Source organism: Oncorhynchus tshawytscha, linkage group LG13 (assembly GCF_018296145.1).
Source record: "Oncorhynchus tshawytscha isolate Ot180627B linkage group LG13, Otsh_v2.0, whole genome shotgun sequence".
NCBI lineage: Eukaryota > Metazoa > Chordata > Actinopteri > Salmoniformes > Salmonidae > Oncorhynchus > Oncorhynchus tshawytscha.
This window is the reverse complement of record NC_056441.1, coordinates 74,845,126-74,914,072: the sequence shown is the minus strand read 5'-3', so window position 1 is coordinate 74,914,072 and position 68,947 is coordinate 74,845,126. Positions and strand designations below refer to the sequence as shown.

At 44.5% G+C, this 68,947-nt stretch overlaps 3 protein-coding genes across 11 annotated transcripts in view; 1 reads left to right on the top strand and 2 right to left on the bottom strand.

Moving 5' to 3' along the window:
• Positions 1-18,825: 18,825 nt before the first annotated feature.
• On the top strand, positions 18,826-28,388 carry LOC112236000 (28S ribosomal protein S22, mitochondrial-like). Of its 3 annotated transcripts, XM_024404570.2 has the most exons (6): positions 18,826-18,977; positions 19,976-20,102; positions 26,579-26,801; positions 26,919-27,054; positions 27,391-27,499; positions 27,626-28,388. In XM_024404570.2, the coding sequence occupies exons 4-6, from the start codon at positions 26,942-26,944 to the stop codon at positions 27,734-27,736; spliced, it is 333 nt and encodes a 110-aa protein (XP_024260338.1). In that variant the 5' UTR covers positions 18,826-18,977; positions 19,976-20,102; positions 26,579-26,801; positions 26,919-26,941; the 3' UTR covers positions 27,737-28,388. The 3 variants fall into 3 exon arrangements, with proteins under 3 accessions (XP_024260338.1, XP_024260337.1, XP_024260339.1); XM_024404569.2 differs by lacking the exon at positions 19,976-20,102 and having other exon boundaries at positions 18,831-18,977; XM_024404571.2 differs by lacking the exons at positions 18,826-18,977; positions 19,976-20,102 and adding an exon at positions 23,009-23,377.
• Positions 28,379-61,684, bottom strand: LOC112235997 (coatomer subunit beta'). 7 transcript variants are annotated; one of them, XM_042296347.1, is made up of 23 exons: positions 61,434-61,684; positions 60,442-60,579; positions 60,197-60,283; positions 59,913-60,039; positions 59,593-59,741; positions 59,265-59,411; positions 57,311-57,410; positions 56,930-57,072; positions 56,443-56,642; positions 54,199-54,309; positions 54,005-54,093; positions 53,781-53,887; positions 46,080-46,223; positions 45,813-45,943; positions 38,958-39,165; positions 38,700-38,810; positions 37,547-37,761; positions 37,191-37,298; positions 36,720-36,900; positions 31,827-31,898; positions 30,881-31,670; positions 29,538-30,844; positions 28,379-29,326 (listed from the first exon to the last, which is right to left on the bottom strand). In XM_042296347.1, exons 1-23 carry the CDS (start codon positions 61,434-61,436, stop codon positions 29,240-29,242), a joined length of 4,755 nt encoding a protein of 1,584 aa, XP_042152281.1. In that variant the 5' UTR covers positions 61,437-61,684; the 3' UTR covers positions 28,379-29,239. The 7 variants fall into 7 exon arrangements, with proteins under 7 accessions (XP_042152281.1, XP_042152282.1, XP_042152283.1 ...); XM_042296348.1 differs by having other exon boundaries at positions 29,538-29,936; positions 29,982-31,670; positions 61,434-61,676; XM_042296349.1 differs by having other exon boundaries at positions 29,538-29,801; positions 29,892-31,670; positions 61,434-61,674.
• A 5,963-nt stretch (positions 61,685-67,647) lies between these two features.
• The window catches only part of LOC112235996 (retinol-binding protein 2-like), an 11,382-nt gene continuing 10,082 nt past the window's right edge, over positions 67,648-68,947 (bottom strand). Inside the window, exons 3-4 of the mRNA XM_024404561.2 lie at positions 68,783-68,884; positions 67,648-68,129 (exon numbers count right to left, since the gene is read on the bottom strand). Coding sequence (XP_024260329.1) covers positions 68,076-68,129; positions 68,783-68,884 — 156 coding nt within the window. The 3' untranslated portion in view covers positions 67,648-68,075. The remainder of the gene's footprint in view (positions 68,130-68,782; positions 68,885-68,947) is intronic.

The window sequence follows — 68,947 nt, the reverse complement described above, 5'->3', positions numbered from 1 at the left end:
AGAATCCTTGTACGTGTGAGTGTATCATCTGTATATGTATAAGTGATGTCTTTGTAAAACATTGTTGAATATTCTAAATATAACCAGCAAAAAAACAGACCACCACCTTTCCTGTAGAAACCTCCACAATCTGAGATCTGAGTAGCTCATTATGAGTGAGAGGTGACTGACTAACCCACCCACTATCCTGCCAGTGTCACTCTACCCAGAGAAGTTGATGGCCCAGGCCTACAGAGACTGTGGAGGAGCTGGGAACCCAGTCAGACTGTAGGTTGCCCAGGCCCCAGGTCTACAGAGACTGTGGAGGAGCTGGGAACCCAGTCAGAATGTAGGTGGCCCAGGTCCCAGGTCTACAGAGACTGTGGAGGAGCTGGGAACCCAGTCAGAATGTAGGTGGCTCAGGTCCCAGGTCTACAGAGACTGTGGAGGAGCTGGGAACCCAGTCAGAATGTAGGTGGCCCAGGTCCCAGGTCTACAGAGACTGTGGAGGAGCTGGGAACCCAGTCAGAATGTAGGTTGCCCAGGCCCCAGGTCTACAGAGACTGTGGAGGAGCTGGGAACCCAGTCAGACTGTAGGTTGCCCAGGACCCAGGCCTACAGAGACTGTGGAGGAGCTGGGAACCCAGTCAGAATGTAGTGGTGCTGCATCAGCCAGGTGGAGGGTCAGGGAGAAGAGCTGTTCTCATCATCAGCGACAGGGAAAATACAACATAATATCCCAATGAGCATGCCTAGCGCCCTCTAGTGTTCAATGCGAGGGATAGCACATAAAGAGTCCCAGAGCACTGACAGTAAATATAATGAAAGTAATACAAAGAACAAATAAAAGATAGACTGGGATGGGAAGAAGAAGAGGAAGGTAGAATGGTCATCTGATGTGCCTCTTAGTCACACCAGCTAGTGGCTGCATGTATGGTGTTATTAGGTGTTATCAGTGTGTTACTAGACAGTGTTTGTATGGTGTTATTAGGTGTAATCAGTGTGTTACTAGACTGTGTTTGTATGGTGTTATTAGGTGTTATCAGTGTGTTACTCAACAGTGTTTGTATGGTGTTATTAGGTGTAATCAGTGTGTTACTAGACTATTTTGTATGGTGTTATTAGGTGTTAGCAGTGTGTTACTAGACAGTGTTTGTATGGTGTTATCAGTTTGTTATTCGACAGTGTTTGTATGGTGTTATTAGGTGTTATCAGTGAGTTACTACACAGTGTTTGTATGGTGGTATTAGGTGTTATCAGTGAGTTACTACACAGTGTTTGTATGGTGTTATTAGGTGTTATCAGTGTGTTACTAGACAGTGTTTGTATGGTGTTATTAGGTGTAATCAGTGAGTTACTACACAGTGATTGTATGGTGTATTCAGTGTGTTGAAAGTATAAAGTGTTTGTATGGTGTTATCAGTGTGTTAGTATACAGTGTTTGTATGGTGTTATCAGTGTGTTGAAAGTATACAGTGTTTGTATGGTGTTATCAGTGTGTTAGTATACAGTGTTTGTATGGTGTTATCAGTGTGTTAGTATACAGTGTTTGTATGGTGTTATCAGTGTGTTAGTACACAGTGTTTGTATGGTGTTATCAGTGTGTTAGTACACAGTGTTTGTATGGTGTTATCAGTGTGTTAGTACACAGTGTTTGTATGGTGTTATCAGTGTGTTAGTACACAGTGTTTGTATGGTGTTATCAGTGTGTCAGTAGACAGTGTTTGTATGGTGTTATCAGTGTGTTAGTAGACAGTGTTTGTATGGTGTTATCAGTGTGTTTTTATACAGTGTTTGTATGGTGTTATCAGTGTGTTGAAAGTATACAGTGTTTGTATGATGTTATCAGTATGTTGTCAGTAGACAGTGTTTGTATGGTGTTATCAGTGTGTTAGTACACAGTGTTTGTACGGTGTTATCAGTGTGTTTTTATACAGTGTTTGTATGGTGTTATCAGTGTGTTAGTACACAGTGTTTGTATGATGTTATCAGTGTGTTAGTAGACAGTGTTTGTATGGTGTTATCAGTGTGTTAGTACACAGTGTTTGTATGGTGTTATCAGTGTGTTAGTACACAGTGTTTGTACGGTGTTATCAGTGTGTTTTTATACAGTGTTTGTATGGTGTTATCAGTGTGTTAGTACACAGTGTTTGTATGATGTTATCAGTGTGTTAGTAGACAGTGTTTGTATGGTGTTATCAGTGTGTTTTTATACAGTGTTTGTATGGTGTGTTATCAGTGTTTGTATGTGTTTTTATACAGTGTTTGTTTGTATGTGTGTTATCAGTGTGTTGTCAGTAGACAGTGTTTGTATGGTGTTATCATTGTGTTAGTATACAGTGTTTGTATGGTGTTATCAGTGTGTTGAAAGTATTCAGTGTTTGTATGATGTCATCAGTATGTTGTCAGTAGACAGTGTTTGTATGGTGTTATCAGTGTTTGTTGTCAGTAGTACAGTGTTTGTATCAGGTGTTATCAGTGTGTGTTTTTATACAGTGTTTGTATGATGTTATCAGTGTGTTGAGTATACAGTACAGTGTTTGTATGATGTTATCAGTATGTTGTCAGTAGACAGTGTTTGTACGGTGTTATCAGTGTGTTTTTATACAGTGTTTGTACGGTGTTATCAGTGTGTTAGTATACAGTGTTTGTATGATGTTATCAGTGTGTTGTCAGTAGACAGTGTTTGTATGGTGTTATCAGTGTGTTGCTAGTACAAAGTGTTTGTGTGGTGTTATTAGGTGTTGGTATACAGTGTTTGTATGGTGTTATCAGTGTGTTGTTAGTACACAGTGTTTGTATGGTGTTATCAGTGTGTTGTCAGTAGACAGTGTTTGTATGGTGTTATCAGTGTGTTGGTATACAGTGTTTGTATGATGTTATCAGTGTGTTGTCAGTAGACAGTGTTTGTATGGTGTTATCAGTGTGTTGTTAGTACACAGTGTTTGTATGGTGTTATCAGTGTGTTGTCAGTAGACAGTGTTTGTATGGTGTTATCAGTGTGTTGTTAGTACACAGTGTTTGTATGGTGTTATCAGTGTGTTGTCAGTAGACAGTGTTTGTATGGTGTTATCAGTGTGTTAGTATACAGTGTTTGTATGATGTTATCAGTGTGTTGTCAGTAGACAGTGTTTGTATGGTGTTATCAGTGTGTTGCTAGTACAAAGTGTTTGTGTGGTGTTTTAGGTGTTATCAGTGTGTTTTCAGTACAGTGTTTTATGGTGTTATCATTGTGTTAGTATACAGTGTTTGTATGGTGTTATCAGTGTTGTTGCTAGTACAAAGTGTGTTTGTGTGGTGTTATTAGGTGTTGTCAATGTGTCACTGCACATTGTTTGTATGGTGTTATCATTGTGTTGTCAGTAGACAGTGTTTGTATGGTGTTATCAGTGTGTTGTTCAGTATACAGTGTTTGTATGGTGATATACAGTGTTTGTGTGTTAGTAGACAGTGTTTGTACGGTGTTATCAGTGTGTTTTTATACAGTGTTTTTGTTATCAGTGTGTTATCAGTGTGTTAGTACACAGTGTTTGTATGGTGTTATCAGTGTGTTAGTACACAGTGTTTGTTATCAGTGTGGTACACAGTGTTTGTGTGTTATCAGTGTTTGTATGTGTTGTTAGTACACAGTGTTTGTATGGTGTTATCAGTGTGTTGTCAGTAGACAGTGTTTGTATGGTGTTATCAGTGTGTTAGTACACAGTGTTTGTATGGTGTTATCAGTGTGTTTAGTACACAGTGTTTGTATGGTGTTATCAGTGTGTTTTTATACAGTGTTTGTATGGTGTTATCAGTGTGTTTTTATACAGTGTTTGTACACAGTGTTTGTTATCAGTGTGTTTTTATACAGTGTTTGTATGGTGTTATCAGTGTGTTAGTACACAGTGTTTGTTTGTTATCAGTGTGTTAGTAAACAGTGTTTGTATGGTGTTATCAGTGTGTTAGTACACAGTGTTTGTACGGTGTTATCAGTGTGTTTTTATACAGTGTTTGTACGGTGTTATCAGTGTGTTAGTACACAGTGTTTGTATGGTGTTATCAGTGTGTTAGTACACAGTGTTTGTACGGTGTTATCAGTGTGTTTTTATACAGTGTTTGTATGGTGTTATCAGTGTGTTTTTATACAGTGTTTGTACAGTGTTATCAGTGTGTTTTTATACAGTGTTTGTATGGTGTTATCAGTGTGTTGAAAGTATTCAGTGTTTGTATGATGTTATCAGTATGTTGTCAGTAGACAGTGTTTGTATGATGTTATCAGTGTATTGAAAGTATACAGTGTTTGTATGATGTTATCAGTATGTTGTCAGTAGACAGTGTTTGTATGGTGTTATCAGTGTGTTTTTATACAGTGTTTGTATGGTGTTATCAGTGTGTTAGTACACAGTGTTTCTACGGTGTTATCAGTGTGTTTTTATACAGTGTTTGTACGGTGTTATCAGTGTGTTAGTATACAGTGTTTGTATGATGTTATCAGTGTGTTGTCAGTAGACAGTGTTTGTATGGTGTTATCAGTGTGTTGTCAGTAGACAGTGTTTGTATGATGTTATCAGTGTGTTGTCAGTAGACAGTGTTTGTATGGTGTTATCAGTGTGTTGTCAGTAGACAGTGTTTGTATGGTGTTATCAGTGTGTTGTCAGTAGACAGTGTTTGTATGGTGTTATCAGTATGTTGTCAGTAGACAGTGTTTGTACGGTGTTATCAGTGTGTTTTTATACAGTGTTTGTACGGTGTTATCAGTGTGTTAGTATACAGTGTTTGTATGATGTTATCAGTGTGTTGTCAGTAGACAGTGTTTGTATGGTGTTATCAGTGTGTTGCTAGTACAAAGTGTTTGTGTGGTGTTATTAGGTGTTGTCAATGTGTCACTGCACATTGTTTGTATGGTGTTATCATTGTGTTGTCAGTACACAGTGTTTGTATGGTGTTATCAGTGTGTTGTTAGTACACAGTGTTTGTATGGTGTTATCAGTGTGTTAGTATACAGTGTTTGTATGGTGTTATCAGTGTGTTGTCAGTAGACAGTGTTTGTATGGTGTTATCAGTGTGTTGTCAGTAGACAGTGTTTGTATGGTGTTATCATTGTGTTGTCAGTACACAGTGTTTGTATGGTGTTATCAGTGTGTTGTTAGTATACAGTGTTTGTATGGTGTTATCAGTGTGTTGTTAGTACACAGTGTTTGTATGGTGTTATCAGTGTTGTTAGTAGACAGTGTTTGTATGGTGTTATCAGTGTGTTAGTAGACAGTGTTTGTACGGTGTTATCAGTGTGTTTTTATACAGTGTTTGTACGGTGTTATCAGTGTGTTAGTATACAGTGTTTGTATGGTGTTATCAGTGTGTTGTCAGTAGACAGTGTTTGTATGGTGTTATCAGTGTGTTAGTACACAGTGTTTGTATGGTGTTATCAGTGTGTCAGTAGACAGTGTTTGTATGGTGTTATCAGTGTGTTAGTAGACAGTGTTTGTACGGTGTTATCAGTGCGTTTTTATACAGTGTTTGTATGATGTTATCAGTGTGTTGAAAGTATACAGTGTTTGTATGATGTTATCAGTATGTTGTCAGTAGACAGTGTTTGTATGGTGTTATCAGTGTGTTTCCAGGAGACAGTGTTTGTATGGTGTTATCAGTGTGTTAGTAGACAGTGTTTGTATGGTGTTATCAGTGTGTTAGTAGACAGTGTTTGTACGGTGTTATCAGTGCGTTTTTATACAGTGTTTGTATGATGTTATCAGTGTGTTGTCAGTAGACAGTGTTTGTATGGTGTTATCAGTGTGTTAGTAGACAGTGTTTGTATGGTGTTATCAGTGTGTTAGTACACATTGTTTGTATGGTGTTATCAGTGTGTTAGTACACAGTGTTTGTACGGTGTTATCAGTGTGTTTTTATACAGTGTTTGTATGGTGTTATCAGTGTGTTAGTACACAGTGTTTGTATGATGTTATCAGTGTGTTAGTAGACAGTGTTTGTATGGTGTTATCAGTGTGTACGGTGTTATCAGTGTGTTTTTTAGTGTTTGTATGGTGTTATCAGTGTGTTTTTGATGTTACAGTGTTTGTACAGTGTTTGTGTTATCAGTGTGTTTTTATACAGTGTTTGTACGGTGTTATCAGTGTGTTTTTTACAGAAAGTACGGTGTTATCAGTGTGTTGAAAGTATTCAGTGTTTGTATGATGTTATCAGTATGTTGTCAGTAGACAGTGTTTGTATGGTGTTATCAGTGTGTTGTCAGTAGACAGTGTTTGTACGGTGTTATCAGTGTGTTTTTATACAGTGTTTGTACGGTGTTATCAGTGTGTTGAAAGTATACAGTGTTTGTATGATGTTATCAGTATGTTGTCAGTAGACAGTGTTTGTATGGTGTTATCAGTGTGTTAGTAGACAGTGTTTGTACGGTGTTATCAGTGTGTTTTTATACAGTGTTTGTACGGTGTTATCAGTGTGTTAGTATACAGTGTTTGTATGATGTTATCAGTGTGTTGTCAGTAGACAGTGTTTGTATGGTGTTATCAGTGTGTTGCTAGTACAAAGTGTTTGTGTGGTGTTATTAGGTGTTGTCAATGTGTCACTGCACATTGTTTGTATGGTGTTATCATTGTGTTGTCAGTACACAGTGTTTGTATGGTGTTATCAGTGTGTTGTTAGTACACAGTGTTTGTATGGTGTTATCAGTGTGTTAGTAGACAGTGTTTGTACGGTGTTATCAGTGTGTTTTTATACAGTGTTTGTACGGTGTTATCATTGTTAGTACATAGTGTTTGTAGAGTGTTATCAGTGTGTTGTCAGTAGACAGTGTTTGTATGGTGTTGTCAGTGTGTTGTTAGTACACAGTGTTTGTATGGTGTTATCAGTGTGTTGTTAGTACACAGTGTTTGTATGGTGTTATCAGTGTGTTAGTACATAGTGTTTGTATGTTGTTATCAGTGTGTTAGTAGACAGTGTTTGTATGGTGTTATCAGTGTGTTAGTACACAGTGTTTGTATCGTGTTATCAGTGTGTCAGTAGTCAAATCAAATCAAAATCAAATCAAATCAAATCAAATTTTATTTGTCACATACACATGGTTAGCAGATGTTAATGCGAGTGTAGCGAAATGCTTGTGCTTCTAGTTCCGACAATGCAGTAATAACGAGCAAGTAATCTAACTAACAATTCCAAAAAAACTACTGTCATACACAGTGTAAGGGGATAAAGAATATGTACATAGGGATATATGAATGAGTGATGGTACAGAGCAGCATAGGCAAGATACAGTAGATGATATCGAGTACAGTATATACATATGAGATAAGTATGTAAACCAAGTGGCATAGTTAAAGTGGCTAGTGATACATGTATTACATAAGGATGCAGTCGATGATATAGAGTACAGTATCAACGTATGCATATGAGATGAACAATGTAGGGTAAGTAACATTATATAAGGTAGCATTGTTTAAAGTGGCTAGTGATATATTTACATCATTTCCCATCAATTCCCATGATTAAAGTGGCTGGAGTAGAGTCAGTGTTTGTATGGTGTTATCAGTGTGTTGGTACACAGTGTTTGTATGGTGTTATCAGTGTGTTGTTAGTACACAGTGTTTGTATGGTGTTATCAGTGTGTTAGTAGACAGCGTTTGTATGTTGTTATCAGTGTGTTGTCAGTAGACAGTGTTTGTATGGTGTTATCAGTGTGTTGTCAGTAGACAGTGTTTGTATGGTGTTATCAGTGTGTTGTCAGTAGACAGTGTTTGTATGGTGTTATCAGTGTGTTGTCAGTAGACAGTGTTTGTATGGTGTTATCAGTGTGTTGTCAGTAGACAGTGTTTGTATGGTGTTATCAGTGTGTTGTCAGTAGACAGTGTTTGTATGGTGTTATCAGTGTGTTGTCAGTAGACAGTGTTTGTATGGTGTTATCAGTGTGTTGTCAGTAGACAGTGTTTGTATGGTGATATGCGTGTGTCAGTAGACTGTGTTTGTATGGTGTTATCAGTGTGTTGTCAGTAGACAGTGTTTGTATGATGTTATCAGTATGTTGTCAGTAGACAGTGTTTGTATGGTGTTATCAGTGTGTTTTTACACAGTGTTTGTACGGTGTTATCAGTGTGTTTTTATACAGTGTTTGTATGGTGTTATCATTGTGTTGTCAGTACACAGTGTTTGTATGGTGTTATCAGTGTGTTGTTAGTACACAGTGTTTGTACGGTGTTATCAGTGTGTTTTTATACAGTGTTTGTACGGTGTTATCAGTGTGTTAGTACACAGTGTTTGTATGGTGTTATCAGTGTGTTAGTACACAGTGTTTGTACGGTGTTATCAGTGTGTTTTTATACATTGTTTGTATGGTGTTATCAGTGTGTTAGTACACAGTGTTTGTATGATGTTATCAGTGTGTTAGTAGACAGTGTTTGTACAGTGTTATCAGTGTGTTTTTATACAGTGTTTGTATGGTGTTATCAGTGTGTTGAAAGTATTCAGTGTTTGTATGATGTTATCAGTATGTTGTCAGTAGACAGTGTTTGTACGGTGTTATCAGTGTGTTTTTATACAGTGTTTGTATGGTGTTATCAGTATGTTGTCAGTAGACAGTGTTTGTATGGTGTTATCAGTGTGTTGTCAGTAGACAGTGTTTGTACGGTGTTATCAGTGTGTTTTTATACAGTGTTTGTATGATGTTATCAGTGTGTTGAAAGTATACAGTGTTTGTATGATGTTATCAGTATGTTGTCAGTAGACAGTGTTTGTACGGTGTTATCAGTGTGTTTTTATACAGTGTTTGTACGGTGTTATCAGTGTGTTAGTATACAGTGTTTGTATGATGTTATCAGTGTGTTGTCAGTAGACAGTGTTTGTACGGTCTTATCAGTGTGTTAGTATACAGTGTTTGTATGATGTTATCAGTGTGTTAGTAGACAGTGTTTGTATGGTGTTATCAGTGTGTTTTTATACAGTGTTTGTACAGTGTTATCAGTGTGTTTTTATACAGTGTTTGTATGGTGTTATCAGTGTGTTGAAAGTATTCAGTGTTTGTATGGTGTTATCAGTGTGTTTTTATACAGTGTTTGTACGGTGTTATCAGTGTGTTAGTATACAGTGTTTGTATGGTGTTATCAGTGTGTTGTCAGTAGACAGTGTTTGTATGGTGTTATCAGTGTGTTGTCAGTAGACAGTGTTTGTATGGTGTTATCAGTGTGTTGTTAGTACAAAGTGTTTGTTGGTGTTATCAGTGTTGTCAATGTGTCAGTGCACAGTGTTTGTATGGTGTTATCAGTGTGTTGTCAGTACACAGTGTTTGTATGGTGTTATCATTGTGTTGTCAGTACACAGTGTTTGTATGGTGTTATCAGTGTGTTGTTAGTACACAGTGTTTGTATGGTGTTATCAGTGTGTTAGTAGACAGTGTTTGTATGGTGTTATCAGTGTGTTAGTATACAGTGTTTGTATGGTGTTATCATTGTGTTGTCAGTACACAGTGTTTGTATGGTGTTATCAGTGTGTTGTTAGTACACAGTGTTTGTATGGTGTTATCAGTGTGTTAGTAGACAGTGTTTGTACGGTGTTATCAGTGTGTTTTTATACAGTGTTTGTACGGTGTTATCAGTGTGTTAGTATACAGTGTTTGTATGGTGTTATCAGTGTGTTGTCAGTAGACAGTGTTTGTATGGTGTTATCAGTGTGTTAGTACACAGTGTTTGTATGGTGTTATCAGTGTGTCAGTAGACAGTGTTTGTATGGTGTTATCAGTGTGTTAGTAGACAGTGTTTGTACGGTGTTATCAGTGTGTTAGTACACAGTGTTTGTATGGTGTTATCAGTGTGTTGTCAGTAGACAGTGTTTGTATGGTGTTATCAGTGTGTTAGTACACAGTGTTTGTATGGTGTTATCAGTGTGTCAGTAGACAGTGTTTGTATGGTGTTATCAGTGTGTCAGTAGACAGTGTTTGTATGGTGTTATCAGTGTGTTAGTAGACAGTGTTTGTACGGTGTTATCAGTGCGTTTTTATACAGTGTTTGTATGATGTTATCAGTGTGTTGAAAGTATACAGTGTTTGTATGATGTTATCAGTATGTTGTCAGTAGACAGTGTTTGTATGGTGTTATCAGTGTGTTTCCAGGAGACAGTGTTTGTATGGTGTTATCAGTGTGTTAGTAGACAGTGTTTGTACGGTGTTATCAGTGCGTTTTTATACAGTGTTTGTATGATGTTATCAGTGTGTTGTCAGTAGACAGTGTTTGTATGGTGTTATCAGTGTGTTAGTAGACAGTGTTTGTATGGTGTTATCAGTGTGTTAGTACACAGTGTTTGTATGGTGTTATCAGTGTGTTAGTACACAGTGTTTGTACGGTGTTATCAGTGTGTTTTTATACAGTGTTTGTATGGTGTTATCAGTGTGTTAGTACACAGTGTTTGTATGATGTTATCAGTGTGTTAGTAGACAGTGTTTGTATGGTGTTATCAGTGTGTTTTTATACAGTGTTTGTACGGTGTTATCAGTGTGTTTTTATACAGTGTTTGTATGGTGTTATCGGTGTGTTGAAAGTATTCAGTGTTTGTATGATGTTATCAGTATGTTGTCAGTAGACAGTGTTTGTATGGTATTATCAGTGTGTTGTCAGTAGACAGTGTTTGTACGGTGTTATCAGTGTGTTTTTATACAGTGTTTGTACGGTGTTATCAGTGTGTTAGTATACAGTGTTTGTATGATGTTATCAGTGTGTTGTCAGTAGACAGTGTTTGTATGGTGTTATCAGTGTGTTGCTAGTACAAAGTGTTTGTGTGGTGTTATTAGGTGTTGTCAATGTGTCACTGCACATTGTTTGTATGGTGTTATCATTGTGTTGTCAGTACACAGTGTTTGTATGGTGTTATCAGTGTGTTGTTAGTACACAGTGTTTGTACGGTGTTATCAGTGTGTTTTTATACAGTGTTTGTACGGTGTTATCAGTGTGTTAGTACACAGTGTTTGTATGGTGTTATCAGTGTGTTAGTACACAGTGTTTGTACGGTGTTATCAGTGTGTTAGTACACAGTGTTTGTATCGTGTTATCAGTGTGTCAGTAGTCAAATCAAATCAAAATCAAATCAAATCAAATCAAATTTTATTTGTCACATACACATGGTTAGCAGATGTTAATGCGAGTGTAGCGAAATGCTTGTGCTTCTAGTTCCGACAATGCAGTAATAACGAGCAAGTAATCTAACTAACAATTCCAAAAAAACTACTGTCATACACAGTGTAAGGGGATAAAGAATATGTACATAGGGATATATGAATGAGTGATGGTACAGAGCAGCATAGGCAAGATACAGTAGATGATATCGAGTACAGTATATACATATGAGATAAGTATGTAAACCAAGTGGCATAGTTAAAGTGGCTAGTGATACATGTATTACATAAGGATGCAGTCGATGATATAGAGTACAGTATCAACGTATGCATATGAGATGAACAATGTAGGGTAAGTAACATTATATAAGGTAGCATTGTTTAAAGTGGCTAGTGATATATTTACATCATTTCCCATCAATTCCCATGATTAAAGTGGCTGGAGTAGAGTCAGTGTTTGTATGGTGTTATCAGTGTGTTGGTACACAGTGTTTGTATGGTGTTATCAGTGTGTTAGTAGACAGTGTTTGTATGTTGTTATCAGTGTGTTGTCAGTAGACAGTGTTTGTATGGTGTTATCAGTGTGTTGTCAGTAGACAGTGTTTGTATGGTGTTATCAGTGTGTTGTCAGTAGACAGTGTTTGTATGGTGTTATCAGTGTGTTGTCAGTAGACAGTGTTTGTATGGTGTTATCAGTGTGTTGTCAGTAGACAGTGTTTGTATGGTGTTATCAGTGTGTTGTCAGTAGACAGTGTTTGTATGGTGTTATCAGTGTGTTGTCAGTAGACAGTGTTTGTATGGTGTTATCAGTGTGTTGTCAGTAGACAGTGTTTGTATGGTGATATACGTGTGTCAGTAGACTGTGTTTGTGTGGTGTTATCAGTGTGTTGTCAGTAGACAGTGTTTGTATGGTGTTATCAGTGTGTTGTCAGTAGACAGTGTTTGTATGGTGATATACGTGTGTCAGTAGACTGTGTGTAACTCTCCTCTGCTCTTCATCATCAGAGAGTCATCAGACTGGGGAATACACAGTACATCTCTCTTTCTCTGTTTCTCTGTTACGTACACGCTCGCACGCAAATCTTAAATCTCTCCAACCGACAATAATTACAACAACAACAGATGTCAGGATTTTGCTTGTTACCCCCACTTCCATAACATTCCCCAGCGTTCCCCTCCGCTCCGCATTGCTCCTTTTTCTGTCGTGACAGGGCTGACAGCGATTGATTACCTCTTCTTCCGACAATTCTGATTCGGAGCTGGGGGTGTCTCTGGCTAAAATTAGTGGTTGGCTCAATCAACAGTCTAATTTGGAGCTGGAGTATGTGTGGTGAGGGGAGGAATAGGGGAGTAGGGGAACAGGTTGTGTGTGTTTGGGGTAGGAATAGGGGAGTAGGGGAACAGGTTGTGTGTGATGGGGGTAGGAATACGGGAGTAGGGGAACAGGTTGTGTGTGTGTGATGAGGGGAGGAATAGGGGAGTAGGGGAACATGTTGTGTGTGTGGGGGAATAGGGAGTAGGGGAACAGGTTGTGTGTTTGGGGGAATAGGGGAGTAGGGGAACAGGTTATGTGTGGGGGAATAGGGAGTAGGGGAACAGTTAGTGTGTGTGGGGGAATAGGGAGTAGGGGAACAGTTAGTGTGTGTGGGGGAATAGGGGAGTAGGGGAACAGGTAGTGTGTGTGGGGGAATAGGGGAGTAGGGGAACAGGTTGTGTGTGTGGGGGAATAGGGGAGTAGGGGAACAGGTTGTGTGTGTGGTGAAGTAGGGGAACAGGTTGTGTGTGTGGTGAAGTAGGGGAGTAGGGGAACAGGTTGTGTGTGTGGTGAAGTAGGGGAGCAGGTTGTGTGTGTGGGGGAATAGGGGAGTAGGGGAACAGGTTGTGTGTGTGGTGAAGTAGGGGAACAGGTTGTGTGTGTGTGGGGGACAGGGTGTAGTGGAGGCTTCTGAGTGCTGGGGCAGATCAGTAGCTGAATCCCGTGGGACTTCCTGTTCCTGTGGGACACTGGCTCTGATTACAGTCACTGACCAGAGAGTGTGTTCCCTCCCATCTTTTGTTCGCTTTCTTCCAGTCCCTCAAAAGTCGAGGTTGATGTGGCACGTAATGAGGCCCCGGCCCAGTCTAGCCCCCTACTCAGAAGCACCTTTCATACCTATTTTTACTCAATCCCTACTGAGAAGCACCCCCCACCCACCACCACCACCCAGTTTTTCCAGCTTGACCTCTGACCTCCTCAGAGTCTGGTTATTAGCTTCTTTATCAGTGCCACGCTCCCCCCTTCTCGCAGGCCTTCTCACATTGCATGTAAACCAAGACAGGCATTAGTTGGAAACAAATGCAGTCTAAAGGCCTTTCGAACGGTGGAGGTGCAGCAGGGTGTGGTGGCTAGTTGGTTCCAGTTTCATTTGGAGGAGGAGGTTGGGGGTAGTCTGTGTGATTGGTGTGATGATGAGTGTGTACATGAGTGTGTACATGTGTGTGTGTGTGTGTGTGTGTGTGTGTGTGTGTGTGTGTGTGTGTGTGTGTGTGTGTGTGTGTGTGTGTGTGTGTGTGTGTGTGTGTGTGTGTGTATGTGTGTGTGTGTGTGTGTGTGTGTGTGTGTGTGTGTGTGTGTGTGTGTGTGTGTGTGTGTGTGTGTGTGTGTGTGTGTGTGTGTGTGTGTGTGTGTGTGTGTGTGTGTGTGTGTGTGTGTGTGTGTGTGTGTGTGTGTGTGTGTGTGTGTGTGTGTGTGTGTGTGTGTGAGAGAGAGAGAGAAGGGAGACAGTAAGGGGTGAAGTTGGGGTGAAAACCATAAGAAAAGTTGGGAGGCATATAGCTTAGTGCATGGCATGGGGCTAGTCTGGGCTTGACTAGAAACCAGTGAGCGTGAACAGATGTAGGCAGGTCAAGGGAGGTCAGAGGGTGCAGGTGAACTCTCCCTCTATGAATTCTCTCTCTCTCTCCCTCTCTCTCGCTCTCTGATTCCATGATGGTGGGAGCCACTAGCTTCATTCAGTAATAATCATAAATATATGCAGGTTGTAGTTGTGGAGCAACCCATCCCTATGTCACTGTGCCCTACTCTCTTCCTCCCTCTCCTCAATCTCTCCCTCACTCCTATCTGTCTTCTCTGTCCTCCTATCTCCTTCTCTCCCATTCTCACTCCTCTTCGTTCAAAGACGAGGAGGAGAGGAGGAGCTGCTGTCCTTGAGACTGAAGCCACAGAGATGCCCCTGTTTCTCAGCTGACACATACACACACACACAAACATTTGACATGTATCTAACCCTTCATTTCTGGCACCTTCAGACGTGTCTTTTGAGGCCTGTAGGCATCCTAGAGCAAATCAACTGACATGTACAGTACGTGTTCGTTAGAGTCTCACCTTTCCACAGAGGTGTGTAGCCCAAACGGTTCAGACACTACAGATAGAAGTTGACAGATTGGCTGTACCGACTTCAGACGAGTCACAAGACACATTGTTGGGGTTGGAGAGCAAATGAAAAACACTGTAGTGTTCGTGAGAGTCTCATCTTTCATAAGTTTTGTCGGCTAAACCAATTGGACACTACAGACTATTTTGTGAGAAGACCATTTACCGCAGATGCAGAAGTGCGACATAGGGGCACGGACATGGACCTTAGGGGGTTTATAGCACTTATTTACGAAGCATTTGAGAAAAAATTTAACTGGTGGAATTTGGGAAAATGTATCCTTTCAGAGTTTTCTTCTTTCTATGTCAGGGTCAATAAATGCTTTTCTACTAAAAGTCATTGACCTTACAATTCCCTTTGAATTAAACATTATTTTAACTATACAGCATTGGTAGTATTTATTTTCTCACATTTTGGTCATATAGTTTTTCAAAAAGGGCCGTCCTCCTTCATAGTCACAAACCTTTCGGTTTCACCTCTGAACCCGTTCTCCTCTGTAAAGCCTCCTCTGAATCCATTCTCCTCTGTAAAGCCTCATCTGAATCCATTCTCCTCTGTAAAGCCTCCTCTGAATCCATTCTCCTCTGTAAAGCCTCCTCTGAATCCATTCTCCTCTGTAAAGCCTCCTCTGAATCCATTCTCCTCTGTAAAGCCTCCTCTGAATCCATTCTCCTCTGTAAAGCCTCATCTGAATCCATTCTCCTCTGTAAAGCCTCCTCTGAATCCATTCTCCTCTGTAAAGCCTCCTCTGAATCCATTCTCCTCTGTAAAGCCTCCTCTGAATCCATTCTCCTCTGTAAAGCCTCCTCTGAACCCGTTCTCCTCTGTAAAGCCTCCTCTGAATCCATTCTCCTCTGTAAAGCCTCCTCTGAACCCGTTCTCCTCTGTAAAGCCTCCTCTGAATCCATTCTCCTCTGTCCAGCCTCCTCTGAATCCATTCTCCTCTGTAAAGCCTCCTCTGAATCCGTTCCCCTCTGTCCACCCTCCTCTGAATCCGTTCTCCTCTGTCCAGCCTCCTCTGAACCCGTTCTCCTCTGTCCACCCTCCTCTGAACCTGTTCTCCTCTGTCCACCCTCCTCTGAACCTGTTCTCCTCTGTTCAGCCTCCTCTGAACCTGTTCTCCTCTGTCCACCCTCCTCTGAACCTGTTCTCCTCTGTCCACCTCCTCTGAACCCGTTCTCCTCTGCCCACCCTCCTCTGAACCCGTTCTCCTCTGAATCCGTTCTCCTCTGTCCACCCTCCTCTGAACCTATTCTTCTCTGTCCACCCTCCTCTGAATCCGTTCTCCTCTGTCCACCCTCCTCTGAACCCGTTCTGCTCTGTCCACCCTCCTCTGAACCCGTTCTCCTCTGTCCAGCCTCCTCTGAACCCGTTCTCCTCTGTCCAGACTCCTCTGAACCTATTCTCCTCTGTCCAGCCTCCTCTGTCCACCCTCCTCTGAACCCGTTCTCCTCTGTCCACCCTCCTCTGAACCCGTTCTCCTCTGTAAAGCCTCCTCTGAACCCGTTCTCCTCTGTCCAGCCTCCTCTGAACCCATTCTCCTCTGTCCAGCCTCCTCTGTCCACCCTCCTCTGAACCCATTCTCCTCTGTAAAGCCTCCTCTGAACCCGTTCTCCTCTGTCCAGCCTCCTCTGAACCTGTTCTCCTCTGTCCACCCTCCTCTGAACCTGTTCTCCTCTGCCCACCCTCCTCTGAACCCGTTCTCCTCTGAATCCGTTCTCCTCTGTCCACCCTCCTCTGAACCTATTCTTCTCTGTCCACCCTCCTCTGAATCCGTTCTCCTCTGTCCACCCTCCTCTGAACCCGTTCTCCTCTGTCCACCCTCCTCTGAACCCGTTCTCCTCTGTAAAGCCTCCTCTAAACCCGTTCTCCTCTGTCCAGCCTCCTCTGAACCCGTTCTCCTCTGTCCAGCCTCCTCTGAACCTATTCTCCTCTGTCCAGCCTCCTCTGTCCACCCTCCTCTGAACCCGTTCTCCTCTGTCCACCCTCCTCTGAACCCGTTTTCCTCTGTAAAGCCTCCTCTGAACCCGTTCTCCTCTGTCCAGCCTCCTCTGAACCCGTTCTCCTCTGTCCAGCCTCCTCTGTCCACCCTCCTCTGAACCCATTCTCCTCTGTAAAGCCTCCTCTGAACCCGTTCTCCTCTGTCCACCGTGCAGAAAGACAAATAAACATAGACTGACTCGCTCCCTGAGTGCCCCCATCACCGCCCGCCATAGCAGCCCCTCTATCAGAGAGCCCCTCCACTCAGGTTTCACTTCTCTGTGCTTCCTGCTGCGCCCAGTCACGCTGACACACACCCTTACACTCAACCAGTCCAATATTGAATGCGTGGGTGTGAGAAAATATGTAGGCCTACATGTGTGTCTAGGTATTTCAGGTTTGGGGTCAATCCCATGTCCATTTAGGTAGTGAATTGGAATTCAAGAGCTGAAAAAACACCCTAATTGCACTTTCCAGTTCTTGAATAGAAATGTTTATGAACCTCCTACTGGATTATCTGAATCTAAATGCAATTGACCCAACCAAGACGTAAATATAAAACATAGACATAGACATTACGAAATGTAATGTAACAAAATTAAGAAAAAGTCAAGGGGTCTGATTACTTTTCGAATGCACTGTATATGTGTGTGTGTTGAGCTTGATCCTGACTCATCATGGTTGTCACCAAGCTTCCTGTTTGTATTAAACAATCTCTGTCCAGAGAGATAAAGGAGGAGGAGGGTCAACAGATATGTAGAAAGATAGAGGGAGAGTAGGGAGAAGAAATCTGTCTATCTTACAGAAAAATAAAGACAACACAGAGGACAATCAGAAATCCCTCTCAGAGCACTCCCTCCCAGAGCACTCAGTTGTGGGTAGCAGGATTAGGGCTGTCAGCAGCGTGACAGCTGCGTACATCTGGAGCTGTTGGCCCCTTACAGCTCAATCCTCACATGGTTACATACAGCTAGCTAGAGCTACCCCACTGTCTGCCCTGCTTTACTCTGCTGTGCTACACATCACATTGTTACTGACAAACACACACCTTACTATGCTCTATCTTACATCCCCCATCTCTTGTCTAGCCCTTCCCTGGGGGAAGGATTTATGTGTGACACATGCTGTTTTTCATGATGACGTACAGATAGGTATCTCTGGTTACGTGACTGTATAATATGCTGGTAGCTTGTGTGTGTGTGTGTGTGTGTGTGTGCCGTGGGCTCACTGTGAGCGATAGCCACCTGGTCTTTCATAATCCCTCTCTAGAAGATCTAAGCAGTGATCAAGGCTTCACTCCTACATGTTACCTGGGACGACCAGAGAATGTCTGCCAAAGCCAGCCTATTCTTTCTCAATGAATAGATATTCAACAGTCCAAAAACAGTCTCCTTGGTTTCGCTCTCCTTTTATTGTGGAATACACTATAGTGCACAATGAAAATTCAATTGCCTACCATTATAGAACTTTCCAATCAGTTGCTGACTTATGGGTCAGAATGAATACTTATCTAACAAAATGTTTGTGACTTCCTTAAAGTTTTCATACAAACATATTGTCCTAGAATCTATCCCATGACCCTTTATTATTAAGAATGTTTCAAAAATTCTTGGAGATGTTTTGTACAGACAAATCATAAGGTGTTTGACAGTAAATCTGTGCTAAAGTGCAACGTTACGTGTCTCTGTTTTTGTAGATGTCTACATTTTATTTTGTGTGTCTGCATGAGAAAGTGTTTTGTATGTCTGCATGAGAAAGTGTGTGTGTTCCCTATCATCCAGACAGATTTCATAGCTATCTATCAGACAATACAGGAACACATTGTAACGATGGTGTAGGAATGTCTAGTACTCTGACTCAAAGTTTTTCCTCAAGGATAGGCAGACATCACATAGCAGCGCAGAAAAACAACTAAATTGCTGAATACAGGAATAGCTGAATTCTTATCAGACACAATTCTACCATGCAGAGAGAAGGAAAGATAATTGTTAGGTTTTTTTAGCGTGGGTGCCCAAAGAGCATGGCACTCCAACATGTTGACACCCATGGCATCTAAATTGAATGTATTTATTGATTTATTTTCGTAATGAGAAAAGACTGTCTGTATTGGTAAGACAAACATAATACATGTGTATGGTACTTACAATTTGAGGACAATACTAAATTCCTAATTCCAACCTAGGACTACATGTCACAGTTTCATGAGCATCACCATTGTAACCATGAACGATTTGCAAGTGGAAACAGAACAAATGATCAATTAGCGCCATCTTGCGAACATCCTTTATAAAACACTCACACAATCGAAAGACACCATCTCCCATGATTCCCCCCTTCCTACGTCGTATGTAAAGGTCACGTCAGTATGCGCGATGAGGTAACTACAAACATGGAAGCGCTTTTTGCAATACGTTGCTTATTTAGAAGCTATGCTCTGGTCAGAAATGTCGATCAAAATACACCAGTACTTGTCAGATGTAGCAGAAGGATGCTGTGCAGTGCACCGTCTGACAGCAGTAAGTCGTTTATTTTGTCGTCAAATTGGAGTTCTACCTCTGACCTTGTAGCATGTGCAGCTATTGTTGTCTAACGTTAGCTGCCTATGTTAGCGTTAACCTTTTTAGTATTTTAATGGTACTAGTAGCTAGTTGTTATCCTCGAAGCGATTTAAACGCATGTTGACAACAACGCAAATTTATGACGCGTTCAAAACTGGGAACTCAGAAATCTCCGATTTCAGTGCGTTCAAGACAACTTGGAACTCAGAAAAAACGAGCTCCGACTGGAAAAATCGAACAGTCATCCAACTAGGATTTCCAATTCGGAAATTCCGGCCTCTTTCTAGAGCTCCGACCTGAAGAGATAACTGGCATCGTGATTTGACCTTGTTTTTTTCCCCAGTTCTCAGTCTTGAAGGCACCATTAGCTTTTTGTAAAGCATAAACTACTGGTGGTTTCAAGACAACTGGGAACTTGGGAAAAAACATCAGTGATATTCAACTCGGCAAGTCGGAGCTCTTGAAGTCCCTAGAGTTGTCGACATTTACCGACATGGATGAAGATTTAAAAGATTTTTCCCAGTTGTCTTGAACACTGAAGTTGGAGATTTCCTGAGTTCCCATTTGTTTTGAACGTGACAGCAGTCAGATTTAGCGCATCACATGCATATTATCTGGCTACCATGGATCTAATTTAAAGGAAAAGTCCACCTAAAAATATCTAATTTCTTTAAGTTATAGTGTTAAATAACTATGTGAAAACAATATTTTATGTAAATAAATGTTTCATTTTATCATTAAGGGTGGTAGCAACGTGGAAATCTGTTGCATCTGAAGTTTACTACAAAACCGACAATGCAATGCTCTCTCCATGGACTGGCTAGGTAGCTAGATAAAATTAAACACAATACCAAAGTCAATATCAGCATGTGAAGTAGTTAGTGCAGTTGGTTTAGGAGATTTTATAGCTAACTATCAATTTAGGAGTCTTCAATCTCGCCATGTTCAACCTGCAGATCGATGTGCATCGCAGGGGTGGAGTCTGACATTCGCAACGGCACTATGCAATGCACCCTGGACTGAAGAGGCAGACAAGTATGAGAATTGTAGTGGTCCCTCCTGTTAAATTACACATTTCTCAAGGTAGGCATATTGAAAAAATATAAAAAATGGCTCATTTGAGAGAAGACAACGTCCTGCGTTATGACGTCGCCCATTATTGAAATCTGACATATGGTACAATCTAAAAGTCATATTCCTATTAACTTCCAGTGTAGTGAGTGGCTTTAATACAATGCTACGTCATAATGGCCAAATTTCTGCCCGCTTGAACGGCAATAGCGCAGATGCACATGAAGAGGGGGGCAACTTTAATTTTGGCGTTGGGTCTGGGGGTCCTCCCTCAGAATTGTTTCAGGCATCTAAAGTTAATTTCCTGCATTTCTACTGGGGCTGTCCCTGACACACAAATAAACAAATTATTGGTCGACCAAGAGTAGTTTTTTCTTTTTTTTTCAACCAATCGATTGGTCAAAAATTAAATGGGAAGAGTGCGCTTGTTTGATATGGAAAAGTGTTGCGGTAGCTATTGATATAGAAAATCGAGATGAAGCAGCTGCTTTATAAGTGGGATGCACTGTTGAGTGCTACATCCTGAGGGGTTCGTGCTGATTGTACGGAGATTGTGACAGACTGTTAAATGGCATCCCTTGAGAAGGCATGAACAAGATTCATGTCAGGAGAAGTGCAGTATTATCATAAGGAGAAGTGTACATGGAATACAGAGTAGGAATGGAGGGGAAAAAGAGAGGCAGAGGAGCTCTAAGAGGGAGGAAGAGGGTGCGCTTGAGTCGGTTAAAAAAAGGGGGGGAAGACATGCACCGAGGTTAAAGATGAGCCCGAGACATGCACCGAGGTTAAAGATGAGCCCGAGACATGCACCGAGGTTAAAGATGAGCCCGAGACATGCACCGAGGTTAAAGATGAGCCCGAGACATGCACCGAGGTTAAAGATGAGCCCGAGACATGCACCGAGGTTAAAGATGAGCCCGAGACATGCACCGGGGTTAAAGATGAGCCCGAGACATGCACCGAGGATAAAGATGAGTCTTTAGTGTTTGGAAAAAGTGGGCCGTTGACTTTTGGCTGATCCATTTGTTTCAGGGTGGGTGAAAACCAATTATTGAAAGGAGGGATTACTGAGGTAGTGGTAAAAGTTGACCAACTGAAGGGGAAGATTCCCTGGTTTGATTCTCTTCGGTGCGATGCACAGGGTGGCGAAATGAGTCGTCTGTTCTTTTGAGTTTTGATGTATCATAAATGCAGTGTAACTGAACAAAGGCAATAACAGGAGAAAGTGGTTTGGAGCGTCAAACTATTGCAGATGTGATGTTAGGATATATACGTTTTCGAGCTTTTGTGCCGAATACATTACATTGTTACAGGTGTCAAGCTTATGGGCATGTGGCAGCAGTGTGTAGGAGGGAGGTTCTTAGGTGTGAGAAGTGTGCAGAAGGGCATAAGACAAAGGAATGTGTAGCATTGGGGAAATGTTAATTGTAGGGGTGCCCATGGAGCTGGGGATCAGAAATGTCACGTGTGAGAGAGGCAGGTTGAAGTTTCCAGGGTTAGAGTAGTGCAGAAGTTGTCATGCTCAGGAATAAATTGGATTTTTAGCAATGGTTATCAATAGGGATAGACCGATATTTTTGGCTGATACCAAAATCAAATATTTTCCTTGTCAAATAACCTAATAATGATATTTAAAGTTTTAGTCCTTTTAAGCATTCTAGTACAGTTAAATAGTTGAAAAACACACTGACCAAAAAGTTATATTCTAGGCATTTACATATGTCCTGTCATGACATTGCCATCTTTGGGTACAACGAGCACCATCCCTCTCTCTGTCTCCTACACTCAGGCTGCTGCGATCTCAGGTCGTAAATTCCTGGAGGAGATGATCTCATCATGGCCACAGTATAGAGAGAGTGAGTTTTCATAGAGCGAACAAAGGAATTTCTTCCACCTCACCGAACTTGAGGTCCAAACAACATTTATGTTCTGGAGAAGGTATAAAAGATCGGTGAAGAATCCAGCTATGGCCACATTACCATAACACTGTTTATACAATAGCCTCAGATATGAGGCTTAAATCTAATTGTTGTATAAGATGAATGAGTGAGGATGATACTGTTTGAAATGGTTTAATGTGGTTTTGGACTGTTTAATGAAGGAAACTCCAATTCCCTTTGGAGTTTAACTAAATCAGAGGACCGCCCATGAGCACAGTTATGGTCTGGCGTCCTGGGACAGGCCCCTTTCTGCTCTTCCGAATAAAAAACCCCACCTTGAGAATTTCTCAACAGACCATGTTTCTCTCAATTACGAGAGGACTAAGGTTGAGACCAGCTTACCTCGATAACGAGAGGGCCAAGGTTTGAGAGGAGATCATAAACCTGAGTATAAGCTAAGGTTTGAGTAGATGGCTGACTCTTTTAACCATACCACGTGGTTAAACTCTTAGACTATCGATACCGACAGAATAAGATAGACTATCGATACCGACAGAATAAGAACAAGTCTTTGATATTAATTACTAGTCTGCAGCTAGGAAATTCGGTATCATTGAACGCGAAGACTGACAACCACCGAAACATCTATTCTATAAAGACATGAATGAATGTCACTCTGAACTATCCATTCTAACCACGAGAGAGAGGGGGCGGACAGACTCTACAACAGAAACAAACTTTTCAACAGAGATCTCGGTGACACACTGAGCGTAAATATATATATTGATTGCAATTGTTCCCGAATAAGTGAGTATTCATGTGCAAAGGATTAGCATTTCAATTGTTATAATTATCAGTCTAACAAGCCGCCATACCGGTTTAGCCCACTAGGGCACATCCCCCTATCATTCCTTTATAAAATGTATTTTGTTTGTTTGTGTGATTGCATTTCTGTGAATTACTTACCGTAATTTCCGGACTATAAGCCGCTACTTTTTTCCCACGCTTTGAACCTCATTTATACAATGACGAGGCTAATTTATGGATTTTTCCCGCTTTCACAAGATTCATGCCGCCAAAAAACTGACATAATGTGACGTAAATCGAGCGTGCCCAAACTTCCCATTTTGATTACGGTAGTCATTTTGTCACCCTCATCATGGCAAAGACACGGAGAAATGCATATGATGCAGCTTTCAAGTTGAAGGCGATCGATCTGGCTGTTGGAAAAGGAAATAGAGCTGCTGACAGTGGGTTTTGAAAGGCTGGACTGCTGCGTGTTGAAGAGGGCAGCGATCCAACATCGGCTGACGCAATTCTGAGGCTATTCAACTCCGACACCGAAGGAGATGACTTCAGTGGTTTCAGTGCACAGGAGGAGGAAGATAGTGACCAATGACTTACTTGGTAGGCTACTGTTTACTGCTATTTTTAAAATTTTTGTTACAAGCCGCGTTTTGTTTAAAGGCTGTGTAAAGTTCATTTGTTTCAATGTACCGGTAGGCACCTGCGGCTTATAGACTTGTGCGGCTTATTTATGTACAAAATACTTTTTTTTTTTAAATTCAGTGGGTGCGGCTTATATTCAGGTGCGCTTAATAGTCCAGAAATTACGGTAGTTTGTAAATAAATGATTTTAAGACAATTGATGTATGGATGACTCGTAGTGAAGACTGGGTTCGTGCAGATAACCAACAATTTACGATGTTTGGAATGAGACTGACGTGAGGTAAATAATAATTCATTAATTCAAAGACTAATTGATCAGATATTAAAATATCTGAAAGTTATTTTAGGAAAATTCTAACTTTATAATCTGAAAATGTTCCTTTGTGCCCCGACTTCCTAGTTAATTACAGTTACATGATTAATCATTTTAATCGTGTAATAATAATTACAGAAAGTTATTTGATAAATAGGTCTTCAGTTTTAATGATGCCAAAGACACGACAGTCTCCATTACCAGTGAAACATAATCAAAACCTATTTCTTTCACTTACTAGCTGTGCCACTGTGTCCGTTTCCATCTTGTCCAGCTCTGTCTGTAACATTCACGTAAACCCTGTTTCTTGTCTGCCTCGAAGTAGCGGTCCTTGTACCTAGCATCGGGTATGGCGGCGACAACGTAAAGAGGCTCACAGAGAATGCCACCGAATCGCTTGCTCACACCCTCTTTTACAGTACTTATGCAAGTTTTAACCCCACGGTTAGTGTGGGTAGTTCTGTTGAGCAGCTATTTCAATGCCATGACAGAGGGTGTCCCATCTGCTGCAGACGCAGTTGATGAGCTTATTTCTCCAGTCAGTTGTTCAAATGGAACTAGGAGTGTGTTCATGTTTTAAAATGCCATGGAATTGGCAGCAGCGGTATGAGAACCAGCACATTATTGCAATACGGCTTTTCTCAGTACGAAATCCCCGTCGGCCCATGCTCATGGGGCTGACATCGCTAGTCCCAATGTCAGTCGTGAAGCTAATAGCAAGTAGCTCATGGATGTGCGTTTCAACAATACTGTGTAACTCCGTTAGGGCAACATCTGAAAAAGAACGCCTACTTGGTAGTGTGAACCGGTGCTCGACCAGTCGGCGAAAACCAACATCCGCCACAGAGAATGGTTGCTTGTCAAGGGCAATGAATACCATTATCTTGGCGTTAATGGATTTGGTAGAGTTGTCTCGCTGAAATGTTCTTACTCTTTCAAATGACTGCTGGACTTGTTGATTGCTCGATCCACACAGCAGACATTGTGGGCTAGGTTAGGAATGCTGTGTTGCACGTTTAGCACTATATCTTTGAGGCGTCAATACGTCATCTACCTAGGCTATATGGGTATGGGCCGATATTGGCATTTTTAGCTAATATCGGCCTGTTACCGATATTGTGCATCCCTAGTTATCAACTGTACTGCAGGGATGGAATGTAAGTCGCAGAAAATGGGTGTTGTGGTGGCAGCTGCAGAGGTATTTGACTGTGAGTAACTTGAAGTCAGTTACAGGGTTTGTTAAGTGGTGTTGTCCCATCCTTTCAAGCTGTTGGCATGAGGTAGGACTAAATAGATTTAAATAGTGAAGTATGATGGTGTTTATTGATTTAAAAAAAATTGAGTGTAGTGTTAGATGGTATGTTATTCTATATTTTTTTCAAACAAAGTACAGTGGGGCAAAAAAGTATTTAGTCAGCCACCAATTGTGCAAGTTCTTCCACTTAAAAAGATGAGAGGTCTGTAATGTCCATCATAGGTACACTTCAACTATGCCAGACAAAATGAGAAAGAAAATCCAGAAAATCACATTGTAGGATTTTTTAAATGAATTTATTTGCAAATTATGGTGGAAAATAAGTATTTGGTCACCTACAAACAAGCAAGATTTCTAGCTCTCACAGATCTGTAACTTCTTTAAGAGGCTCATCTGTCCTCCACTCGTTACCTGTATTAATGGCACCTGTTTGAACTTGTTATCAGTATAAAAGACACCTGACCACTGATAATCTCCCTCGATCTGGGGCTCCACGCAAGATCTCACCCCGTGGGGTCAAAATGATCACAAGAACGGTGAGCAAAAATCCCAGAACCACACGGGGGGACCTAGTGAATGACCTGCAGAGAGCTGGGACCAACGTACCAAAGCCTACAGTGCCAGATGTGTCCCCCTGCTTAAGCCAGTACATGTCCAGGCCCGTCTGAAGTTTGCTAGAGAGCATTTGGATGATCCAGAAGAAGATTGGGAGAATGTCATATGGTCAGATGAAACCAAAATATAACTTTTTGGTAAAAACTCAACTCGTTGTGTTTGGAGGACAAAGAATGCTGAGTTTCATCCAAAGAACACCATACCTACTGTGAAGCATGGGGATGGAAACATCCATGCTTGGGGGCTGTTTTTCTGCAAAGGGACCAGGACGACTGATCCGTGTAAAGGAAAGAATGAATGGGGCCATGTATTGTGAGATTTTGAGTGAAAACCTCCTTCCATCAGCAAGGGCATTGAAGATGAAAAGTGGCTGGGTCTTTCAGCATGACAATGATCCCAAACACACCGCCCGGGCAACGAAGGAGTGGCTTCGTAAGAAGCATTTCAAGGTCCTGGTGTGGCCTAGCCAGAGTCCAGATCTCAACCCCATAGAAAATCTTTGGAGGGAGTTAAAAGTCCGTGTTGCCCAGCAACAGCCCCAAAACATCACTGCTCTAGAGGAGATCTGCATGGAGGAATGGGCCAAAATCCCAGCAACAGTGTGTGAAAACCTTGTGAAGACTTACAGAAAACGTTTGACCTCTGTCATTGCCAACAAAGGGTATATAACAAAGTATTGAGATCAACTTTTGTTACTTACTTATTTTCCACCATAATTTGCAAATAAATTCATTAAAAATCCTACAATGTGATTTTCTGGATTTTTCTTTCTCATTTTGTCTGTCATAGTTGAAGTGTACCTATGAAAATTACAGGCCTCTCATCTTTTTAAGTGGGAGAACTTGCACAATTGGCTGACTAAATACTTTTTTGCCCCACTGTACATATTGGTTATCATTTACAATGCCTCAAACAATTAGTGCTCTTTTTGTCATGTTTTGTTCTCTCTTCCATCGTCACCTCCTGGTGTTTCCAGGAGCGGTTCATAGTGATCTGGGAACCCACCGGGACACTGAAGAAGGCATCATGGGAAGAGAGAGACTGGATCCTGCAGGTCTACTTCCCTTAAGAGGGCCGCAGGCTCACAGCACCCCGTCTTCGAGGAGAACCTGAAGGTGGAACCCCACCAGGATCGTCATGAGGATGTGTTGGATCTGTGCCAGGTCCAGTTTGAACCTGACTCCTCAGAATACATCAGGGTAAAAGACCACTGCCTCTACACACCTCAAAAGGCTGTCCAGATGTATGCTTCAGTTATTATTACAAATGAACAGTTCGTAAAACCCTCTCCCTATTGGCTGTGCTCTGCTGTCCAGGTGCATGCAGCCACCTTGAGAAAATGGAGAGGTATGATCTGCTGCACTCCACCAGACACTTTGGAGGCCTTGTCTGGTACCTGGTCAATGCCAGGAGGGTGGATGGACTCATCATAGACATGCTGCAGAAAGACCTGTGAGTCTGTGTGTGTTAGACCAGCGGCTCCCAACCTTTTTTGGTTACTGTAGCACCCACTGAATTTAGCTCTGCCCGGAGACCCCTGATACTTCATCCCCCTTGTGAATTTTACCAGTAAGCCTATGGTCTCATGAATCTCCAGGTACCCCCTGTGGATAGACCACAAGTACCCTTTGTTGGGAACACTGTGTTAGAGGCTTGTTTTTCTTCTACATGACACCCCATATGTTATACGTGTTTTGTAGGCATTGGGACAAGTAACGATTTAATAACACCATAACTTACATTGTTAGCCCAGAGTAACATCTTTTAACACCGGTTGTATTGTTCTAGATGGCAGGATGCAGTGAGTCTGGTGGGTCTGTTCAACAAGGTCCAGCCACACAGTGAAACAGCCCAGGAGGCCTCCAGCCAACAGGCCTCTGGACTGGACCTGCTCAAGGTGAAGCCTAATCAGCCGACACTAGTGTATCTCAGAACCTGATTTATAGGTTGCACCAGTCACCATATTGGTAGCCGTGATGCACAGTAAACCCTTTGTTTAACCTCTGTGTCTGTTCCCCACCAGATCTACGCTAAGTGGGAGTCCCAGAGGGCAGGATACGTAGAGCTGGCCCTGCAGGCCTACGAGCAGACTTCCGCAGAGATCCGTCTGACCATCATGCATCACCACACCTAACCACTGGAGAGCTCTGTCACATCACAGCATAGCTCCATCTAACCGTCCCATACATCTCACACCCACAACAATAAACCAACGGAGCAGAGTCATTCTCCCCAATGGCCTGCCTATCCATGACCCCAATCTTTAATCAACTGAACAATTATGGTAAACAAAGAGAATAACTTAGTCCTTGAACTATGGAGCTCATCTTGAACCACTTGCAAGCCAAGTGTCCATTGCCAATGAATGGCATCAAAATGTGCACATAATTGGGATGCACCAAGCTTGACTTCTGTCGACGCAGTGCAGATATTCACTTCTGCATTTCAACCTTGTATTTTGTCCATAACCTTAATCATACTGTATCTCAACATTGGAACTGACTGTAAGCTGTTTAATTATCATGTACATACAAAATAAAAATGTTTATATACATTTTCTCATTTATTGCATGCAGGGTAGCCTAGTGGTTAGAGCGTTGGACTAGTAACCGGAAGGTTGTAAGTTCAAATCCCCGACCTGACAAGGTCTGTCGTTCTGCCCCTGAACAGGCAGCTAACCCACTGTTCCTAGGCCGTCATTGTAAATAAGAATTTGTTCTTAACTGACTTGCCTAGTTAAATAAAGGTACAATAAAAGTTTTTAATTATTCCTATGGCCTGATTCAGACACAGACTTGTCATCTTTATTGAGTTGATAGCATTTAATTCCAGACCAGTCATACATAAGGCACTTGGGTTCACATCTGTAACAATGAACTAGGTTCCTTATTAAAAACAGCAGATGCATAAGATACTAGACCATGGCAGAGCAGCATGCTTGCCAAGACATGTAGAGGTATACTGAAGACAAGCTCATGACCTAACTAATGAATGAAAGATCAAAGCCTGTTTAGCTAGCGGTAAGAGGTACAGTAGTAAACTATTCCTGTCTTCCTATGTGAGAGGATAAGGTAAACATGTCAAACCCATGACCACTGGTTCACACTATCATTCTATACTGTAGGTCAATGTGAGAGTTGGAGGATGAAGTACTGTACAAAGGATTTCACTAGTTGGATGCCATTGCTAAATGTTTGCAATGGAACATTTGTACAATAGAAACGTGTTTTGTATTTGGAGTAAACCGTTTCCATTGCAAAACATTTTGCAATGAAATACGACTAATGAATACAACCCGGGGTTGTGTTCAGCATGTGCGAAACCAGAACTCAATTTGACACAGTACATTTGACCTGTTCAATAAGAAGGCAAATTTGTATCCTGTTTCAAAACATTTACTGCGTTTATTCCTAATGAATGAACCCAGTCCACATTATCACCCAAAGCATTCTACAAACCCCCTCCCACAGTGTTTCACAGTTAGTGTAAAGATGGAAAGACATGAACTCATCCACCCCACCTTTCACCAGTTTCACTGTAAAGGTAAAAACACCCCGGTCCCCCACACACACTCCCATTCACCAGGAGTATGAACAACACTGTGCTCTTTGGTCACTTTAAGGGCATTTCTCCAGTTTCAGTCGTCTAAGAAGTCATCGTCCAGATTGACGTCTGTGGTGTCGATGTCATCGTCCAGATCAAACATGTCCAGGTCGTCAAGGCCCTGCAGGAATATGTCATGTATATGAGTGAGGAGTCAGCGGAAAACTGTAGACGAGGGTGAACTACCTTGCTGGTACTTTGTTGTCCGTAACAGTTATATAGAGTACATCATTGTTCAATATCAATAAAAATCTAAACGTGATTTCCAATATAGATTAGCTTTCTAAATACTGTGTACGTCATGACAGGATGTATAGACTGGTTAGGTTTACCTCATCATTCAGGTCCAGCAGGTCCATGGATGCTGTTGCTACTGCTACAGGGGCTGCCTCCTCCATACCTTTACCCTCTAAGAGGGCAGCTAGAGGGGCTTCAAGGGCTGCCTCCTCCACACCTTTACCCTCTAAGAGGGCAGCTAGAGAGGCTGCCAGGGCTGCCTCCTCCACACCTTTACCCTCTAAGAGGGCAGCTAGAGGGGCTGCCTCCTCCACACCTTTACCCTCTAAGAGGGCAGCTAGAGAGGCTGCCGGGGCTGCCTCCTCCACACCTTTACCCTCTAAGAGGGCAGCTAGAGGGGCTGCCTCCTCCACACCTTTACCCTCTAAGAGGGCAGCTAGAGGGGCTGCCTCCTCCACACCTTTACCCTCTAAGAGGGCAGCTAGAGGGGCTGCCTCCTCCACACCTTTACCCTCTAAGAGGGCAGCTAGAGGGGCTGCAGGGGCTGGCTCTGCGCCTGGTGGAACCACCTGGGTGAGTGCTGGTAGGGGCTCTACTGCTGGGGCTGCTGCAGCCTTGTCCTCTACAGTTGGGGTTGTAGCTGGATCTATGGCGGGGGCTAGGTCTATGAGTGGTGCTAGTTCTATGAGTGGAGCTGGGGCTAGGTCTATGGCTGAGGCTAGGTCTCTGGCTGGGGCTAGGTCTATGAGTGGTGCTGGGGCTAGGTCTATGGCTGAGGCTAGGTCTCTGGCTGGGGCTAGGTCTCTGGCTGGGGCTAGGTCTATGAATGGTGCTGGGGATAGGTCTATGGCTGAGGCTAGGTTTCTGGCTGGGGCTAGGTCTGTGGCTGGGGCTAGGTCTATGAGTGGTGCTGGGGCTAGGTCTATGGCTGAGGCTAGGTCTCTGGCTGGGGCTAGGTCTCCGGCTGGGGCTAGGTCTATGAGTGGTGCTGGGGCTAGGTCTATGGCTGAGGCTAGGTCTCTGGCTGGGGCTAGGTCTATGGCTGGGGCTAGGTCTATGAATGGTGCTGGGGATAGGTCTATGGCTGAGGCTAGGTCTCTGGCTGGGGCTAGGTCTTTGGCTGGGGCTAGGTCTTTGGCTGGGGCTAGGTCTATGAATGGTGCTGGGGATAGGTCTATGGCTGAGGCTAGGTCTATGGCTGAGGCTAGGTCTCTGGCTGGGGCTAGGTCTATGGCTAGGTCTATGGCTGAGGCTAGGTCTCTGGCTGGGGCTAGGTCTATGAGTGGTGCTGGGGATAGGTCTATGGCTGAGGCTAGGTCTATGGCTGGGGCTAGGTCTATGGCTGAGGCTAGGTCTCTGGCTGGGGCTAGGTCTATGGTTGAGGCTAGGTCTCTGGCTGGGACTAGGTCTATGGCTGGGACTAGGTCTCTGGCTGGGCATAGGTCTATGAGTGGTGCTGGGGCAGGTTCATTTTCTTCTACAATGACTGGGGCTTTTTCAGATGCTGCTATGGCTTCTGCTACTGCCTCAGTAATGGGTGCTTCTGCTGCCACTGCCACTTCAATGGTAACAGGTGCTTGTTCTGTAACCATGGGTTCTGTTGCTATGGCTTCTAGTACTGCTGCGGCAATGGGTGCTTCAGCTTCCACCACTGCTTCTATGGTAACAGGTTCTGGTTCTGTTGCTATAGGCACTGGCGCTTCCTCGGCAACTGGTGCTTCTGTTACAATGGGTTCTGTGACCGACTCTGTAACAGGTGCATCTGTTGCTATGAGCTTCATTGTTGCAGGTCTTTCCTCAACGGCCTCCTCTGGTGTTGCTCTGAACTCTTCCTCTGGGGTGGACTGTGCTACCTCTGGCACCAAGAGGGGTGCTTCTGTGTCATTTTCTATGGTGACAAGAGCCTCTATCTTAGTGATGATATCTTCCACTGATGTTGCCTGCTTTGGCTTGGGAGCTTCCACTTCAACAATAATGGGTTCCTCCTCTGCCAACTCAATGGATTCTTCCACTGCAGCCATAGTTGGTTCCACTACTGTCACTGGGATAGATTCTTCTACTGCTGGGATAAACTCCACTACTGCAGCTGCAACAGGTTCTACCTCTTCCATGACAATGGACTCTTCCACTACTGGAGCTTCTGGGGCTGCAGCCTCCACCACTTCTGCCATTACAGGGGTTTCTACCACTGCTTCCAATACAGGGGTTTCATCCATGCTCCCAGCAACCTAGAACAGTGACAGTAAAGTACTTTTATTAAGATTGACAAGTTGACAAATCACACTGAATGGCTGTGTCTAAAATAGGGGTTATGTAAGTAGTACAACATATAACAGCTGTGGCCATGTCCAGTATTCTAGTAGGTGTGAGATTTCAGAATTTACCTCTGGTTCAGCAGGCACTACTTTTGGCACATAGTCTGCAGATTCCCCCAGGACATTCCTATTCTCATTGGACTGAAAAGTAGATAAGTAGAACAGTGAGTAGAGAGGTAGAACAGTGAGTAGAGAAGTAGAACAGTAAGTAGAGAGGTAGGACAGTGAGTAGAGAAGTAGAACAGTGAGTAGAGAAGTAGAACAGTGAGTAGCGAGGTAGAACAGTGAGTAGAGGTAGAACAGTGAGTAGAGGTAGAACAGTGAGTAGAGGTAGAACAGTGAGTAGAGAGGTAGAACAGTGAGTAGAGAGGTAGAACCATGAGTAGAGAGGTAGAACAATGAGTAGAGAGGCAGAACAGTGAGTAGGGAGGTAGAACAGTGAGTAGAGAAGTAGAACAGTGAGTAGAGAGGTAGAACAGTGAGTAAAGAGGTAGAACAGTGAGTAGAGAGGTAGTGTGTAGAGAGGTAGTGTGGTGTCAGGAAAACAACCTCACACTCAACGTCAACAAAACTAAGGAGATGATTGTGGACTTCAGGAAACAGCAGAGGGAACACCCCCCTATCCACATCGATGGAACAGTAGTGGAGATGGTAGCAAGTTTTAAGTTCCTCGGCATACACATCACAGACAAACTGAATTGGTCCACTCACACAGACAGCATCGCGAAGAAGGCGCAGCAGCGCCTCTTCAACCTCAGGAGGCTGAAGAAATTCGGCTTGTCACCAAAAGCACTCACAAACTTCTACAGATGCACAATCGAGAGCATCCTGGCGGGCTGTATCACCGCCTGGTACGGCAACTGCTCCGCCCTCAACCGTAAGGCTCTCCAGAGGGTAGTGAGGTCTGCACAACGCATCACCGGGGCAAACTACCTGCCCTCCAGGACACCTACACCACCCGATGTTACAGGAAGGCCATAAAGATCATCAAGGACATCAACCACCCGAGCCACTGCCTGTTCACCCCGCTATCATCCAGAAGGCGAGGTCAGTACAGGTGCATCAAAGCTGGGACCGAGAGACTGAAAAACAGCTTCTATCTCAAGGCCATCAGACTGTTAAACAGCCACCACTAACATTGAGTGGCTGCTGCCAACACACTGACACTGACTCAACTCCAGCCACTTTAATAATGGGAATTGATGGGAAATGATGTAAATATATCACTAGCCACTTTAAACAATGCTACCTTACATAATGTTTACATACCCTACATTATTCATCTCATATGCATACGTATATACTGTACTCTATATCATCGACTGCATCCTTATGTAATACACGTATCACTAGCCACTTTAACTATGCCACTTTGTTTACATACTCATCTCATATGTATATACTGTACTCGATATCAGCTACTGTATCTTGCCTATGCTGCTCTGTACCATCACTCATTCATATATCCTTATGTACATATTCTTTATCCCCTTACACTGTGTATAAGACAGTAGTTTTGGAATTGTTAGTTAGATTACTTGTTGGTTATTACTGCATTGTCGGAACTAGAAGCACAAGCATTTCGCTACACTCGCATTAACATCTGCTAACCATGTGTATGTGACAAATAAAAATTTGATTTGATTTGAGAACAGTGAGTAGAGAGGTAGAACAGTGAGTAGAGAGGTAGAACAGTGAGTAGAGAGGTAGAACAGTGAGTAGAGAGGTAGAACAGTGAGTAGAGAGGTAGAACAGTGAGTAGAGAGGTAGAACAGTGAGTAGAGAGGTAGAACAGTGAGTAGAGAGGTAGAACAGTGAGTAGAGAAGTAGAACAGTGAGTGGAGAGGCAGAACAGTGAGTAGAGAAGCAGAACAGTGTGTGGAGAGGCAGAACAGTGAGTAGAGAGGCAGAACAGTGAGTAGGGAGGTAGAACAGTGAGTAGAGAGAAGAACAGTGAGTAGAGAGGCAGAACAGTGAGTAGAGAGGCAGAACAGTGTGTGGAGAGGCAGAACAGTGTGTGGAGAGGCAGAACAGTGAGTAGAGAGGCAGAACAGTGTGTGGAGAGGTAGAACAGTGTGTGGAGAAGGAGAACAGTGTGTGGAGAGGTAGAACAGTGTGTGGAGAGGTAGAACAGTGAGTAGAGAAGTAGAACAGTGAGTGGAGAGGCAGAACAGTGTGTGGAGAGGTAGAACAGTGTGTGGAGAGGCAGAACAGTGTGTGGAGAGGCAGAACAGTGTATGGAGAGGCAGAACAGTGTGTGGAGAGGTAGAACAGTGTGTGGAGAGGCAGAACAGTGAGTAGAGAGGCAGAACAGTGTGTGGAGAGGTAGAACAGTGTGTGGAGAGACAGAACAGTGTGTGGAGAGGTAGAACAGTGTGTGGAGAGGTAGAACAGTGAGTAGAGAAGTAGAACAGTGAGTGGAGAGGCAGAACAGTGTGTGGAGAGGTAGAACAGTGTGTGGAGAGGCAGAACAGTGTGTGGAGAGGTAGAACAGTGTGTGGAGAGGCAGAACAGTGTGTGGAGAGGCAGAACAGTGTGTGGAGAGGCAGAACAGTGTGTGAAGAGGTAGAACAGTGTGTGGAGAGGTAGAACAGTGTGCGGAGAGGTAGAACAGTGTGCGGAGAGGTAGAACAGTGTGTGGAGAGGTAGAACAGTGTGTGGAGAGGTAGAACAGTGTGTGGAGAGGCAGAACAGTGTGCGGAGAGGTAGAACAGTGTGTGGAGAGGTAGAACAGTGTGTGGAGAGGTAGAACAGTGTGTGGAGAGGCAGAACAGGGTGTGGAGAGGCAGAACAGTGAGTAGAGAGGCAGAACAGTGAGTAGAGAGGCAGAACAGTGAGTAGAGAGGCAGAACAGTGTGTGGAGAGGCAGAACAGTGAGTAGGAATGTAGAACAGTGAGTAGAGAAGTAGAACAGTGAGTAGAGAAGTAGAACAGTGAGTAGAGAAGTAGAACAGTGAGTAGAGAGGCAGAACAGTGAGTAGAGAGGTAGAACAGTGAGTAGAGAAGTAGAACAGTGAGTAGAGAAGTATAACAGTGTGTGGAGAGGCAGAACAGTGTGTGGAGAGGCAGAACAGTGAGTAGAGAGGCAGAACAGTGAGTAGAGAGGCAGAACAGTGAGTAGAGAGGCAGAACAGTGTGTGGAGAGGTAGAACAGTGTGTGGAGAGGTAGAACAGTGTGTGGAGAGGTAGAACAGTGTGTGGAGAGGTAGAACAGTGTGTGGAGAGGCAGAACAGTGTGTGGAGAGGTAGAACAGTGTGTGGAGAGGTAGAACAGTGTGTGGAGAGGCAGAACAGTGTGTGGAGAGGCAGAACAGTGTGTGGAGAGGCAGAACAGTGAGTAGAGAGGCAGAACAGTGAGTAGAGAGGCAGAACAGTGAGTAGAGAAGTATAACAGTGAGTAGAGAGGCAGAACAGTGAGTAGAGAGGCAGAACAGTGAGTAGAGAGGCAGAACAGTGAGTAGAGAGGCATCATTACGACAGTATTACTACAAGTACAAGACTTATACTATAATAACAAGAATTATTATAATATGATTTATTTAACCAGAAAACAAGGGCAGAGGTACAAAGGGGTTATGTAAAGTATTGCCTTGACTCAAATCATTGACCTGTATTTTACTGCTGGTCGCATACATTGAGTGTCTTCATCAGTGCATCACATGTATCTATAGTGCTCGGCTGGTATTGCACCACTAGGTGTTGCTAACACACTACAGTAACATAATTATACTGAACAAAAAATAAACACAACATGCAACAATTTCAAAGATTTTACGGAGTTACAGTTCATATAAGGAAATCAGTCAATTGAAATGAATTCATTAGGCCCTAATCTATGGATTTCACATGACTGGGAATACAGTTGATCATAGATACCTAAAAAAAAAAGTAGGGACATAGGGATCAGAAAACCAGTGAGAATCTGGTGTGACCACCATTTGCCTTATACTTTGCAACACATATACTTCACATAGAGTTGATCAGGCTGTTGATTGTGGCCTGTGGAATGTTGTCCCACTCCTCTTCAATGGCTATGCGAAGTTACCGGATATTGGCGGGAACTGGAACACTCTGTCATACACGTCGATCCAGAGCATCCCCACACAGGCTCAATGGGTGACATGTCTCGTTAGTACTAGGACATTTTCAGCTTCCAGGAATTGTGTAGAGATCCTTACGACATGGTGCCGTGCATTATCATGCTGAAACATGAGGTGATGGTGGAAGATGAATGGCATGACAATGGGTCTCAGGATCTCGGCACAGTATCTCTGTGCATTCAAATTGCGATAAAATGCAATTGTGTTTGTTGTTCGTAGCTTATGTCCTGCCCATACCATAACCCCACCACCTCTGTTCACAATGTTGACATCAGCAAACTGCTCGCCCACACAACGCCATACATGTGGTCTGCAGTTGTTAGGCCGGTCAGACGTACTACCAAATTCTCTTTAATGGTATTAAAGACGGCTTATGGTAGAGAAATGAGCAACAGCTCTGGTTGACATTCCTGCAGTCAGCATGCCAATTGCATGCTTCCTCAAAACCTGAGACATCTGTAGCATTGTGTTGTGTGACAAAACTGCACATTTTAGAGTGGCATTTTATTGTCCCCAGCACAAGGTGCACCTGTGTAATGATCTTGCTGTTTAATGAGCTTCTTGATATGCCACACCTGTCAGGTGGATGGATTATCTTGGCAAAAGAGAAATGCTAACAGGGATGTAAACATGTATTTTTTGTGCACATGTAACATTTCTGGGATCTTTTATTTCAGCTCATGAAACAGGGGACTTTACATGTGTTTATATTTATACGTGTTTATATTTTTGTTCAGTGGAAGATGGAAAGAACATGTTCAATCAGGGTTGTGTTAAATAGGTATGAAACAGAAGAAAATGATCCAAAATGGCTGCAAAGGTTTTGCCACAATGTTCCCAAGATGTGTGTGTATCTACTCACGGTGATGAGAGGGTACTCTGCGGCAGGCCTCAGCCTGACGTGGGTCTCCTTGAGGTAGTCTTCGGCCAGGAAGGCATCCTGTAGGCCGGGGAACAGGTTGCTGTAGTCTGTAGGGTTGGCCAACGCATCAGCTGCCTTCTGGTTCACCTTCCCCAGGCTCTCCTTCCACAGCTTCACCACTCTGGAGACACAGAGAGGTCAGTACATGTGTATACACACACACACACAGCTGTGCAGGTTAGCGTTTTTCTGTCATGAATCATGTGCTGGAGGTAGCTCTGCAGAGTGGTCACTAGCTGGCACAGCCACAAAGTCATAAATTCAGATTTTTACAATACTGCTAACCCGAATGCTTAACCCTAACCTTAAATTAAGACCAAAAAGCTAGATTTTGTTTTCATGCATTTTTTTAATATAGCCAATTTAGCTAAGTTGTGTCTCCAGGGCAAGATTGAGATAATCAAGGTCAACCTGCCAGTGCTGTACCTAGACACATGGCTGGGCAGGTATGTTCTGGCCAGGAATGCAGCCTCTGGCAGCCGGTTGGTTTTAATGAGGAGCTCCAGACATTTGTCCAGTCTAGAAGGAAAAAACAGAAATATGGAAATACAATGACTAATGATGAAACCAAGGACATTGACATTTCCAGATCATAAACATAAAGCCCACCAAGATCCAATAATGAATTATAAATGATGAAACGATAAGAACAATTTATTGACAGATGATGTACATATAAAAGTTAAACCTAAACACTCTGCTCACTCCTCCTCACCTCCCTCTGTACCATCCACCCCGCGCACCCTTCTCTCCCTAAACACACTTACTTCCCCTGGAGGAAATAGGTGAGGAAAGCCACATTGGTCTTGCCATCTCTCTCTGCCCCCTCTGCCAGCTTGCCCACCATGGTGGTGTTGCCCGAGGCTGTGGCCAACAGCAGTAGCCCCCCATAGTCCTGGGCATGGTGCAGACACTCCTGGGCCAGGACAAACTGGCACTTAGTGGTGGCCAGCTCTGCCAACTGCTTCCACTTCTGCTCCGACTGCAGGGCACCGTGCCAGGGAGAGAGGATGTGGAGAGGGAGAGAAAGGGACGGGGGGAAGAGAGAGAGGGAACAGGTATTCCATGTTAGAAAGACATTCATCACAAACACAAAACAGAAGCCCTATTCACTCTGCTTTTGATTAGTTAAAAATATGAGAAGATATAACCTTTACTACAGTATTTCACATGTCATCTTATACTGTAGGTCTCCAAATACTGTATGTCTGCAAATATCCAAATTTGGCCGTACATTTTTCAATACTTCCCTTGCATTCCAAGACTGCTATAATTCCCAGTTTGTCAAAAAAAATCCCAGTCTTTCTCTTTACGTATTGTGTTAGGGAATAAACAGAATTTGTTGGTAACATAGGTAAGATGTGTTATATTCATCATATGTTTATAAGTTACTTCCATTCTGATGAATGGTATTTTTGTATAATACTGTGGCGAGGTTGCAGTTATCTGTTCTATGTCAAGACTAAGTTGCAGGGGCCGCAGAGAGGGGAGAGGTCAAAGTATCATCATGTGTAAACATATCTCTTGACTCCACAATGTCTGTGTGCCAGTTCAGTGTGTCTCCGTGAGTTTGTCCAGGATTGGTTGTATTTAGAATTGGTTGTATCTAAATGACCATTTGATATATGCCTGTTGATATGGAGGGTTGGTTTATGGTTCTGGGTTTGAGTAAGGAGACAAAGCTGAATGATTTATTATGTCTATGCTGTCTGACTATGTGTATCTTTACTGTAAAGGATCCCATTTTACCATTGTGTGGGGACTCTCAACTTTTCATTAGAGATACTGAACTGTTGAAAGTCAAAATGCTATAGAGCTTATATAATTAAAGATGGACTTTTATAACTAACTCTGACTTGTGTGTGTGGTTTGCTCCCATGATTTGGTAAATAGAGGAAATTTCCACGACATTTGTCTCACCTCAGCCTCTACAGCCAGCTGGTAGGCGATCTTCAGTTCTCCTAGCTGCAGAGCCAACTCAAACCTGTGTTCTGAGTCTGTGGACACAGCCAGAGCCTGCTGCATGAAACCCTGCAGAGAGAGAGATAGAGAGAGGAGAAAGGGTTACACACACACACACACAAAATATTCACACAGACACTAGAGAGGACACACACAGAAATGGTGTGCGTTAAGACACACACCAATGTAAAAATACACCCACCCTCCCAGTCTCACCTGTTTCTCTAAAAAGTGGGCGACCCTGGTCCTCATCTCTTTAGGGATGGTGGGTAGGACCCTGTCAGCCATCCCAAAGTCCCTCCTCATTACAGCTGTCTGGTACTCCAGTACCGACACCAGCAGAGAGTAAGTGACGATGTTCAGCTCCTTATCACCCAGATACAGACGGTCATCCTTAGGGATGTAGCCCAACAGGTACATAGTTCTATAGCAGACAGACAGGGAATCAATACAACACCAGTATTTTAGACAGACAGGTACATAGTTCTATAGCAGACAGACAGGGAGACAATACAACACCAGTATTTTAGACAGACAGATACATAGTTCTATAGCAGACAGACAGGGAGTCAATACAACACCAGTATTTTAGACAGACAGGTACAGAGTTCTGTAGCAGACAGACAGGGAGTCAATACAACACCAGTATTTTAGACAGACAGGTACAGAGTTCTATAGCAGACAGACAGGGAGACAATACAACACCAGTATTTTAGACAGACAGATACATAGTTCTATAGCAGACAGACAGGGAGTCAATACAACACCAGTATTTTAGACAGACAGGTACAGAGTTCTGTAGCAGACAGACAGGGAGTCAATACAACACCAGTATTTTAGACAGACAGGTACTTAGTTCTATAGCAGACAGACAGGGAGTCAATACAACACCAATATTTTAGACAGGTACAGTACATACAGTTGAAGTCGGAAGTTTACATACACTTAGGTTGGAGTCATTAAAACTAGTTTTTCAACCACTCCACAAATTTCTTGTAAACAAACTATAGTTTTGGCATGTTGGTTAAGACATCTACTTTGTGCACGACACAATACATTTCTCCAACAATTGTTTATTGACAGATTATTTGACTTATTCACTGTATCATAATTCCAGTGGATCAGAAGTTTACATACACTAAGTTGACTGTGCCTTTAAACAGCTCGGAAAATTCCAGAAAATGATGTCATGGCTTTAGAAGTTTCTGATAGGCTAATTGACATAATTTGAGTCAATTGGAGGTGTACCTGTGGATGTATTTCAAGGCCTACCTTCAAACTCAGTGCCTCTGATTGACATCATGGGAAAATCAAAAGAAATCAGCCAAGACCTCAAAATTGTAGACCTCCATAAGTCTGGTTCATCCTTGGGAGTAATTTCCAAATGCCTGAAAGTACCACGTTCATCTGTACAAACAATAATACGTAAGTATAAACACCATGGGACCACGCAGCCATCACACCACTCAGGAAGGAGACTCGTTCTGTCTCTTAGAGATGAACGTACTTTGGTGCGAAAAGTGCAAATCAATCCCAGAACAACAGCAAAGGACCTTGTGAAGATGCTGGAGGAAACAGGTACTAAAGTATCTATATCCACAGTAAAACAAGTCCTATATTGACATAACCTGAAAGGCAGCTCAGTAAGGAAGAAGCCACTGCTCCAAAACCACCATAAAAAAGCCAGACTACGGATTGCAACTGGACATGGGGACAAAGATCAAACATTTTGGAGAAATGTCCTCTGGTCTGATGAAACTGTTTGGCCATAATGACCATCGTTATGTTTGGAGGAAAGAGGGGGAGGCATGCAGGCCGAAGAATACCATCCCAACCGTGAAGCACAGGGGTGGCAGCATCATGTTGTGGGGGTGCTTTGCTGCAGAAGGAACTGGTGCACTTCACAAAATAGATGGCATCATGAGGGTGGAACATTATGTGGATATATTGAAGCAACATCTCAAGACATCAGTCAGGAAGTTAAAGCTTGGTTGCAAATGGGTCTTCCACATGGACAATGACCCCAAGCAGACTTCCAAATTTGTGGCAAAATGGCTTAAGGACAACAAAGTCAAGTTATTTGTAGCGGGGTGCGTAATAGGCGGCAGAGAAGTTAGGCGCAGGAGAGCAGAAACTGGGTAATAACCGGTAAGATTTATTTAGGTAAATCCAGAGCAACAAGATAAATAGGCACAAAAATAACACGTTGTGCCCTCAAGGGGAACGTGCACAAGCACTACAATAAACAATCCCACACAAAGACATGGGGGGAACAGAGGGTTAAATACACAACAAGTAAATGAGGGAGTAGAAACCAGGTGTGTAGAAAAACAAGACAAATGGAAAATGAAAATTGGCTCGACGATGGCTAGAAGACTGGCGGAGCCGACCGCCGAGCGCCGCCCGAACAAGGAGAGGACCCGACTCCGGCAGAAGTCATGACAGTACCCCCCCTTCCCCTTGACGCACGGCTCCAGAGCCTTACACTGAGCGCACACCGAGCAGGAGGAAACATAAACCCTCACGACCTTGGCCAAGGTGAGACACCAGTACTTCCCAACCAAACAGCGCACCGTCCGACCGATCCCAGGATGACCAGAGGAGGGTGACGTGTGGGCCCAATAGATCAACCGGTCACAAACAACAGACAGAACGTACAGACACCCAGCGGTACACTGGAGGGGAGCGGGCTCTGCACGTAACGCCTGCTCAATGTCCGTGTCCAGCTCCCACACTACCGGCGCCACCAGGCAGGAGGCTGGGAGTATGGGAGTGGGATCCATGGGCCGCTCCTCTGTGTCATACAGCCGGGACAGTGCATCTGCCTTCATGTTTTGGGAACCTGGTCTGTAGGAAAGGGATAAAACAAAACGGGTGAAAACATGGCCCACCTTGCCTGGCGAGGGTTCAGTCTCCTCGCTGCCCGGATGTACTCCAGATTGCGGTGGTCAGTCCAGATGAGAAAAGGGTGTTTAGCCCCCTCAAGCCAATGTCTCTACGCCTACAGAGCCTTGACGACAGCAAACAGCTCCCAGTCCCCCACGTCATAGTTTCGCTCGGTGGCGTACCCGAGCGCTGAGAGCACGGCTCCTATCCCAGCCTCGGACGTGTCCACCAAAGAGAATGAACGCCAAAGAGGGACCCGGATGGGCCAGCACGGGAGCCAAGGTAAACAGAGCCCTCAGGTGACCAAAAGCCCTGTCTGCCTCAGCCGACCACTGCAAACGTACCGGGCCCCCCTTCAGCAGTGAGGTAATGGAAGCCGCTGCCTGACCAAAACCCTGGATAAATCTCCGGTAGTAATTGGCAAACCCTAGGAACAGCTGCACTTCCTTTACCGTGGTGGGAGTCGGCCAATTACGGACGGCAGAAATGCGGTCACTCTCCATCTCCACAGTCGACCAAGCACCCTGCGCATCAGGGACACATGCTCGGCGCGTGCAGCGGAGTATATCAGAATGTCATCGATATACACCACTACAGCCTGCCCATGCAGGTCCCTGAAAATCTCGTCTACAAAGGCCTGGAAGACTGACAGAGCATTCATCAACACGTACGGCATGACAAGGTACTCATAATGCCCTGAGGTCATACTGAACGCCGTCTTCCACTCGTCTCCCTCCCGGATACGCACCAGGTTGTAAGCACTCCTGAGATCTAGTTTGGTGAAGAAGCAAACCCCGTGCTTTGACTTAATCGCCGTGGCGATAAGAGGTAGCGGGTAACTGTACCTCACCGTGATCTGGTTTAGACCTCGGTAGTCAATACACGGGCGCAGACCTCTGTCGTGTCTTTACTATCATTAAACTGAAGACTTATAGTTTTTAACAAAGATTCTCTGTAATTAGTATTATGCGATCAAACTGATTAATCATGTAACTGTAATTAACTAGGAAGTCGGGGCACCAAGGAAAATATTCAGATTACAAAGTTATAATTTCCTAATACAACCGTTCTGATATTTTCATATCTGATCAATAGTGTTCTGATTAATTAATTATTTACTTTACCGCACGTTAATCTCATTCCAAACGTCGTAAATTGTTGGTTATCTGCACAAACCCAGTCTTCACTATGAGTCATCCATACATCAATTATCTTAAATAATTGATTTATTAACTAACTAAACAATCACAGAAGTGCACACACACACACAAACAAAGTAAATATGGTTACAAGAAATGATAGGGGAATGTGCCCTAGTGGGCTGACCCGGCATCGCGGCTTGTTAGACAAAAGGGGGAGTGGGGTTCACCTGAGAAGTCACGACAGAGTTGATAATTATAACAATTGAAATGCTAATCCTTTGCACATGAACGCTCACTCATTCGGGAACAATTACAATCAATATATATATTTACGCTCAGTGTGTCGTCTTGATCGCTGTTAAAAAGTTTGCTTCTTTTGTAGAATTGTCTGTCTCTCTCTCTCTGTCTGTCCTGATTAGAGGGGATAGTTCAGAGTGACATTAATTCATGTTGTTGTAGAATGGATGTTTTGGCGGTTGTTGTTCTTCGCGTTCAATGATACCGAATTCCTAGCTGCAGACTAGTAATTAATATCAAAGACTTGTTCTTATTCTGTCAGTATCGATAGTCTAAGGGTTTAACCATGTGGTATGGTTAAAAGATTCTGGTCTTTGGTATGCAACCTTCGTCCACTCATAATAGAGAAAAACATGGTCTACTGAGAACTTCTCAAAGTTGGGGTTTTATTCGGAATTGCAGAAAAGGGGCGGTCCCAGGATGCCTGACCCTAACTGGGCTCATGGACAGTCCTCTGATTTAGTTCAACTCAAAAGGGAATTGGAGAATTGGAGTCCAAAATCACATTCCACAGTTTTACAAACAGTATCATACTCACTCATTCATCTTATACAACAATTAGATGTAAACCTCATATCTGAGGCTATTATATAAACAGCGTTATGTTATGTTACGTTATGGTAATGTGGCCACACCGTCTCCCATGAGCCTCACCAAAATGTAACAAACGGACCAGTTCGTAGCTGGATTCTTCACCGATCTTTTATACCTTCTCCGGATCATAAATGTTGTTCGGACCTCAAGTTCTGTGAGGTGGAAGAAATTCCCTTTTTCTCTATGAAAATTCACTCTGTCGTTATACTGTGTGGCCATAAGGCAGAGTCTTCGCTAGGAATTTAGGACCTCTCTGACCACAGCAGCCTAGTTGAAGGAGGAAGGGAGAGGCAGGGAGAGGGGGATGGGTCTTGCTGTACCCAAAGAGGGGAACGTCATGACACCTCCCTCCTTCTTCACAAAAATGAAACTCGAGGAGGCGGGTGATGTGGAGGACCCAATGTACCCCTGATGCAGGGATTCGGAGACATATGTCTCCATAGCTGCCGTCTCCACCTGTGAGAGGGGATACACGTGACTCCTGGGAAGTGCAGCGTCTACCAGGAGATTTATCGCACAATCGCCCCGTCGATGGGGTGGTAATTGAGTCGCCTTCTTTTTGGAGAAGGCGGGAGCCAAATCGGCATATTCAGGGGGAATGGCAACGGTGGAAACCTGGTCTGGACTTTCCACCGTAGTAGCACCAACGGAAACCCCTAAACACCTCCCGAGCACTCTCGCGTCCACCCCGTGAGAGCCCTCCGTTGCCAAGAAACAGTGGGACCATGACAAGCTAACCTGGGTAGGCCTAGCACCACGGGAAAGAGTCAATGAGGAAGAGACTGATTCTCTCCTTGTGACACCCCTGCGTCACCATACCCAGAGGAGCGGTGGCCTCCCTAATCAACCCTTATGGTCGACTGTCTAAGGCATGACCGGGGAAGGGCACAGCCACGGGAACAATAGTGATCCCTAAACTAAGGGCGAACGATCTGTCTATAAAATTCCCAGCCGCGCCTGAAAGCGACGAGAGCCTTATGCTGGGAATGCGGGGGAAAACTCAGGAAAAGTAACATACAAAAACATGTGTGCAACAGAGGGCTCTGGGTGAGCCTGGTGCTGGCTCACCTGGGATGACGCTAGAGTGCCCTGCCTGCTGCCTCGATGCCCAGAGTAACCAACCTGGCACCGACCGCAGTGTGACCTCTGTGGCCACAGATGATGCACGAGCCGGAACCTCCTCCAGTCCCCCTATGCACCTCCCAGCTCCATGGGCACCGGAGCGGCGGTGCTGGGGGATGGAACCGACAGAACCCGATCTGGACGCGGGTAGCCAGCAGGTTATCCAGCCGAATGGACAGGTCCACCAGCTGGTCGAAGGTGAGGGTGGTGTCCCTGCAGGCCAACTCCCGTCGGACGTCCTCGCGCAAACTGTGCCGAGCGCCGCCCGAACAAGGAGAGGACCCGACTTCGGCGGAAGTCGTGACATTATTGGAGTGACCATCACAAAGCACTGACCTCAACCCTATAGAAAATGTGTGGGCAGAACTGAAAAAGTGTGTGCGAGCAAGGAGGCCTACAAACTTGACTCAGCTACACCATCTCTGTCAGGAGGAATGGGCCAAAATTCACCCAACTTATTGTGGGAAGCTTGTGGAAGGCTACCTGAAACGTTTGACCCAAGTTAAACAATTTAAAGGCAATGCTACCAAATACTAATTCAGTGTAAAATTCTGACCCACTGGGAATGTGATGAAAGAAATAAAAGCTGAAATAAATCACTCTCTACTATTATTCTGACATTTCACATTCTTAAAATAAAGTGGTGATCCTAACTGACCTAAGACAGGCAATTTTTACTAGGATTAAATGTCAGGAATTATGAAAAACTGAGTTTAAATGTATTTGGCTAAGGTGTATGTAAACTTCTGACTTCAACTGTAGTTCTATAGCAGACAGACAGGGGAGTCAAAACAACACCAGTATTAAGGTGAGCACATAGCTTGAATGAAAGGAAACATGACATGCAATGACTTAAGGAAACGACATTCTGACATAACATTTTGTAAGGCATGAATCCTTTATGTTTTAGGCCCTAGGGAACTGTAAGAGTTGAGTGAGATTTGAAATTTTGAAACACACGCATAACAGGTCATTTGAGGTCAACAGGTCAATGGTTTGTAGCAGTCTCAGTAGGTAGGCATAGTCTTACCTGTCCAGGTGGGCGACGGTGACAATCTCTCCTCCTACGTAGTAATTGAGTCTGTTGACTGAGCTGGTGTAGATGAAACAGTCTCCCACCCACAGACCAGTCTTCACCACCTCCTGAATCTCACCCAACACCTAGAGAAAGGGGGGTGAGGGGGAAGAAAGAGACCGAGAGTGGGAGAGATATAGGTATGGAAAAAAATGTTAGAGTAGAAATACAAAATAAATTGTCCTGTCCAGAATCTAATCTCTAGATGTCGCGTAGTCTCACCTCGAAGGCATCCTCTATCCCATCCTCGGTGACTCCCTCCTTGGTCTCCTGTGCTGTTGCCACTTTCTCAGCCAGGTAGCGCAGCACAAAGAAAGACTCCTCTGTGGCAATACACACCAGCTCCCCAGACTCTGACCAGAAGACCTGAGGAAAGAAGAGGTGGTTACAGGAGGGTTGTGTCGCTGTGGAGAGGAGGGTTGTGTCACTGTGGAGAGGAGGTCAGAGGAGGGTTGGGTCACTGTGGAGAGGAGGGTTGTGTCACTGTGGAGAGGAGGGTTGTGTCGCTGTGGAGAGGAGGGTTGTGTCACTGTGGAGAGGAGGTCAGAGGAGGGTTGGGTCACTGTGGAGAGGAGGGTTGTGTCGCTGTGGAGAGGAGGTCAGAGAAGGGTTGGGTCGTTGTGGAGAGGATGTCAGAGGAGGGTTGTGTCGCTGTGGAGAGGATGTCAGAGGAGGGTTGTGTCACTGTGGAGAGGAGGTCAGAGGAGGGTTAGTTCACTGCGGAGAGGAGGTCAGAGGAGGGTTAGATCGCTGTGGAGAGGAGGTCAGAGGAGGGTTGGATCGCTGTGGAGAGGAAGGTCAGAGGAGGGTTGGGTCGCCGTGGAGAGGAGGGTTGGGTCGCTGTGGAGAGGATGTCAGAGGAGGGTTGTGTCGCTGTGGAGAGGAGGTCAGAGAAGGGTTGGGTCGCTGTGGAGAGGATGTCAGAGGAGGGTTGTGTCGCTGTGGAGAGGAGGTCAGAGGAGGGTTGGTTCACTGTGGAGAGGAGGTCAGAGGAGGGTTGTGTCGCTGTGGAGAGGATGTCAGAGGAGGGTTGTGTCGCTGTGAAGAGGAGGTCAGAGGAGGGTTCGTTCACTGTGGAGAGGAGGTCAGAGGAGGGTTAGATCGCTGTGGAGAGGAGGTCAGAGGAGGGTTGGATCGCTGTGGAGAGGAAGGTCAGAGGAGGGTTGGGTCGCAGTGGAGAGGAGGGTTGGGTCGCTGTGGAGAGGATGTCAGAGGAGGGTAGTGTCGCTGTGGAGAGGAGGTCAGAGGAGGGTTGGGTCGCTGTGGAGAGGGTGTCAGAGGAGGGTTGTGTCGCTGTGGAGAGGAGGTCAGAGGAGGGTTGGTTCACTGTGGAGAGGAGGTCAGAGGAGGGTTGTGTCGCTGTGGAGAGGAGGTCAGAGGAGGGTTGGTTCATTGTGGAGAGGAGGTCAGAGGAGTGTTAGATCGCTGTGGAGAGGAGGTCAGAGGAGGGTTGGATCGCTGTGGAGAGGAGGTCAGAGGAGGGTTGGGTTGCTGTGGAGAGGAAGGTCAGAGGACGGTTGGGTCGCCGTGGAGAGGAGGGTTGGGTCGCTGTGGAGAGGGTGTTAGAGAAGGGTTGGGTCGCTGTGGAGTGGAGGGTGGGGTTGTTGTGGAGAAATGGTTAGAGAAGGGTTGGGTCGCAGTGGAGAGGGGGGTAGAGACGGGTTGGGTCGCTGTGGAGAGAAGGGTTGGGTCGTTGTGGAGAGGAGGTTAGACAAGGTTTGGGCCCCTAGTTGGAGGAGGATAGAGGGTTGGGTTGCTGTGGGGAGGAGGTTAGAAGAGGGTTTGGTAGCTGTGAAGAGGGGATTGGATCGCTGTGGGGAGGAAGTTAGAAGAGGGTTGGATCGCTGTGGGAAGGAATTTAGAGGAGGGTTGGATCGCTGTGGGAAGGAATTTAGAGGAGGGTTGGATCGCTGTGGGGAGGAGGTCAGAGGAGCGTTGGGTCGCTGTGGGGAGGAGGTGAGAGGTGGGTTGGGTCGCTGTGGAGAGGAGGTTAGAGGAGGGTTTGGTCACTGTGGAGAGGGGGTCAGAGGAGGGTTGTGTCGCTGTGGAGAGGAGGTCAGAGGAGGGTTGTGTCGCTGTGGAGAGGAGGTCAGAGGAGGGTTGGTTCGCTGTGGAGAGGAGGTCAGAGGAGGGTTAGATCGCTGTGGAGAGGAGGTCAGATGAGGGTTGGATCGCTGTGGAGAGGAGGTCAGAGGAGGGTTGGGTTGCTGTGGAGAGGAGGTCAGAGGAGGGTTGGGTCGCCGTGGAGAGGAGGGTTGGGTCGCTGTGGAGAGGAGGGTTGGGTCGTTGTGGAGAGGAGGTTAGAGAAGGGTTGGGTCACTGTGTAGAGGAGGATAGAGGAGGGCTGGGTTGCTGTGGGGAGGAGGTTAGAAGAGGGTTTGGTAGCTGTGAAGAGGGGGTTGGATCGCTGTGGGGAGGAGGTTAGACTCGCTGTGGGGAGGAAGTTAGAGGAGGGTTGGATCACTGTGGGGAGGAATTTAGAGGAGGGTTGGGTCGCTGTGTAGAGGAGGATAGAGGAGGGTTGGGTTGCTGTGTGGAGGAGGTTAGAAGAGGGTTTGGTAGCTGTGAAGAGGGGATTGGATCGCTGTGGGGAGGAGGTTAGACTCGCTGTGGGGAGGAAGTTAGAGGAGGGTTGGATCACTGTGGGGAGGAATTTAGAGGAGGGTTGGATCGATGTGGGGAGGAGGTCAGAGGAGCGTTGGGTCGCTGTGGAGAGGAGGTGAGAGGTGGGTTGGGTCGCTGTGGAGAGGAGGTCAGAGGAGGGTTGGTTCGCTGTGGAGAGGAGGTCAGAGGAGGGTTGTGTCGCTGTGGAGAGGAGGTCAGAGGAGGGTTGGTTCGCTGTGGAGAGGAGGTCAGAGGAGGGTTGGGTCGCTGTGGAGTGGAGGGTTGGGTTGTTGTGGAGAAATGGTTAGAGAAGGGTTGGGTCGCAGTGGAGAGGAGGGTTGGGTCGTTGTGGAGAGGAGGTTAGAGAAGGGTTGGGTCGCTGTGTAGAGGAGGATAGAGGAGGGCTTGGTTGCTGTGGGGAGGAGGTTAGAAGAGGGTTTGGTAGCTGTGAAGAGGGGGTTGGATCGCTGTGGGAAGGAATTTAGAGGAGGGTTGGATCGATGTGGGGAGGAATTTAGAGGAGGGTTGGATCGGTGTGGGGAGGAAGTTAGAGGAGGGTTGGATTGCTGTGGGAAGGGATTTAGAGGAGGGTTGGATCGCTGTGGGGAGGAGGTCAGAGGAGGGTTGGGGCGCTGTGGAGAGGAGGTTAGAGGAGGGTTTGGTCACTGTGGAGAGGGGGTTAGAGAAGGGTTGGGTCGCAGTGGGGATGGGGTTAGAGAAGGGTTGTGTCGCTGTGGAGAGGAGGTCAGAAGAGGGTTGGGTCGCTGTGGAGAGGAGATCAGAGGAGGGTTGGGTCGCTGTGGAGAGGAGGTCAGAGGAGGTTTGGGTCGCTGTGTAGAGGAGGGTTGGGTTGCTGTGGAGAGGAGGTTAGAGGAGGATTGGGTCGCTGTGGAGAGGAGGTTAGAGGAGGGTTTGGTCACTGTGGAGAGGGAGTTTGAGAAGGGTTGGGTCGCAGTGGGGATGGGGTTAGAGAAGCGTTGTTTCGCTGTGGAGAGGATGTCAAAATCAAATCAAATTTTATTTGTCACATACACATGGTTAGCAGATGTTAATGCGAGTGTAGCGAAATGCTTGTGCTTCTAGTTCCGACAATGCAGTAATAACCAACAAGTAATCTAACTAACAATTCCAAAACTACTGTCTTATACACAGTGTAAGGGGATAAAGAATATGTACATAAGGATATATGAATGAGTTATGGTACAGAGCAGCATAGGCAAGATACAGTAGCTGATATCGAGTACAGTATATACATATGAGATGAGTATGTAAACAAAGTGGCATAGTTAAAGTGGCTAGTGATACATGTATTACATAAGGATGCAGTCGATGATATAGAGTACAGTATATACGTATGCATATGAGATGAATAATGTAGGGTAAGTAACATTATATAAGGTAGCATTGTTTATATATTTACATAATTTCCCATCAATTCCCATTATTAAAGTGGCTGGAGTTGAGTCAGTGTCATTGTCAGTGTGTTGGCAGCAGCCACTCAATGTTAGTGGTGGCTGTTTAACAGTCTGATGGCCTTGAGATAGAAGCTGTTTTTCAGTCTCTCGGTCCCAGCTTTGATGCACCTGTACTGACCTCGCCTTCTGGATGATAGCGGGGTGAACAGGCAGTGGCTCGGGTGGTTGATGTCCTTGATGATCTTTATGGCCTTCCTGTAACATCGGGTGGTGTAGGTGTCCTGGAGGGCAGGTAGTTTGCCCCCGGTGATGCGTTGTGCAGACCTCACTACCCTCTGGAGAGCCTTACGGTTGAGGGCGGAGCAGTTGCCGTACCAGGCGGTGATACAGCCCGCCAGGATGCTCTCGATTGTGCATCTGTAGAAGTTTGTGAGTGCTTTTGGTGACAAGCCGAATTTATTCAGCCTCCTGAGGTTGAAGAGGCGCTGCTGCGCCTTCTTCACGATGCTGTCTGTGTGAGTGGACCAATTCAGTTTGTCTGTGATGTGTACGCCGAGGAACTTAAAACTTGCTACCCTCTCCACTACTGTTCCATCGATGTGGATAGGGGGGTGTTCCCTCTGCTGTTTCCTGAAGTCCACAATCATCTCCTTAGTTTTGTTGACGTTGAGTGTGAGGTTATTTTCCTGACACCACACTCCGAGGGCCCTCACCTCCTCCCTGTAGGCCGTCTCGTCGTTGTTGGTAATCAAGCCTACCAATGTTGTGTCGTCCGCAAACTTGATGATTGAGTTGGAGGCGTGCGTGGCCACGCAGTCGTGGGTGAACAGGGAGTACAGGAGAGGGCTCAGAACGCACCCTTGTGGGGCCCCAGTGTTGAGGATCAGCGGGGAGGAGATGTTGTTGCCTACCCTCACCACCTGGGGGCGGCCCGTCAGGAAGTCCAGTACCCAGTTGCACAGGGCGGGGTCGAGACCCAGAGCTTGATGACGAGCTTGGAGGGTACTATGGTGTTGAATGCCGAGCTGTAGTCGATGAACAGCATTCTCACATAGGTATTCCTCTTGTCCAGATGGGTTAGGGCAGTGTGCAGTGTGGTTGAGATTGCATCGTCTGTGGACCTATTTGGGCGGTAAGCAAATTGGAGTGGGTCTAGGGTGTCAGGTAGGGTGGAGGTGATATGGTCCTTGACTAGTCTCTCAAAGCACTTCATGATGACGGATGTGAGTGCTATGGGCGGTAGTCGTTTAGCTCAGTTACCTTAGCTTTCTTGGGAACAGGAACAATGGTGGCCCTCTTGAAGCATGTGGGAACAGCAGACTGGTATAGGGATTGATTGAATATGTCCGTAAACACACTGGCCAGCTGCTCTGCGCATGCTCTGAGGGCGCGGCTGGGGATGCCGTCTGGGCCTGCAGCCTTGCGAGGGTTAACACGTTTAAATGTCTTACTCACCTCGGCTGCAGTGAAGGAGAGACCGCATGTTTTCATTGCAGGCCGTGTCAGTGGCACTGTATTGTCCTCAAAGCGGGCAAAAAGTTATTTAGTCTGCCTGGGAGCAAGACATCCTGGTCCGTGACTGGGCTGGATTTCTTCCTGTAGTCCGTGATTGACTGTAGACCCTGCCACATGCCTCTTGTGTCTGAGCCGTTGAATTGAGATTCTACTTTGTCTCTGTACTGATGCTTAGCTTGTTTGATAGCCTTGCGGAGGGAATAGCTGCACTGTTTGTATTCAGTCATGTTACCAGACACCTTGCCCTGATTAAAAGCAGTGGTTCGTGCTTTCAGTTTCACACGAATGCTGCCATCAATCCACGGTTTCTGGTTAGGGAATGTTTTAATCGTTGCTATGGGAACGACATCTTCAACGCACGTTCTAATGAACTCGCACACCGAATCAGCGTATTCGTCAATGTTGTTATCTGACGCAATACGAAACATGTCCCAGTCCACGTGATGGAAGCAGTCTTGGAGTGTGGAGTCAGCTTGGTCGGACCAGCGTTGGACAGACCTCAGGGTGGGAGCCTCTTGTTTTAGTTTCTGTCTGTAGGCAGGGATCAACAAAATGGAGTCGTGGTCAGCTTTTCCGAAAGGGGGGCGGGGCAGGGCCTTATATGCGTCGCGGAAGTTAGAGTAACAATGATCCAAGGTCTTTCCACCCCTGGTTGCGCAATCGATATGCTGATAAAATTTAGGGAGTCTTGTTTTCAGATTAGCCTTGTTAAAATCCCCAGCTACAATGAATGCAGCCTCCGGATAAATCGTTTCCAGTTTGCAGAGAGTTAAATAAAGTTCGTTCAGAGCCATCGATGTGTCTGCTTGGGGGGGGATATATACAGCTGTGATTATAATCGAAGAGAATTCTCTTGGTAGATAATGCGGTCTACATTTGATTGTGAGGAATTCTAAATCAGGTGAACAGAAGGATTTGAGTTCCTGTATGTTTCTTTCATCACACCATGTCACGTTAGTCATAAGGCATACGCCCCCGCCCCTCTTCTTACCAGAAAGATGTTTGTTTCTGTCTGCGCGATGCGTGGAGAAACCCGCTGGCTGCACCACCTCGGATAGCGTCTCTCCAGTGAGCCATGTTTCCATGAAGCAAAGAACGTTACAGTCTCTGATGTCCCTCTGGAATGCTACCCTTGCTCGGATTTCATCAACCTTGTTGTCAAGAGACTGGACATTGGCAAGAAGAATGCTAGGGAGTGGTGCACGGTGTGCCCGTCTCCGGAGTCTGACCAGAAGACCGCCTCGTTTCCCTCTTTTTCGAAGTCGTTTTTTTGGGTTGCTGCATGGAATCCACTCCGTTGTCCTGTTTGTAAGGCAGAACACAGGATCCGCGTCGCGAAAAACATATTCTTGGTCGTACTGATGGTGAGTTGACGCTGATCTTATATTCAGTAGTTCTTCTCGACTGTATGTAATGAAACCTAAGATGACCTGGGGTACTAAAGTAAGAAATAACACGTAAAAAAACAAAAAACTGCATAGTTTCCTAGGAACGCGAAGCGAGGCGGCCATCTCTGTCGGCGCCGGAAGTAAGGAGGGTTGGGTCGCTGTGGAGAGGAGATCAGAGGAGGGTTGGGTCGCTGTGGAGAGGATGTCAGAGGAGGGTTGGGTCGCTGTGGAGAGGATGTCAGAGGAGGTTCGGGTCGCTGTGGAGAGGAGGTTAGAGGAGGGTTGGGTCGCCGTGGAGAGGAAGATTGGGTCGCTGTGGAGAGGAGGTCAGAGGAGGGTTGGGTCGCTGTGGAGCATAGGTTAGAGGAGGGTTGTATCGCGGTGGGGAGGAAGGTAGAGGAGGGTTGGATTGCCGTGGGGAGGGAGTTAGAGGAGGGTTGGGTCACTGTGGAGAGCAGGTCAGAGGAGGGTTTGGTCACTGTGGAGAAGGGGTTAGAGAACGGTTGGGTCGCAATGGAGAGGGGGTAAAAGAATGGTTGGGTCGCTGTGGACAGGGGGTTAGAGAAGGTTTGGGTCGCAGTGGAGAGGGGGGTAGAGAAGGGTTGGGTCGCTGTGTAGAGGAGGTTAGAAGAGGGTTTGGTAGCTGTGAAGAGGGGGTTGGATCGCTGTGGGGAGGAGGTTAGAGGAGGGTTGGCTCGCTGTGGGGAATAAGTTAGCAGAGGGTTGGATCACTGTGGGGAGGAATTTAGAGGAGGGTTGGATCGCTGTGGGGAGGAATTTAGAGGAGGGTTGTATCGCTGTGGGGAAGAAGTTAGAGGAGGGTTGTATTGTGGTAGGGAGGAAGTCAGAGGAGGGTTGGATCGCTGTAGGTGGCTTCTCACCCTCTTGACCTGAGCTAGGCGCTGCCTGGACCTGCTATAATCTGTAAATGGTCACGTGTCTGAAAGTTGATATAGATCAACTGTGGATTAATAACAGTTTAAATACTGTAGCCGACTCACGTGTTTTGGCTGGATCTCAATGCGGCGGACCAGCTCTGTGTTCTCCCAATCGTAGAAGGCCAGACCACTCACTGACCTCACGCCCAGCAAGAACCCACCATGGATACCTGCAGGGGATGATACACACATATCGTTAGGTATAACACATCAGCATATCATCTGCATGCAGACACACACACAGGGAGTCAGCTCATACGGGATCAAATATGATATGTTTGTCTTACCTTCTGCCCCAAAGTCTGGTTTAAAATACTTATTTTCCTTGAAGTTCTTGAAGACTTTGACCATGCTGCTGCTCTCCCGAGTAGCATACCTGTCATAGAAACAACAGTGGTTACGTCAGCCTGACCATACTAAACCGTGGATGGTCCATAGATGACTGTGTATGAGTGGTCAGTGTGTGGTTGACTTGATTTACTCTGAGGAGTCGTGGCCCCAAACAAACTCCTGTGCTGAACCGAAGCTCTTGTTCCTCAGGGCCATTGCAGTGTAGATGATGTACTCTCCATCCCCACACACCACCACAAACCTGTAACACACAAACACACACGACATTAGTTAGTGTGTGATCACACACCAGTGATGAGGGGAGGACGACTCATAGTAATGGATGAAATGGAGTCAATGGAATGATATCAACCACATATAAACCACGTTCGATACCATTCCATTTACTCCCTTCAAGACATTATTATGAGCCATCCTCCCATCAGCAGCCTCCACTGACACACACACACACACACACACACACACACACACACACACACACACACACACACACACACACACACACACACACACACACACACACACACACACAGACACACACACACACACACACACACACATATACTGTCCATTTATGGTCCTGTAAAGCTCAGTTGGTAGAGCATGGTGCTTGCAACACTAAGATTATGGGTTCGATTCCCAGGGCGCAACAGTACATACAAATGCATGCTCGCATGACTGTAAGTTACTTTGGATAAAAGCATCTGCTAAATAGCATATATACAGTACCAGTCAAAAGGCTGGACACACCAACTCATTCCAGGGTCTTTCTTTATTTTGACTATTTTCTACATTGTAGAACAACAGTGAAGACATCAAAACTATGAAATAACACATACGGAATCAAGTAGTAACCAAAAAAGTGTTAAACAAATCTAAATATATTTTATATTTGAGATTCTTCAAAGTAGCTACCCTTTGCCTTGATGACAGCTCTGCACACTCTTGACATTCTCTCAACCAGCTTCATGAGGTAGTCACCTGGAATGCATTTCAATTAACAGGTGTGCCTTGTTAAAGGTTTGTGGAATTTGTGTTGTGAGAAGGTACAGTAGGGGTGGTATACAGAAGATATTAGCCCTATTTGGTAAAAGAACAAGTCCTCCGGCCGTATATCACATTGGGAGTCCCATAGGGCGGCGCACAATTGGCCCAGTGTCGTCTGGGTCTGGGTTTGGCTGGGGTAGGCCGTCATTGTAAATAAGAATCAGACAAACTAAGCAGAGAAACTACAGTCCATCATTACTTTAAGACATGAAGGTCAGTCAATGCGGAAAATTTAAAGAACTTTTAAAGTTTCTTCAAATGCAGCCGCAAAAACCATCAAGCACTATGATGAAACTGGCTCTCATGAGGACCGCCACAGGAAAGTAAGACCCATAGTTACCTCTGCTGCAGAGGATAATTTCATTAGAGTTACCAGTCTCAGAAATTGCAGCCTAAATAAATGCACATCTCATCCTCAACTGTTCAGAGGAGACTGTGGCCTTCATGGTCGAAATGCTGCAAAGAAACCATATTGCTGCAAAGAAACCATTACTAAAGGACACCAATAAGAAGAGACTTGCTTGGGCCAAGAAACACAGGCAATGGACATTAGACCGGTGGAAATCTGTCCAAATTTGACAGTTTTGGTTCTAACCGCCGTGTCTTTCTGAGACGCAGAGTTGGTGAACGGATGATCTCTGCATGTGTGGTTCCCACTGTAAAGCATGGAGGAGGCGGTATGGTGGTGCTTTGCTTGTGACACTGTGTGATTTATTTTGAATTCAAGGCACACTTAACCAGCATGGCTACCACAGCATTCTGCAGCGATACGCCATCCCATCTGGTTTGCGCTTAGTGGGACTATTATTTGTTTTCCACAGGACAATGACCCAACACACCTCCAGACTGTGTAAGGGCTACATGACCAAGAAGGAGAGTGATGGAGTGCTGTATCAGATGACCTGTCCTATACCACCCGACCTCAACCCGATTGAGATGGTGCCAACAAGTGCTCAGCATATGTGGGAACTCCTTCAAGATTGTTGGAAAAGCATTCTAGGTAAAGCTGGGTGAGAGAATGCCAAGAGTATGCAAAGCTTTCATCAAGGCAAAGGTTGGCTACTTTGAATAATCTCAAATATAAAATATATTTTGATTTGTTTAGCACTTTTTTGCTTACTACATGATTCCATATGTGTTATTTTATAGTTTTGATGTCTTCACTATTATTCTACAATGTAGAAAATAGTACAAAAATAAAGAAAAACCCTGGAATGAGTTGGTGTGTCCAAACTTTTGACTGGTACTGTATATATATATTTTTTACATTTGATGAGCAACTAGTACACACATGCACACAAACACGGTAACACATGCACACCCTGACCTGCCATTGGGGTTGTGCTGGATGGTCTGGGGATAGATTTCACAGCTGCCCATGTCTTTGACGGCCAGGGACAGCCTCTCTCCGTCCTGTATCTCAGCCTCTCCCATGGCCTTCAGGTTGGCCTGCTGCACCTCAGAGTGCTTGGCCCACATGATCTTACCGTTAGAGTCCATAGACATGGCTGGTTCCTCGCGACCCAACTGAGGGAGGGAGGGGGGGGGATGAGGAGAGAGAGGGAGAAGAGGTGGGAGAGAGTGAAGAAGATGAGACAGAGGAAGAGAAGGAGTGATGTTCAAATCATAATATTTCAACTTCAGCTGAACATACAACTTGGACATACATGGGTGATATGTCAGCCTACAGAATCAAACTGACCCTGTATGAAAACAATACAAGCATTCTATATGATTACCAACGATACTAATAATCAGATCACTGACCCCACATCACTCTTGATGTGTAGTTTAGAGTTTCCTTAAGTTGGTACCTTGATGATGATGCTGCCTTCATCATATCCCAGCGCCACACTGTTGGCGCCTCGTTGGCCACACACACACCACACACGTTCCATCCCATAGTTCAGTGTGTTCTCCAGGCGGTACGTGCTGGAATGCCAGACTCTCACGGTGCCTGTATGTCCATAAGAAGATGGAAGAAGGGTGGAGAGAAAGAGATTTACATGTGAGAAGATGGTCAACCATAGATAACGGATCCAGGGAAGACTAGAACTAGTCAACATGACAAGAAAGCACCATGTTATTACCACGGTACAATGTTACAACTTTAAAATGTTATTACTATGTTATAACATAGGTAAACACCTTGTTATTCCATTCTAAAGGGATAAGGTAAACACTACACTACCCACCGTCCTCGGAGCCTGTGAGAATGATTGGCAGCTCAGGGTGAAAGCTGACACAGGACACATTCTGGGTATGGCCCTCTAGAGTCTGCACACATGTCTTATTCTGGAGGTAGAGGAGAGGACTAGAGTAGAATCAGTCAACTCAATATATATCATCACTAGGACAGACGCGTAACACTTCAAGTGTGTGTATTTTCTCATCTGAAAAGTGTGTATGCTGTGCATATTCATATGTGTTTCATTCTTCGTTTGAGAGTGTGTGAAAAACTGTGTGTACGTGTGCATATAAACTGTGTGTATATGTGTATATAAACTGTGTGTACATGTGTACAGTCGTGGCCAAAAGTTTTGAGAATGACACAAATATTCATTTCCACAAATTTCGCTGCTTCAGTGTCTTTAGATATTTTTGTCAGATGTTACTATGGAATACTGAAGTATAATGACAAGCATTTCATAAGTGTCAAAGGCTTTTATTGACAATTACATGAAGTTGATGCAAAGAGTCAATATTTGCAGTGTTGACCCTTCTTGTTCAAGACCTCTGCAATCCGCCCTGGCATGCTGTCAATTAACTTCTGGGCCACATCCTGACTGATGGCAGCCCATTCTTGCATAATCAATGCTTGGAGTTTGTCAGAATTTGTGGGGTTTTGTTTGTCCACCCACCTCTTGAGGATTGACCACAAGTTCACAATGGGATTAAGGTCTGGGGGGTTTCCTGGCCATGGACCCAAAATATTGATGTTTTGTTCCCCGAGCCACTTAGTTATCACTTTTGCCTTATGGCATGGTGCTCCATCATGCTGGAAAAGGCATTGTTCATCACCAAACTGTTCCTGGATGGTTGGGAGAAGTTGCTCTCGGAGGATGTGTTGGTACCATTCTTTATTCATGGCTGTGTTCTTAGGCAAAATTGTGAGTGAGCCCACTCCCTTGGCTGAGAAGCAACCACACACATGAATGGTCTCAGGATGCTTTACTGTTGGCATGACACAGGACTGATGATAGCGCTCACCTTGTCTTCTGCGGACAAGCTTTTTTTTGGGGTGCCCCAAACAATCGGCAGCAATATCCTTGCCTGTGAAGCCCTTTTTGTGCAAAGCAATGATGACAGCACGTGTTTCCTTGCAGGTAACCATGATTGACAGAGGAAGAACAATGATTCCAAGCACCACCCTCCTTTTGAGGCTTCCAGTCTATTATTCGAGCTCAATCAGCATGACAGAGTGATCTCCAAGCTTGTCCTCGTCAACACTCACACCTGTGTTAACGAGAGAATCACTGACATGTTGTCAGCTGGTCCTTTTGTGGCAGGGCTGAAATGCAGTGGAAATGTTTTTTGGGGGATTCAGTTCATTTACATTGCAAAGAGGGACTTTGTGATTAATTGCAATTCATCTGATTACTCTTCATAACATTCTGGAGTATATGCAAATTGCCATCATACAAACAGAGGTAGCAAACTTTGGGAAAATTAATATGTGTCATTCTCAAAACTTTATTTTTAAATTTTACCCCCTTTTCTCCCCAATTTTGTGGTATCCAATTGTTTTGTAGTTACTATCTTGTCTCATCGCTACAACTCCCATACGGCCATGCGTCCTTAACACAGCGCGCATCCAATGTGTCGAAGGAAACACAGTGCACCTGGTGACCTGGTTAGCGTGTACCATGCCCGGCTTGCCATAGGAGTCACTAGTGCGCGATGAGACAAGGATATCCAAGCCAAGCCCTCCCTAACCCAGACGACGCTAGGCCAATTGTGCGTCGCCCCATGGACCTCTCGGTCACAGCTGGCTGCGACAGAGCCTGGGCTCGAACCCATAGTCTCTGGTGGCACAGCTATCACTGCGATGCAGTGCCCTAGACCACTGCGCCACCCAGGAGGCCCATTATCAAAACCTTGGCCACGACTGTACATAAACTGTGTTTCCATGTTTATTTCCATGTGTACCTGGTAGTCCCAGATCTTGACCAGGCGGTCGTCAGCTCCTGATATAAGATAGGGCTTGTCCCCTCCGCTGTAGTAGTCGATACAGTTGACTCCTTTCTCATGGCCCTCCAGAGTGAAGTTAGGGGAGGAAGATCCCAGCTGCCACACCTGCAACAGCCAAGGGCCAAAGAATACTCCAGTGTATTACTGAAATGTAGTGGTAATGATTTACAACAATTGTATAGAATTCATGAAACATTACACATCTATAAGCACTTCAGCATGACAATAATCCAACCAACAACTGTAGTGGTACAAACACAAAGATTAGTGTGTGTACTGTATGTACCTTAATGGTCCTGTCCAGGGAGGCGCTGGCGAACTGGTTGTTGTCTTTAGGGTTGATGACGATCTGCATGACATAGTGGGTGTGGCCCTCAAACACCTGACCACACACCCACTTCCTGTCCCAGTCCCAAAGCTTGATCAGCATGTCATCTGGACACAAAAACAAACATGCGCACACACACACACACACACACACACACACACACACGATCATGTTCATAATATTCAATGGTTGATGTTTGTAATTTATGTATATATAAAGAGAGAAAGAGAGAAAGAGAGAGAGAGAGTGAGAGAAAGAAAGAGACAAACACAACATACCACTGCTGGTAAGGATGTAAGGTTGTGTTGGGTGGACTGCGATGCAGCGGATGTAGTCAGAGTGGGCCTCAAACATGTGAGCTCTCTCCAGAGTGTTGTAGTTAAACACACGGATCTGCATGTCATCCTGGGGAGGAACAGAGAAGAGCAAGAGAGAGGGGGGAGAAGGTGAAGGGAGAGAGGGTGGAGAAGGTTAAAATGGAGAGAGATATGGGAAAACTCTGAACTCTGAATAGGACAGATAGATGCATTATAAGCAGTTATAAGGGTGTTATAACACTTACTGCTCCAGCAATGACCCAGTGCTTCCTCGCCACAAACTTAGCCACTCTCACAGGCAGGTCACACACCTCGAATGTCTTCACCAGGGTCTACAGAGATTCAAAGGAATCACCAGCATCATGGTTATCATCATCATAGAGAAACAATCCATTCATATATCACTCAAGAACATAGTGTGCAGCAAGGTCTACAATGAATGAATGAATGAATGAGAACTGAATCCTAAATGAGAATGAATGTCGTTTACCTGTGTCTCGTGGTTCCAGACACAGACACTGCCATTGTACAGGCTGGCAACCATCCATGGTTCAGTTGGGTGCAGGTCCACACTCTTCACACGGTCCGACCGAGCGGTCAGCTTCCGCTTGATGTCCAAACGGAGAGGCTGAGAGGGACAGAGGGAGAGAGAGAGAGAACCCAATATATTAAGTCATATTGTACCTCTGACTCCTGACTTATACTAGACCAATACTAGACACAGTATCTTATTTTGATACTAACCAGATTACTCTTCACTCCTATGTATATGCAGATCAGTTGAACGGAAACAATAAATAAAACATCTGATTTGACAGAGATCAGATCTGAGTATGTTTTTATAGAGACAGGTCGGATACACTTCCCCCCTTTTTTTCAATAACATGTATTCAAATTAGTCTGATTACGCTTATCAATAAAACTATAAGTGTATCCAAACCATAACAGCTATACACTTGTTGGCCTACAGTAGATACAAAGTTTCACAAAGTGGCACCAAGTCAACTGTACAGCTTGTGGGGAGGGTTAATATGGGGGCGTGTCTGTGGAATGTGTCTCATTCCACCACATTTGAGGTGCATGAATGATTCTCTCTGGTCTGGAAATGCCCAGGCATTAGCCATTTGCGATAAGGTAGTTTAGGAAAAAAATCGTTATATAAAGTTGCATATTGAAGTACTAGCATATTTAGTAACTGACCAATCGATCAGAGACTTCATGACTCTTTTGAATACCATATTGTAACATTATTGCCATTTCTAGAGTTTCTGCAATATCTTCATTCACAACTAGCCAGGCATATGTTAATTCATTGGATGTGGTCTAAATGAGTTTTCAATCAGGTAGCAATCGTAAAAAAAGGAATTCATATTAAAAAAAATGCCTAAAACGACTGGCCTGAGCGGCAGCGGATCTTTGTCAATACTTTCACTCTAAATCTATGTTGCACTTCATTCAAAATCGATGTTTTCATTTCCTTACCATGTTTCTACGTCTGCGGGTAGTGTTTGGCCAAAGTGCCCGACCACCCTGAGAAATGAGTCGGGCTGGTAGACTAGTTTAGAGCGGAGAGTCTTCTTGGCGACGTGGAGTCTATGACGCTTCCTGGCTGCACTTCGCAAGATCCGGTGGAGCACTAGTACAGTCTGTACCTAACATGATCAGACTATTCGGTGTGTATGTAGGTTTCAGAGAAATGTATGGACGTTCGACTACAGGCAAAATCAGGTAATTGTATGTAGCCTACCCACTCTCCCCTCCAAAAAAGATATACATAAATAAAAACGAATAAATGAATGAATTATAAAGATAGTCATTCATTTGAACATCTTAAACATTGCCTAATTTCCTATTTGTTCAAATTATCTCCCTATTTCTAATGTGTATAAATATGCTAACTTGGTGAGTGAATAGTCTTTCAGATGTTTATCAGGCTAAAGCTACAGTATCTAGGCTTACCCAATATAGTCCATGCAGAGTTCAACTCAAATAAAACTTTATTTGTCACATGCGTTGAATACAACAAGTGTAGACTTGACCGTGAAATGCTTACTTACAAGCACTTAACCAACAGTGCAGTTCAAGAAGAGTTAGGGAAATATTGACCAAGTAGACTATAATAAAAAGTAACACAATAAGAATAACATTAATGAGGCTGTATACAGGGGGCACCGGTACCGAGTCAGTGTGCAGGGGTACAGGCTAGTTGAGGTAATTTGTACATGTAGGTGGGGGTGAAGTGACTATGCATAGGTAACAGACAAACAGTGAGTAGCAGCAGTGTACAAAAGGGGAAGGGGGTCAATGTCAATTTTTCGGTGGCAATTTTATTAATTGTTCAGCAGTCTTATGGCTTGGGGGTAGAAGCTGTTGAGGAGCCTTTTGGTCCTAGACTTGGCGCTCCGGTACGGCTTGCTGTGTGGTAGCAGAGAAAACAGTCTATAACTTGGGTGACTGGAGTCTGACAATTTTATGGGCTTTCCTCTGACACCGCCTATTATATGCAGTTGAAGTCGGAAGTTTACATACACTTAGGTTGGAGTAATTAAAACTTGTTTTTCATCTATTGCACAAACTTCTTGTTAACAACCTATAGTTTTGGCATGTCAGTTAGGACATCTGCTTTGTGCATGACACAAGTCATTTTTCCAACAATTGTTTACAGACAGATTGTTTGACTTATAATTCACTATATCACAATTCCAGTGGGTCAGAAATTTACATACACTAAGTTGACTGTGCCTTTAAACAGCTTGGAAAATTCCAGAAAATGATGTCATGGCTTTAGAAGCTTCTGATAGGCTAATTGACATAATTTGAGTCAATTGGAGGTGTACCTGTGGATGTATTTCAAGGCCTACCTTCAAACTCAGTGCCTCTTTGCTTGAAATCATGGGAAAATCAAAAGAAATCAGCCAAGAACTCAGAAATAAAATTGTAGACCTCCACAAGTCTGGTTCATTCTTGGGAGCAATTTCCAAACATCTATGAACGCCTGAAGGTACCACGTTCATCTGTACAAACAATAGTATGCAAGTATAAACACCACGGGACCACACAGCCGTCATACCGCTCAGGATGGAGACGTATTCTGTTTCTGTCACGCCCTGATCTTAGTATTTTGTGTTTTCTTTATAAATTTGGTCAGCCCAGGGTGTGACATGGGTTATTTATGTGGTGTGTTTTGTCTTGGGGTTTTTGTAGGTTATGGGATTGTGGTATAGGATAGTAGTCTAGGAAAGTCTGTGGTTGCCTGGAGTGGTTCTCAATCAGAGGCAGGTGTTTATTGTTGTCTCTGATTGGGAACCATATTTAGGCAGCCATATTCTTTGAGTGTTTCGTGGGTGATTGTTCCTGTCTCTGTGTTTGTTTGCACTAGATAGGGCTGTTTTGGTTTTTCACGTTACATTTAGTGTTTTTGTATTGTTCGTTATTATCTTTATTAAAGATGTATCGAAATAACGACGCTGCATTTTGGTCCTCCTCTCCTTCAAAGGAAGAAAACCTTAACAGTTTCCTAGAGATGAAAGTGCTTTGGTGTGAAAAGTGCAAATCAATCCCAGAATAACAGCAAAGGACCTTGTGAAGCGGCTGGAGGAAACAGGTACAAAAGTATCTATATCCACAGTACAACGAGTCCTATATCGACATAACCAGAAAGCCCACTCAGCAAGGAAGAAGCCACTGAGCCAAAACCGCCATTTAAAAAAAACTGACTACGGTTTGCAACTGCACATGGGGACAAAGATTATACTTTTGGAGAAATGTCCTCTGGTCTGATGAAACAGAAATAGAACTGTTTGGCCATAATGACCATTGTTATGTTTGGAGGAAAAAGGGGGAGGCTTGCAAGCTGAAGAACACCATCCCAACCGTGAAGCACGGGGGTGGCAGCATCATGTTGTGGGGGTGCTTTGCTGCAGGAGGGACTGGTGCACTTCACAAAATAGATGGCATCATGAGGGACAATTATGTGGACATATTGAAGCAACATCTCAAGACGTCAGTCAGGAAGTTAAAGCGTTGTCGCAAATGGGTCTTCCAAATGGACAATGACCTCAAGCATACTGGCTTAAATAGCTTAAGGACAACAACGTCAAGGTATTGGAGTGGCCATCTCAAAACCCTGACCTAAATCCTATAGAAAATTTACCCAACTTATTGTGGGAAGCTTGTAGAAGGCTGCCCAAAACTTTTGAACCAAGTTAAACAATTTAAAGGCAATGCTACCAAATACAAATTGAGTGTATGTAAACTTCTGACCCATTGGGAATGTGATGAAAGAAATAAAAGCTGAAATAAATCATTCTCTCTACTATTATTCTGACATTTCACATTCTTAAAATAAGTTGGTGATCCTAACTGACCTAAGACAGGGAATGTTTACTCTGATTAAAGGTCAGGAATTGTGAAAAACTGAGTTTAAATGTATTTGGCTAAAGTATATGTAAACTTCAACTGTAGGTCCTGAATGGCAGGAAGCTTGGCTCCAGCTTGGCTCCAGTGATGTACTGGGCCGTTTGCACTACCCTCTGTAGCGCCTTACGGTCAGATGCCGAGCAGTTGCCATACCAGGTGGTGATGCAACCGGTCAGGATGCTCTTGATGGTGCAGCTGCAGAACATTTTGAGGATCTGGGGACCCATGCCAAATCTTTTCAGTCTCCTGAGGGGGAAAATGTTTTGTTGTGCCCTCTTCACGACTGTCTTGGTATGTTTTGGACCATGATAGTTCATTGGTGATGTGGACACCAAGGATCTTGAAACTCTCGACCCGCTCCACTACAGCCCCGTCGACGTTAATGGCGGTCTGTTCGGCCCGCCTTTTCCTGTAGTCCACAATCAGCTCCTTTGTCTTGCTCACATTGAGGGAGAGGTTGTTGTCCTGGCACCACATTGCCAGTTCTCTGACCTCCTCCCTATAGACTGTCTCATCGTTGTCGGTGATCAGGTCTACCACTGTTGTGTCTTCAGCAAACTTAATGATGGTGTTGGAGTCGTGTTTGGCCACGCAGTCGTAGGTGAGCAGGGAATACAGGAGGGGACAAAGTACACTCCCCTGAGGGTTAAGGATCAGCGTGGTAGACGTGTTGTTGCCTACTCTTCCCACCTGGGGGTGGCCCGTCAGAATGTCCAGGATCCAGTTACAGAGGGAGGTGTTTAATCTCAGGGTCCTTAGCTTAGTGATGACTTCCAGCGCCGACAGAGATGGCCGCCTCTCTTCGCGTTCCTAGGAAACTATGCAGTTTTTTGTTTTTTTACGTGTTATTTCTTACATTGGTACCCCAGGTCATCTTAGGTTTCATTACATACAGTCGAGAAGAACTACTGAATATAAGAGCAGCGTCAACTCACCATCAGTACGACCAAGAATATGACTTTCCCGAAGCGAATCCTGTGTTCTGCCTTTCACCCAGGACAACGGAATGGATCCCAGCCGGCGACCCAAAAAAACGACTTCGTAAAAGAGGGAAACGAAGATGTCTTCTGGTCAGACTCCGGAGATGGGCACATCGTGCACCACTCCCTAGCATACTTGCCAATGTCCAGTCTCTTGACAACAAGGTTGATGAAATCCGAGCAAGGGTAGCATTCCAGAGGGACATCAGAGATTGTAACGTTCTTTGCTTCACGGAAACATGGCTCACTGGAGAGACGCTATCGGAGTCGGTGCAGCCAGCTGGTTTCTCCACGCATCGCGCAGACAGAAACAAACATCTTTCTGGTAAGAAGAGGGGCGGGGGCGTATGTTTCATGGTTAACGAGACGTGGTGTGGTCACAACAACATACAGGAACTCAAGTCCTTCTGTTCACCTGATTTAGAATTCCTCACAATCAAATGTCGACCGCATTATCTACCAAGGGAATTCTCTTCGATTATAATCACAGCTGTATATATTCCCCCCCAAGCAGACACATCGATGGCTCTGAACGAACTTTATTTGACTCTTTGCAAACTGGAATCCATATATCCTGAGGCTGCATTCATTGTAGCTGGGGATTTTAACAAGGCTAATCTGAAAACAAATCCCTAAATTGTATCAGCATATCGATTGCGCAACCAGGGCTGGCAAAACCTTGGATCATTGCTATTCTAACTTCCGCAATGCATATAAGGCCCTCCCCCCCTCTCCTTTTGGAAAAGCTGACCACGACTCCATTTTGTTGCTCCCTGAGTACAGACAGAAACTAAAACAAGAAGCTCCCGCGCTGAGGTCTGTTCAACGCTGGTCCGACCAATCTGATTCCACACTCCAAGACTGCTTCCATCACGTGGACTGGGATATGTTTCGTATTGCGTCAAACAACAACATTGACGAATACGCTGATTAGGTGAGCGAGTTAATTAGAACATGCGTTGAAGATGTCGTTCCCATAGCAACGATTAAAACATTCCCAAACCAGAAACCGTGGATTGATGGCATCATTCGCGTGAAACTGAAAGCGCGAACCACTGCTTTTAATCAGGACAAGGTGACTGGAAAATTGACCGAATACAACCAGTGTAGCAATTCCCTCCGCAAGGCAATCAAACAAGCTAAGCGTCAGTATAGAGACAAAGTAGAATCGCAATTCAACTGCTCAGACACAAGTGTTGAACACTGAGCTGTAGTCAATGAAAAGCATTCTCACATAGGTGTTCCTTTTGTCCAGGTGTGAAAGGGCAGTGTGGAGTGCGATGAGATTGCTTCATCTGTGGATCTGTTGGGGCGGTATGCGAATTGGAGTGGGTCTAGGGTGTTCGGGAGGATGCAGTTGATGTGAGCCATGACCAGCCTTTCACCATGGCTACCGTGGCTACCGACATGAGTGCCACGGGGCGGTAATCATTTAGGCAGGTTACCTTCACTTCCTTGGGCACAGGGACTATGGTGGTCTGCTTGAAACATGTTGGTATTACAGACTCGGTCAGGGAGAGGTTGAAAATGTCAGTGAAGACACTTGACAGTTTATCCGTGCATGCATTGAGTACACGTCCTGGTAATCCGTCTGGCCCAGTGGCTTTGTGAATGTTGACCTGTTTAAATGTTTTGTTCACATCGGCTACCGAGAGCATTATCACACAGTCATCCAGTATAGCTGGTTCAGACTAAAGTTCAAACCATGCTGGTGTTGCAAGAAGCACGTTCCAACCAACTAAGCAATCACATACTTGTGTCATAACAATTAGAATGTTATACGCTCCCAGCTCTATGCCTATGCTTGATGTTCGACGTGTTCTACTTTAAATCACTTAACTGCATCTGTTGAGGGTTTCATATCTGTCAGGTCTTGATAAGAAAGCCTGGATGGTGTGAGGAATACTCTCCCAATCTTGTATTCAAAGTCCAAACCTCCTCACTGTTGCATGTTGAAAGGTTCCGTAGACCTTCTGTCATGTCATTGATAATCACTTAGATCTGTCCCTGTGAAGTAGTAGATAAGGTTGCAGGCCTTCACAACCCAACTGAACGTCATATACTGTACGCTATTCATATATGCCTTCTTCTGGTCATCTACTGTACAGTGTACAATGTATTCGATTGATTTGCCAATTTACACAATTCTGTTCTCTCACAATGACGCGCTAATTTGAGAAGAAATGTTATGTTTTTAAAAGGTCATACTGTTGGTTTTTATTTGCAAGTACTGTCAACTCTGGTCAATATACACCCATATAAATATGAATTTAACTTAGTCAATGCATCCCATCTGCTTGGGTTGAATGAAGTATTTATTAAATGTAATCACATCATAAATACATAACATAATTATGCAGGCAGAAACACATGTATGTAATGTTCTTTTTGCTCTTTTGCACCCCAGTATCTCTACCTGCACATCATCATCTGCACATCTATCACTCCAGTGTTAATGCTAAATTGTCATTTTTTCACCTCCAAGGCCTATTTATTGCCTCCCTAAACCTCCCTACTCTTCTACATTTGCACACACTGTACATAGATTTTTCTATTGTGTTATTGACTACATGTTTGTTTATGTGCTACTCTGTGTTGTTTATTTGACACACTGCTTTGCTTTATCTTGGCCAGGTCGCAGTTGTAAATGAGAACCTGATCTTAACTGGCCTACCTGGTTAAATAAAGGTGAAATAATTTTTTTAACATAACAACAAAGACTGTTTTAGGGTTTCTTCTTGAATACTTGTTTGCAGACTTTGTCTTCAACATAGATGTCCTGAAAAAAGAGATGGACAGAAAGACAGTTAGACAATCATATAACATGTAGTCGGCACCCTATTCCCTATATCAGGGGTATACACTCATTCCATGGAGGGCCGATTGTCTGCGGGTTTCAGTTTTTTCCTTTCTATTAAGACCTAGATAACCAGGTGAGGGGAGTTCCTTACTAATTAGTACCCTTAATTCATCATTACAAGGGTGGAGCAAAGACCCGCAGACACTTGTCCCTCAATAAAATGGGTTTGACATATGTGCCCTATATAGTGCACTTCTGGTAAAAAGTAGGGCACTATAAAGGGAATGAAGCCCTATAGGGATTATAGTATCACTTCTCTTTCTCAGAGCTCGAAAACAAGATTGACTTTACAACTTCCACTGTACTGATTGACATACATATACATGCAACTTCTCACTTTATTATCATGAAAAAGGCCAGAGTGTAAGTCTGAATGAGGATATGTATAAAAGCTGAAGGATTGATAGCTGTCTGTCTCTTTATCTCTCTCCTCAGAAATGTACTAAATGTATAGAGCTTCTGTTGTCTTAGGTATGAAGAATCTGTAACGTTCTGTATGTTCAAGTTGAAGTCTAGGACATTTCTCTCTCTTTTCTGTCTCTAAACCCCTCCCCCATCTGTCTTGCTCTCACCAGGTGTAGCAGGTCTCCTTCTATCCATTGCTTCCAGCCACGATTGGCCTTCTCTCCCTTCTGCACAGCCACCAACGTATCTCCATTCCAGGTAACCAGTGTCTGAAGAACACACACAGTTAGCTTACCGTAGACAAGCATTTACCCAAATGTCCCACAGCTAAG

Bases quoted from the DNA above. Each gene is read 5' to 3' on its own strand.
- LOC112236000 (XM_024404570.2), top strand. From the start codon at position 26,942: ATGGAGAGGTATGATCTGCTGCACTCCACCAGACACTTTGGAGGCCTT. The intron at 27,055-27,390 runs GTGAGTCTGTGT...GTATTGTTCTAG, and splicing joins GACATGCTGCAGAAAGACCT to ATGGCAGGATGCAGTGAGTC. The intron at 27,500-27,625 runs GTGAAGCCTAAT...GTTCCCCACCAG, and splicing joins CTGGACTGGACCTGCTCAAG to ATCTACGCTAAGTGGGAGTC.
- LOC112235997 (XM_042296345.1), bottom strand. The intron at 56,643-56,929 runs GTACCAACTTAA...TCCCTCCCTCAG, and splicing joins AAGGCAGCATCATCATCAAG to TTGGGTCGCGAGGAACCAGC. The intron at 46,224-53,780 runs GTGAGTCGGCTA...TTCTTTCCTCAG, and splicing joins TTGAGATCCAGCCAAAACAC to GTCTTCTGGTCAGAGTCTGG.